Source organism: Telopea speciosissima, chromosome 2 (genome assembly GCF_018873765.1).
Source record: "Telopea speciosissima isolate NSW1024214 ecotype Mountain lineage chromosome 2, Tspe_v1, whole genome shotgun sequence".
NCBI classification, from domain to species: domain Eukaryota; kingdom Viridiplantae; phylum Streptophyta; class Magnoliopsida; order Proteales; family Proteaceae; genus Telopea; species Telopea speciosissima.
The window spans coordinates 12,516,577-12,588,665 of record NC_057917.1 but is presented as its reverse complement, the minus strand read 5'-3'; the positions used below and the strand labels follow the sequence as shown (position 1 = coordinate 12,588,665).

Sequence of the window (72,089 nt, the reverse complement as noted above, 5' to 3'; positions counted from 1 at the left end):
CATTTTATACTCATTCTTCGTTGCATATACACCCACCCATCAACCTTTTTCACTTAATTCCCAACCATTCCTGAAGAAGGTAGGATTCATGGATTCAACATCCGACTTAAAGACCACTAAGCCTAAAATAAAAGAGAGGAATCCAGTCAAAATATAAATGAAACCCACTTTCATCAAGCTCTTCAAACAGGCAATGAACAATCTAGACTCCTATCCATGCATCAAAATCTCAACTCAACAGCTATGTTTTGTTCCCATCGTATACTGGATATAAAAAAATAAAGCAAAGTAAAACATGTACGCAATCTTAATCCAAGCACATTTCAGAGATCAATCCAACCAATAAGTCCATGAAAACCCCCTCTTATCAAGCTCTTCCAAATAGCCATGCTTTACATCATATAAATCACATCCTGCAAACCAACTACCAAAAGATTGTATGCAATATTAATCAAAACTAAGATCGTCCTCCAGTCATAAACTCATAAACAGCTAAGCAAAGGAGACAACATGAAATGACCAAGGGACCACCGAGCTGCTTAACCAAAAACAACAATTCATGACCAAGGGACCACCGAGCCGCTTAACCAAAAACAACAATTCACGACCCCCTCCCCCTATAGTTCTCCCACCTATGTTGTAGCAAAAAAGACCATGGAAAAACTTTAAAAAAGGTGGGGTGGCTATTTATAGAGCAGGAAGAAGTATTCGATGCAATGATCAGATTAAGCAGTGGAATTTATCTAACGCTCAAGAAAGAATTTCAAAAAACTGACGAAGTCAAATCAGATTTAAGTTTGCTGCCCTCTAGAAGATCCTCTATGCCTATCTAATTGAGCATATAATCATGGACCCAATTTTTTTGCATTTTATCTTGTATCAAATATTACAAGAAGGACCTCCAAATGGTCCATCTACGATAGAAACTATTTACTTGCTCAGGAGGCTCATGGCAAGATTTAGAGTTTGCAGGGACCTTCATATGACCTTTATTGACCTAGAAAAGCCTATGACAGATCAGATTTAAGTTCGATACCCTCAAGAAGATTCTCTATGCCAATCTAATTGAGCATATAATCATGGACCCAATTTTTTTGCATTTTATCTTGTCTCAAACATTACGACAAAAGCTATTTACTTACTCAGGAGGCTCATGGAAAGATTTAGAGTTTGCAATAAGGACCTTCATATGGTCTTTATTGACCTAGAAAAAAGCCTACGACAAAGTCCCTAGAGAGTTAATCTGGCATGTTCTGGAGAAGAGAAGGGTGTCGAGCAAGTATGTAGTAGGTCAAGGTAGTGATTTCCCAATTACAATTGGGTTACATTACGGATCAGCTTTAAGCCTTTATTTATTTGCGCTTATCATGGATGATTTAACCAGAGACATTCATAATGAGTTTCCTTGGTGTATGTTTTTTGCTGATGATATTGTTTTGATGGATGAAACTGAAGCATGTATTAATGTCAAGTTGGAGTTATGGAGATCAACCTTGGAATCAAAAGGTTTTAAGATAATTAGAATGAAGATGAAGTATATAGTGTGTAACTTTGGTTATACTAGAACGGATAATGAGGTGCTGATATTAATGAGAGGGAGATTCCGCAAAGTGATTGTTTTAGGTATCTAGGCTCAATCATAAATAAAGAAGGTGATATAGAGGAAGATGTCTCACAAAGAATTAAAATAAGATGGATGAAGTGGAGAGATGCATCCGGAGTGTTGTGTGATTAGCGTATTCCTTTAAAGCTTAAAGGAAAATTCTATAAAACAATCATACGACTGGCTATAATGTATGGGGCGGAATGTTGGACTGTTAAGAAGCATCATATAGATAAACTCTATGTAGCAGAGATGTGGAGTTGAGACTTGAGATGGATGAGTGGCAAAACTAGGAAGGATAAAATGACCCTAGGAGTGGTGAGGAAAGACATGCATAGTTTAGGTCTAGTCTCAAGTATGACATCGAATAGAACCGATTGAACGGAAAGCATCCATGTAGCCGACCCCATTTATGATATTGCGTGGTTGTTGCCGGCATTGTTGTGCCTTTTTCTTTTACTATTATTTTTTTTATCATTTTGTCTTTCAAGGATCCATGTAGCCGACCCAATTGAGTTGGGAACTTGGGATAAGGCTGAGTTGTTGTTGTTGTTGTTGTTGGACACTATAATTACAATCCATGTGCATATTATATACCAGATAATCAAGCCTCTTATCCAAAAAAACCTCAGTAACAAAAACAAAACAAAAAACAATTAGGTTAAGATGATGGCCTGTATGGAAATGTATACTCATACCTTGCAAACTCATATTTCTTGGATTCATCACCATTCCTGGAGAAAAAAACTGAATTAAGTACTGGGAAAAAAATTCTAGAAACTGATATTGAAGATCATCAAATCCGAGATAAATAAATCAAAATATAAAATGAAACCCCCTGGTATGAAGTTCTCCAAACATGCAATCAACGATATACATCATAAACCGAGCAACAAACCTCGACCCAAACAACCTTGTTGTAACCAATCACACCCTGCAAATCAAATTCAAATAAGTAGCCATGTACAATCTTAATCCAAAAATAGATTGACAAACAAGAGATGAATAAAATCAAATATCAATGAAACCCACTTTTATCAAGCTCTTCAAACATGCAATGAATGATCTACTTGACAATTCTAGCAACAAAGTCTCAACCAAATAGCCATGCTTCATATCAATCACATCCTGAGAATTAAATCCCAGAGAAGAAATTCAGATCAACTCATAAACTATGCAATATTAGCGAAGCGAGTGAGAGTCAATTAAACAAAGAACCACAGAGCCGCTCAACAGAAACCACAGTTCTCAAGCCCCGTTTCAACTACTTCGACCACCTCTGCAACATAGAAGAATGTCATAAACCCATAAGGAGAACTATTGAAATTGTGAAGTAATTCATAAAGGTATTAGATGCATGGATCAGAATAAGCGTTGGAATTCATTTGAAGATCAAGGACAAGTTGAATTTTCCCAGATCTGAGATTATTCATCAGTTCATGCGTATAGGTCGCATCCAAGAAGTTTCCTAAATCGAATCAAATCTAAACAAACTTAAAAATTAGGAGATGCTGGAAGAAGAAACATAGACTCAGGACCTGAAATCTAGTAAGATATTCAAAAAAAAACAAAGAAGGGGGAAAAAAGGAGGTGTACAGAGTTCAGATTACAGGCTCAGATGCAATAATGATGAACCAAGAAGTATTGACATCAAGTCCAGTTCAGAATGGCAACATGAGACAAAAAAAATCTCGCATTAATTTTCTCTAAGTTGAAATCCTGACTCTAAAAAACTTAATTTAATACAGAGAGTGACCAAACTAAAATTCAATAATGAAACTGCCCAAGAAACTTCCCTCCGGAGCGAAGCCCATACGCAAGAAAGAAATAGTTATCTTCTTAACCTGAAGTCAACATAAATCACATATCCCATTTTCAAATGACATAGTCCACACTGACATCAACAAACTAGCAATGAATTCATAAATGATTCTTCTCATAACCTCAGAATACAAATATACCATTAAAGATGAGCAAACCAATAACCAAACGGCGCATTAACAAACTAGAGGAAGAAGATTGAAGGAGAAATAAGATGTGGGACACTTGTTCAATGAGCTAGGTATTTATACCACTCATTGCTTTACTAGGGACACCCGACAAACCCTGAAGAATGGGAAAAAAAATTAGAGGTCTGAAAAAATCTAACCCAAACAAAATCTTAGAAAAATCTAAGTTAATCACATTTAAGACACATTCTATCAAAATTTCACAGAAACTCATTCTATGAACAAGCCTTTAATACAACAAAACCTCTGTAAAAAACAAGGAGTCCAGGACATCAATAATAGATTCACATAATCGTTGAAAGGGAAGGTCTTATGAAAATTATTTTACTCATTCTTTGCGTCGCAAATATACCCACCCATTCACCTTTTCGTTCAATTCGCATATACACCGACCCATAAACCTTTTTCGTGCAATTCTCAACTGTTCCTGAAGAAGTTGGAATTCAAGGATTTAAATGTCCGACTTAAAGACCACTAAACCAGGAAATAAAATAAGAGATAATCCAGTCAAAATATAAATGAAACCCCCTTCCATCGAGCTCTTCAAACAGGCAAGAACAATCTAGACTCCAATCCATGCAGCGAAATCTAACCCTAACAGCCATGTTTCGTACCCATCGAATACTGCATATCAAAATAAAATAAAATAAAATAAACAAAACAAAACATGTATGGAATTAGGGCTGCGACAGGATCGGATTGGGCCGGGCCTTTTAAAACCCCAGCCCAACCCTGAATCCCCTTAGCTGGGCCCAGGCCAAAAAAATCCAACCCTAACCCGCCCAACTGGTGTACCACATTGGACCGACCCAAACCCAGTTGAACCGGGTCCAGTTTGAGTGTTTGGATCGAGTAGGATTTTAGGAAGTTTATTTTATTTGGGAAATTATTATGTAATCTTTTATTTTAAAGTTATTAGACATATAAGGAAATTTCCAATTTGAGTTTTATTGGGTTTCTCTTTTACTTAGCCTAGTTTTAGTAAGTAATTAGGAGTCTTTATTTTTGGGTGCCTTTTATTTCTCTTTATATATGATGTAATTTCCCATCATTAAAGATAATGCAAGAATGAATCAAGCAAAGTGAATTTGTGCGTGTGCACACAACACCCCCCTTTCTCGCTTCTTCTTCTTCTCCCCCCCTTTGATTTCTTCTCAGATTCCCCCCCTCCTATTCTGTCCCGCATTACATACTCCTGTCATAAACTCATAACCAAAAATCAACAAAGCAAAGGTGGCAACATGGAATAACCAAGGGACCACAGAGCCGCTCAACCCAAAACAACCATTCTTGTGCCTCCCCTACAGTTCTGCCACTTATGTTGCAACAAAAAAAACCATTAAAAACCTACAAGAGAAAAAAAACAGTGCCATTGTTAGTGCGGATGACTATTTATAGAGCAGGAAAGAGTATTTGATGGACAGATCAGAATAAGCAGTGGAATTGATCTAACGGTCAAGAAAGACTTTCCAAAAACTGATGAAGTCAGGTCAGAAATAAGTCTATTTGTCTTAAGAAGATTCTCTATGCCAATCTAATTGCGCATATAATCATGGACGGGACTTTTATGCATTTTATCACTGTCAGACATTAAAATTACAATACATGTGTATAATATAAACCAGACAACTAGGCCACTTATCCAAAAAAAACTCAATAAAAAAGAAGGATTCACAGATGACAAAACGGATGGTGTTAAGAAAGAATTACTCATGCCTTGCAAACTCATATTGCTTGAATTCGTTAAACATTCCGGGAGAAGAAGAAAAAGTCAAGGACGAACATTGATTTAAATACAATCAATTAAACCTGGGGAAAAATCCAATCTGAAATTGATAATGAAGATCATCAAATCCGAGATAAATAAAGCAAAATATAAATGAAACCCCCCTGGTATGAAGTTCTCCAAACATGCAATCAACAATCTACATCATAAACCGAGCATCAAAAAGTAAACCCAAACAACCATGCTCTAACTAATCACACCCTGCTTTTAATCAAATTTAAATAAGTAACTATGTAAGCAAACTTAATCCAAACATAGATTGTCAAAATAAAGATGAAAAGAATCAAATACCAATGAAACCCCCTTCTATCAAGCTCTTCAAACATGCAATGAATGATCTACTTGACAATTCCAGCAACAAAGTCTCAACCCAAAAAGCTATGCTTCATATCAATCACATCCTTTGAATTAAATACCCAGAGAAGAAATTCAGATCAACTCATAAACAACTATGCACTATCAACGAAGCAAAGGGAGAATCAATAAAACAAAGAACTAAAGAGCTGCTCAACAGAAACCACAGTTCTCAAGCTCCCCTTTCGACTATTCAGAACAACTCTGCAACAGAGAAGAATGTCTTAAACTCTGAAGGAGAACTATTGAAAGTGTGAAGTAATTCATAAAGGTATTAGATGGATGGATCAGATTAAGGGGTGGAACTCATCTGACGATCAAGGAAACCTTGACTTTTCCTAGATCTCAGATTATTTATCAGTTCATGCATATAGGTCGCGTGGAAGAAGTTTTCAAAATCGAATCAAATCTTAACAAAGTTGAAAATTAGGGGAAGTTGGAAGAAGAAACATAGAGTCGGGACCTGAAATCTGATAAGATATTCAAAAAAAAGAAATGAAAGGGAAAAAAAAGAGGTGTTCGGATTTAAGGCTGAAATGGAATTCTGATGAATCAAGTACTGAGATTAAGACCTGTTAAGAATGGCAACATGAAACAAAAAAAAATATCTCACATTAATTATCTCTGCCCTGAAATTCTGGCTCTAAAAGCTTTGCATAGAGAGTGACCAAAATAAAATTCAAAAATGAAATCGCCTGAGGAGCTTTCCTCAGGGGCGAAGCCCATACACAAGCAAGAAATAGTTGTCTTCCTAGCCTGAAGAAGTTAACACAATTCACATATCTCATTTTCAAACAACATACTCCATAATGACATCAACAAACAAGCAATACATGGCAATGAATTCATAAATGATTCTTCTCATAACCTCAGGTATATATACTATTTAAGATAAGCAAACCAATAACCAAACGGTGCATAAACAAATTAGAGGAAGAAGAAAAATAAGATGTGGGACACTTGTTCTTTGAGCTATGAATTTATACCATTCATTGCTTTGGTAGGGACACCCAATAAACCCTGAAGAATGGGAACAGTGAGGGGTTCGAAAAAACCAATCAAAAAAAGGTCCAAAAAAATCTAAGTTGATCACATCCAAGACGAATTCTATCAAAATTTCAGAGAAACCCGTTCTATCAAACTCTTCAAGCAGTATTCTGAATCATAAAATCTTCGCATCACAGAAACATAGTTTGAATATCCAAAAATATCGAGGTTTAGCTCTCTTATCCATGGAAGAGGACGTTCATGAACCAGCAAAATTCAGTCAGGTAAGAGACAAGTAACTCGGGAACACTCCTTTATTGTACCCCAAACCACCAACAACAAATGTTCATGATTCCAAACCAAATCTGGAAAGAGATCACACTGATCAACAAACAATGTGGAAGAAAAAAAAAACATAATCTCAAAATCGATTAATCAGAGGTAGTTCAACATCAACAAGAGGACCTCCTTTATTCATGAACCAAGTTTCATGTGTTCAAATGCTATGCGGCTTATGATGTATCTGTGCATCATAAAAAAAACAATCAAGCCTCTTATACGACAAAGCCTATGTAACAAACAAGGATTCCAGTCCAGGACATCAACAATAGACTCAATAATGGCTGAAAAGGAAGGTCATATGAAAATCAATTTTACTCATTCTTTGCGTCGCATATACACCCACCCATTAACCATTTTCGTTCAATTCCCAAACATTCCTGAAGAAGGTGGAATTCAAGGATTTAACGTCCGACTTAAAGACCAATAAACCAAAATATAAATGAAACCCCCTTTCATCAAGCTCTTCAAATAGGCAATGAACCATCTAGACTCCTATCCATGCATCGTAATCTCAACCCAACAACCATGTTTCGTACCAATCGTATACTGTGTACAAAAATAAAAAAAAATTAAATAAAAAACCATGAACGCAATCTTAATCCAAGTATACATCAGAGATCAATCCAATCAATAAGTCCATGAAACCCCCATCTTATCAAGCTCTTCCAAACAGCCATACTTCACATCCTACAAACTAACTACCAAAAGATCGTATTTGATATTAAACGAAACTAAGATAGTCCTCCTGTCATAAACAACTATGCAAAGGAGACAACATGGAATAACAAAGGGACAACAAAGCCGCTCACAATTCTTGAGCGCCTCCCCCCCCAATAGTTCTCCCACCCATGTTGCAACAAAACAGACCATGAAAAACCTACAAAAAAAAAAGGTGGGGTGTCTTTTTATAGAGCATGAAGAAGTCTTTGATGGACAGATAACATTAAGCGGTCAAATTGATCCAATGGTAAAGAAAGAATTTTCAAAAACTGATGAAGTCAGATCAGAGTTAAGTTTGCTGCCCTCAAGAAGATTCTATGCCAATCTAATTGAAATCGGATTGATGTAGATAAGTAACTTAGAGGGCTTATGTTAGTGGAAATAAAACTTGGGTTGGGTTATATATGTGTTGGGCTTTTGATCCCATGGGTTTACTTTGTAATTAGCCAATTTAACAAGCCTAAAATATGGGTAGAAAGTAGGTAAACGGGATTTACTTCAATAGTTTAGTTATAGTCCTGTTTTGAGTCCGTTTTCTTTATTATTTGACTTTCCTAATCAATTTAGGTTACTTTATTAGTTAAGAATTGGGTTAGGCCTTTCCTTTTGAGTGTCTAAGTCTATTTTTGAGTCTTATATATAAGTTTGTAAGGGAGGCCAGCATTGTCCACGAATTTCATTAATGAAATATTGGCTTGAGCCTTTGTGAAAATCCTGAGATAGGATGGGTGAGATGCCAGGCTGAGATAGCCAACCCCACCCTTCCCCCATCCCCTTCCATCAGTTCTTGATTCCAAACCCTAGTTACAGTCAAATCGAGTTCAAAAGTGCTACAACCTTTTGGGATTATTTTCAACTGATTGTCGTATCAATTTCTTGAAGATTACTACATCAAGATCATTGCTGCCAGGGTACATCTCCATCAACCAAATCAGCAGGAGCAATTCAAACATCAATATAGGAAAATCTAAGGTTTTCTTAAAACCCTAATTGCTGCTCGATCACCGCTATCTATTCTGATCGGCTTCTCTATTCAGGATATTATTATTCTTGATTGCTGCTTCAACAGGTTATTACTCTGTGGGATTATTTCTTTTGGTTATCTTTTGAGATTTCATCATTCTTCTCCAACCAATCTGTTGCAATCCCATTGTTCTCTTGGGAATCCCATTGCTCTCTTTCTTGTTCTTCGAAGATTCTCTATTTGATCCTGCCTGGGATTAGACCTATCTGGTTCTAGTCTTACATTACGGACATTACAATTACAATACAAGTGTGTAATATAACCCATAAAACCTTGCCTCTTATCCAAAAAATCTCAGTAAAAAAGAAAGGATTCACAGGTATTGAAGATCATATTACTCATATTACTTGGATTCGTAACCATTCTGGGAGAAGAAGAAAAATTAAAGGACGAACACTGATTTAAATACCATCAATTAAGCCTGCAAAAAAAAAAACAATCTGGAGACTGATATTGAAGATCATCATATCCGAGACAAAGAAATCAAAATATAAATGAAAACACCCTGGTATGAAGTACTCCAAACATGCAATCAGCGATCTACATCATAAACCAAGCACCATACACTCAACCCAAACAACCATGCTCTAGCCAATCACACCCTTCGAATCAAATTCAAAAGTGATGTACCCAATCTTAATCCAGACAGAGATTATCAAATCAGAGATGAATAAAATCAAATATCAATGATACCCCCTTCTATCAAGCTCTTCAAACATGCTCTAACCAATCACACCCTTCGAATCAAATTCAAATAAGTAACCATGTACTGATGTACCCAAACTTAATCCAAACATAGATTATCAAATCAGAGACTAATAAAATCAAATATTAATAATACCCCCCTTCTATCAAGCTCTTCAAACATCCAATGAATGATCTACTTGACAGTTCCAGCAACAAAGTCTCAACCCAGATAGCCATGCTTCATATCAATCGCATCCTGTGAATTAAATCCAAGAGAAGAAATTCAGATCAACTCATAAACAACTATGCAATATCAATGAAGCAAAGGGAAAGCCAATTAAATAAAGAACCACAGAGCCACTCAACAAAAACCACAGTTCTCAAGCCCCCTTTCGACTAATTCGCTCTACTCTGCAACAGAGAAGAATGTCATAAACCGAGAAGGAGAACTATTGAAATTAATGTCACAAATTCTCCTGTTTGTGCCTCCTAAAAAGAACTAGCAGGTTCGTGTATTGACTTTACCTAGATCTGAAGTTATAAAGGAAGGGGGAAAAAAAAAGGAGGTGTTCGGATTATAGAGTGAAATGCAGTTCTAATGAACCAAGTATTGAGATCAAGTCCTGTGCAGAGTGGCAACATGAGACAAAAAAGTCTTGCATTAATTTTCTCTGCCCTGAAATCCTGACTCTGAAAAACTAAATACAGAGAGTGACCAAAATAAAATTCAATAATGAAACTGCCTAAGAAACTTCCCTCTGGAGCGAAGCAGATACGCTTAAGAAATCATAACCCAAATCACATATCTTATTTTAAAATAACATAGTCCACAATGACATCAACAAATTAGCAATCCATGGCAATGAATTCACAAATGATTCTTCTTATAACCTCAGAATACATACAATTTAAGATAAGCAAACCTATTAATAACCAATTGGTGCATTAACAAACTACATTAAGAAGAAAAGAACAAAGGAGAATAAAATGTGGGAGACGTTCTTTGAGCTACAAACTAAAGGTCGAAAAACAAAGGAGAAATAAGATGTTGGACACTTGTTCTTTGAATTAGGTATTTATACCACTCATTGCTATGCTAGGACACCTGACAAACCCTGAAGAATTGGAAAAACAAATAATTAGAGAGGTCCCAAAAAAAAAACAATCAAAACAAGATCCCAAATCTAATTTGATCACATCCAAGACATATTCTATCAAAATTTCAAAGAAACCCGTTCTACAAACTCTTCACGCCGTATTCTGAATCACAAAATCTTTGCGTCAAAGAAACATAGTTTCAAAATCACAAAATATTAAGGTTTAGCTCTCTTAAGTCTTAACCAAATAAGATGCCATTGTCAAACCAACAAAATTCAGGCAGATAAGAGGCAAGTAACTGAGGAACGCACCTTTATTGTACCAAAAACAACCAATATTCAGGATTCCAAACCAAACCTGAAAAGAAATCCCGTTCAACAAACAATGTGAAGAAAAAAAATATTATCTCAAAATTTATTAAAATAAGTAAACTCGAGGTAGTTTGACATTGACAAGAGGACCCCCTTTATTCATGAACCTAGTTTCATGTGTTTAATCCCTTTACGCGTTATGAAGTATCTGTGCATCATAAACCAAACAGTCAAGCCTCTTATACGACAAAACCTCTGTAACAAACAAGGAGTCCAGGACATCAACAACAGATTCACATAATGGCTAAAAGGAAAGTCATATCAAATAAAATCTTAACAAAATTAAAAATTAGAAGATGCTGGAAGACGAAACATAGACTCGAGAACTGAAATCTGATAAAATATTAAAAAATAAAAAGAAAGGGGAAAAAAAAGGCGGTGTTCGGATTACAGGCTGAAATGCAATTCTGATGAACCAAGTATTGAGATCAAGTCCTGTTCAAAATGGCAACATGAGACGAAAAAATCTCGCATTAATTTTATCTGCCCTGAAATCCTGCCTCCAAAAACTAAATACAAAGAGTGACTAAAAAAATTCAATAATGAAATTGCCCAAGAAACTTCCCTCTAGGGCAAAAGCCCATAAGCAATCAAGAAATGGTTGTCTTCTTAGCCTGAAGAAGTCAAAACACAAATCACATATCTTACTTTCAAATAACATAGTCCACAATGACATTAAAAAAACTACCAATCCATGGCAATTGATTCTTCTCATAACCTCGGAATACATATACTAATTAAGACAAGCAAACCTATTAATTACCAATCAGTGCATTAACAAACTAGAGGAAGAAGAAAAATGGAGAAATAAGATGTAGGAGACTTGTTCTTTTGAGCTACAAACTAGAGGAAGAAGAACAAAGGAGAAAAAAGATGTTGGACACTTGCTCTTTGAGCTAGGTATTTATGCCACTAATTGCTTTGCTAGGGACACCCGACAAAACCTGAAGAATGGGAAAAACAAATAATTAGCGAAGTCTGAAAAAATCCAATCAAAACAAGATCCCAAACAAATCTAACTAAACAAAGTAAATCACGTCCAAGACACATTCTATCCAAATTTCACAGAAACCCGCTCTATCAAACTCTTCAAGCAGCATTATATCAACGTTTAGCTCTCCTATGCAAAGAAGAGGCCTTTGACAAACCAACAATATTCAGGCAGCTAAGAGGTAAGTAACCTAGGATCTCTCCTTTATCGTACCATATACCACCAACAATAAACGTTCAGGAGTCCAAGCCAAACCTGAAAAAAAATCGCACCTTTCAACAAATCAGAGGTAGTTTGACGTCGACAACAATGATTCTAGTTTCATGTGTTTGACCCTATGCATGTTATGATGTATCTATGCATCATAAATACAACAAAACCTCAGTAACAAGCAAGGACTCCAGGACATCAATAATAGATTCACATAATGACTGAAAAGGAAGGTCATATGAACATCATTTCTACTCATTCTTTGAGTCTCATATACACCCCACCCATTAATCTTTTTCGTTCTATTCCCAACCATTCCTGAAGAAGGTGGCATTCAAGGATTTAATGTCTGACTTAAACACCATTAAACCAGGAAATAAAATAAAATAGAGATAAATCCGGTCAAACTATAAATGAAACCCCCCTTTCATCAAGCTCTTCAAACAGGCAATGAACAATCTAGACTCCTATTCATGCATCAAAATTTGAACCCAAGCCATGTTTTGTACCCATCATATACAATAATATCAATCCAAGCATAAATCAGAGATCAATCCAATCAGTAAGTCCATGAAAACCCCCTCCTCTCTTATCAAGCTCTTCCAAATAGCCATACTTCACATCATATGAATCACACCCTGTAAACCAACTACCAAAAGATTGTATTCGATATTAACCAAAACTAAGATCGTCCTCCTGTCATAAACTCATAAACAACTAAGAAAAATACACAAAACAAGAAGACAACATGGAATAACCAAGGGACCACAAAGCCTCTCAAGTCAACCAAAAACAACAATTCTCGAGCCCCCCCCCCCCCCCAACAGTTCTCCCACCTATGTTACAACCAAACCTACAAAAAAAAAGTGGGGGAGCCTATTTATAGAGCAGGAAAGAAGTAATTCATAAAGTAAAGGTATCAGATGGAAGTATAAGATTAAGAGGTGGAATTCATCTGACAATCAATGGCAACTCAACTTCTCCTAGATCTGAGATTATTTATTAGCTCATGCGTATAGGTCGCGTCCAAGAAGTTTCCTAAATCAAATCAAATCTTCACAAAATTGAAAATTAGGAGATGCTGGAAGAAGAAACATAGACTCGGGACCTAAAATCTGATAAGATATTCAAAAAATAAAAAGGGGGAAAAAAGGTAGGGTTTGGATTACAAACTGAAATGCAATTCTGATAAACCAAGTATTGAGATCAAGTCCTGTTCAGAATCGCATCATGAGACAAAAATTTCTCACATTAATTCTCGGCCCTGAAATCCCGACTCAAAAAAACTTAATATAGACAGTGACCATTAAAAAAAATTCAATAACAAAACTACATCAGAGACTTCCCTCCAGGGCAAAGCCCATACGCAAGCAAGAAATAATTTTCGTAGCCTGAAGAAGTCAACACAAATAACATATCTCATTTTCAAATAACATAGTCCACAATGACATCAACAAAGCAGCAATCCATGGCAATGAATTCACAAATGATTCTTCTCATAATCTCAGAATACAAATACCATTAAAGATGAGCAAACGAATAACCAAACGGTGCATTAACAAACTAGAGCAAGAAGATCAAAGGAGAAATACAATGTGGGGCACTTGTTCTATGAGCTAGGTATTTATACCGCTCATTGCTTTGCTAGGGACACCCGACAAACCCTGAAGAATGGGAAAAACAAAAAAATTAGTGAGCTCAGAAAAAATTCAATCAAAACAATATACCAAACAAATCTAAGCTAATCAAGTCCATGAGACATTCTATCAAAATTTACAGAAAACTGCTCTGCAAAACTCTTCAAACAGTATTCCAAATCATAAAATCTGCATGTCCAAGAAACGAAGTTGCAAAATCCAAAAATAGTAAGGTTTAGCTCTCTTACCCAAAGAAGAGGGCGTTGATGAACCAGTAAAATTTATGCAGATGGAGGCTAATAGTACAGAGACACTTTGTACAACAAACCACCAATGTTCCAGATTCCCAACCAAACATGAAGAAAAATTGCACTGTTCAATAACTACCTAGGTGAAAGAAAAAACGTAATCTCAAAATTTATTAGAATGAGTCCAATCAAAGGTAGTTTAATGTCGTCCAAAGGACCCCCAACTAAACATAAAGAAAAATCACACTGGTCAACAACTACCTAGGTGAAACAAAATGTCATCTCAAAAATTATTAGAATGAGTCCAATCAAAGGTAGTTAATGTCGTCCAAAGGACCCTCCCTTTATTCATGAACAGTTTCATGGATTCGATTCCTATGCACGATATGATATATCTGTCGTCAAGAGGACCCCCTTTATTCATGAACCTGGTTTCATGCGTTCAATCCCTATGAACGTTATGATGTATCTATATATACCATAAACCAAACCATCAAGCTTCTTATCCAACAAATCCACTGTGTAACAAAACATTAATCATACAATCACATAATAGTTGAAAAGTAAGGTCCTATTAAAAGTTTTCTCACCCATTCATTGGGTCTCATATACACCAACCCATTAACCTTTTTCATTCAATTCCAACCATTCCTCAAGAAGAATATGGAATTTAAGGATTTATCGTCACCTTAAAGACCATTAAACCAGGAAATAAATTATAAGAGATAAATACAGTCAAATAAAATTAAACCCCCCTTTCATCAAGCTCTTCAAACAGGCAATGAACAATCCAGATTCCTTTCCGAGCAAGGAAATCTCAACCTATGCAGCCATGCTTCATACCCATCGCATACTGCTTATCAAATTCAAAAAAATAAAAATAAAAATACCCATGTATGCAATCTTAATCCAAGCATAGTGCATCAAATCAGAGATCAATCCAATCATTATGTCCATGAAAACCCCCTCTTATTAAGCTCTTCCAAACAGTCATGCTTCAAATCATATGAATCACATCCTGCAAACCAACTTCCAAAAGATTGAATTCGATATTAATCAAAACTAAGATAAGCCTCCTATCATAAACTCATAAACAACTAAGCAAAGGACAGAACATGGAGACCACAGAGCAGTTCAAACCAAACCCACAATTCTTGAGCCTCTCCAATAGTTGTCCCACCTATGCAGCACCAAAAAAGAACAAGAAAAACATACAAAGAAAACCAGTGCAATTGTGAGTTGGGGAGTGGCTATTTATAGAGCAAGAAGTATTCGACGAACAGCTCAGATGAAGCGGTGGAATTGATCTAAAGTTAAGAACTACTTTCGGAAACTTGAAGTCAGATCAGAGATAAGTTTGATGCCCTCAAAAAGATTCCCTATGGCAATCTAATTAAGCAAACAATCAGGAACCCAATTTTTAAGCATTTGATTTCTATGGGACATTACAATCCATGTGTGTATCATAGATCAGACAATTAGGCCTCTAATCCAACAAAACCTCAGTACCAGAAAAAAATTTCACAGATAATGGAAATGTGTACTCATGCATTGGAACTCATATCCACCCATAACCTTTTGTTAGGATTCATAACCATTCCTGGAGAAGACGAAAAATTCAAGGACTTAACAATGATTTAAATAGAATTTATTAAACTGAAAAAAAAAAAAAAAAAAAAAAAAAAAAAAAAAGGGGGCATATTTGGAAACTGAATTTGATTTGCATTGATAAATAAATCAAAAAATAAATGAAACACCCCTGGTATTAGGCTCTTCAAACATGCAATCAAGGATCTATTTCATAAACCGAGCATCAAACACTCGACCCAAACAGCCATGCTTTATAGCCAATCACATCCTGCAAATCAAATTCAAATAAGTAATCATGTACACAATCTTAATCCAAACATAGATTGCCAAACCAGAGATGAATAAAATCAAAATATCAATAAAACCCCCTTCTATCAAGCTCTTCAAACATGCAATGAATGATCTACTTGCAAATTCCAGTAACAAAGTCTTCGACCCATATGGCCATGCCTCTTGTCAATCACATCCTGTCAATTAAATCCCAAAGAAGAAACCATGTATCCAATCTTAATTGGAACCCAGTCCATCTTCGGATCACAAACTCAAACATCTATGAAATATAAATGAAGCAAAGGGAGAGAGTCAATTAAACAATGAACCATAGAAACCAGAGTTCTTAAGGCCCCTTTTGACTTCTCCGACAAACTCTGCAACAGAGAAGAATGTCATAATCCCAGAGAGAACTAGTGAAATTGAGAAGTAATTCATAGAGTGAAAGGTTTTAGATGGATGGATCAGATTAAGTGGTGGAATTCATCTGACAGTCAAGGACACCTTGTTTTTTCTAAATCTGAGATAATTTATGAGTTGATGCCAATGGGTCATGTCCAAGAAGTTCCCTAATTCAAATCAAATTTCAATAAAACTAAAAATTAGAAGGTGCTGGAAGAAGAAACATAGGCTGGGGACTAGAAATCTGAGAAGATATTCAAAAAATAAAAATAAAAAGAAAGGGGAAAAAAGGTGTTCGGATGACAGGGTGAAATGCAATTCTGATGAACCAAGTATTGAGATCAAGTCCTGTTCAGAATGGCAACACACGACAATCGATCTCGCATTAATTTTGTCCCCAAAAATCCTGACTCTAAAAAACATTATACAGAGAGTAACCCAAAAATAAGATGAAACAGTCTAAGAAACTACTTCCCTCCAAGGCGAAGCCCATACTTGAGCAAGAGTTGTCGTCTTGCCCTGAAGAAGTCGACACAAATCATATATCTCATTTTCAAGCATAGAAAACAATGACATTAACAAACTACCAATCCATGGTCATTAATTCACAAATCATTCTTCTCACAACCTCAGAATACATATATTTAAGATGAGCAAACGGTGCATTAACAAACTAGAGGAAGAAGAACAAAAGAGAAATAAGATGTGCGACACTCATTCTTTGTCGTAGGTATTTATACCACTCATTGCTTTGTTAGGGACACTCGAAAAACCTTGAAGAATAGGAAAGCTAAAATTAAGAGAGCTCCAAAAAACCCAATCAAAACAGAATCCCAAACAAATCTAATCAAATCCATGACACATTCTATCAACCTTTTACACAAACCAGCTCTGTCAAACTTTTAAAGCAGCATTCCTAATCATACAATCTGCACATATCCAAGAAGCAAATTTCAAAATCCAAAACAAACAAGGTTTAGCTCTCTTATCCAAAGAAGAGGGTGTTGATGTACCAGCAAAATTTTGCAGATGGATGCTAATATAGTACAGGACCACTCCTTTATTGGACAGGACAACAAACCACCAACAATAGATGTTCAGGATTTTCCTACCAAACCTGAAGAAGAAATTACACTATTCAACAACAACCGATGTGAAGAAAAATAAATAATCTCAAAATTTATTAGAATAAGTCCTATTAGGATTCCCTTATTCATGAACCTAGTTTCATTAGTTTGATACCTATGCACGTTATGAGGTATCTGTTGTCAAAAGGACCACTTTTATTCATGAACCTTGTTTCATGAGTTCGATCTCCACGCACCTTATGATGCATCTGTGTATCATAAACCAAACAATCAAAGCCTCTTATCAAACAAAACCTTTGTAACAAACCAGGATATTAACGATAGATTCACATAAGAGTTGAAAAGGAAGGTACTTCTTTTAGCCATTCTTTTGGTCTCATATACACCCACCCATTAACCTTTTTCATTCAATTCCCAACCGTTCCTGAAGAATGTGGAATTCAGGAATTCAACGTCGACTTAAAGAAAATTAAACCAGGATATAAAACAAAAGAGAGACAGAGTCATTTTTCTATTTTTCTATTTTTTAATTCTTAACTTAGTCTACATGGGATTATTCCCAATACTCCTCATCACGTTTACTCATTCTGATACTATATTAAAGCAAAATCGTCACTAATGGAGCTTCCGGAGAAAGAGCTGAAAGGCAAGTGTGGATTGCTGAAGAAGGTTACCTGTTGTATCATACATTTCTTGCATTCTTTCCCACGCTTCATACCCCGTTTCAAGTAAGGCAAGCGCCCTTAGACGTAAAGTATCGGTATCGATATAAGTATTGGTACCAATATTGAATCAACACGATACGAATATCCACTTTTGGTTAAAAAAACACCATATTTATCTCGTATCATCCTGCTATGGCCTGATACGACTGTTAATATTGGTATCATGGGCGAACCCCCTTTCATCAAGCTCTTCAAACAGGCAACGATCTAGTTTCCTATCCGAGCATTGAAATCTCATCCCAGACATCCATGCTTCATACCCATCGTATACTGCATATCAAATTCAAACAAAAAAAAAAACATGTATACAATCTTAATCCAAGAATAACAAATCAAATCAGAGATAAATCCAATCATTATGTCCAAGAAAACCCCCTCTGATCAAACTCTTCCAAATAGCCATGTTTCACATCACATGAATCACATCTTGCAAAGCAAAAGATTGCATACTTGTATCCATGAAAACCTCCTTTGATCAAACTCCCAAAAGATTGACTACTCAAAACCAAGATCGTCCACCTCATAAATTCATAACCAACTAAGCAAAATCAACAAAGCAAAGGAGAGAACATGGAATAACCAACAACACACCACAGAGCCACTCGAACCAACAAAAAAAAAACAATTCTTGAGCCCCTCCTATAGTTCTTCCACCTATGCTGCACCAAAAAAAAAACATAAAAAACCTACAAAGAAACCCAGTACCATTATGGCTAGTTATAGAGCAAGAATCATTCAATGGACAACTCAGATTAAGTGGTGGAATTGATCTAACGGTCAACAAGCACTTTCCAAAGCTTATGAAGTCAGATCAGAGATAAGTTTGATGCCCTCAAAAAGATTCACTATGGAAATCTAATTGAACACATAATCAGGAACCCAATTTGTATACATTTGATCCCTATGGGACATTACAATCCATGTGTGTATCAAAAACCAGACAATTAGGCCATCCAACAAAACCTCAGTAACAGAAAAAAGAAATCACAAATAGGTGAAGAGGATTTGGAAATGTATACTCATGCCTTGCAACTCATATCTACCCATAAGGACTTTAACCCTGATTTAAATAGCATTATTTAAACTGAAAAAAAGGCCATATGGAAACTGATTTTGAAGATCACCAAATCCGAGATGAATAAAAATATAACTTAACCCCCCCCCCCCCGGGAATGAAGCTCTTCAAACATGCAATCAACAATGTCATGCTTTAACCAATCACACCCTGTGATTCAAATTCAAATACATAACTACACAAGTAACAATGAACGCATAGATTGTAAAACTATAGATGAATAAAATCAAAATATCAATGAAAGCCAAGTTTTTAACATGCAATGAATGATCTACTTGCACAATTCCAGCAACAAAGTCTCAACCCAAAAAGCCAAGCTTCATGTCAATCACATTCTGTGAATTAAATCCCAAGGAAGAAATCATGTATCTAATCTTAATTGAAACCCAGACAATCTTCCGATCAAAACTCATACACAACTAGGCAATATTAACGAAGCAAAGGGAGAGAGTCAATTAAAAGCTGCTCGACAGAAACTACAGTTCTCAAACCCCCTTTCGACTTCTCCAACCAACTCTGCAACAAAGAAGAATGTGAAAGAGACGTAGTGAATTTGTGAAGTAATTCATCGAGTAAAGGTTTTAGATGGATGGATCAGATAAGTGGTGTAATTCATCTGAAGATCAAGGAAAACTTGACTTTTTCTATATCTGAAATTATTATGAGTTCATGTTTATAGGCCGTGTCCAAGAAAAGTTTCCTAAATCGAATGAAATCCCAACGATATTAAAAATTAGAAGCTGCTAGAAAAAGAAACATAGAGGGGACCTGAAATCTGATAAAATATTCAATAAATAAGAACAAAGGGGGGAAAAAAGGAGGTGTTTGGATGACAGGGTGAAAGGCAGTTCTGATGAACTAAGTACTGAGATCAAGTCCTTTTCAGAATGCCAACACGAGACAAATGATCTGGCATTAATTTTCTGTCCCCTGAAATCCTGACTCTAAAAAGTTAATAAAGAGAGTGATCCTAAAGAAAATTCAATAATGAAACTGCCTAAGAAACTACTTCCTTCAGGGGCAAAGCCCAAAATCAAGCAAGAAATAGTTGTGTCCTTAGCCTGAAGAAGTCAACACAAATCACATATCTCATTTCCAAACATAGTAAACAATGACATTAACAAACTAGCAATCCATGGCCATGAATTCATAAATGATTCTTCTCATAACCTCAGAATAGTTTACCTTTTGAGATAAGCAAACCAATAACCACACGGTGCATCAAACTAGAGGAAAAACAAAGGAGAAATAAGAGATGGGACACTCCTTCTTTGTGGTAGGAATTTATACCGCTCATTGATTGGTAGAGACACCCGACAAACCCTGAAGAGCAGGAAAACTAAAAATAAGAGAAGTCCAAAAAAATCCAATCAAAACAATATCCCAAACAAATCTAAGTTAATCAAGTCCATGACACGTTCTTTCAAAATTTTACATAAACCCGTTCGGTCAAACTCTTCAAGAAGTATTCCAAATCATAAAAGCGAAAAAAACAAAATGTATGCAGATGGAGACTAAGACCATTAAACCAGGAAATAAATAAGAGATAAATCCTGAAAGCCTCTTCCATGGAACTCTTCAAACATTCCTATCCGAATCTCAACCCAAACAACCATGCTTCATACCCATCGTTTACTGTGTATTAATCAAATTCAAAAAAAAAAAAAAAAAATCATGAACGCAATCTTAATCCAAACATAGAGCATCAAATCAGAAATCAAACCAACCTTAATATCCATAAAACCTTCTCTTATCAAACTCTTCAAACATCCAATCAACGATCCACTTCCAAATAGCCATGCTTCACATCATATGAATTAAGATCATCTTCCTTTCATAAACTCATAAACAACTAAGTAAAATCAACAAAGCAAAGGAGAGAACAAAAGAATAACCAAAAAACCACAGTGCCGCTCAGACAAAATCCATAATTCTTGAGCATCCTCCCAACAGTTCTGCAACTTATGCTGCACCAAAAAAAAAAAACTTGAAAAAAAAGAGCCGTTGTGAATTACCAATACTCCAAGACAGGTTCCTAAAATAGAGAAAGAGATTTTCGACTTTCCATTTTGCTTAGCTGATGATCCTGAGAATCTTTTGTCGGTTCACGCCTACAGGTCGGTGGTTGTACGAGGTTTCCTTTATTTCGAGCAGATTAAATATTAAAAAAATTTGTTCGAAAGAGAATAAACCTAAATCGGGTGGAAAACGTGCGAAAAAACAAAGGAGAAACCCAAACCAGTTTGTAAACGTGGGGAGAAGAAAACCTAATCTGATCAGATAAGTTAAACAAAATTAAATAAAAAATGGAAAATAATAATGTTTTTGGATTAGTCATTAGAGGGTGAAATCGAATTCTAATCAAGTATTGAGATCAGTGACCTGGTACGGACAAAATATACAATTGTCAAAATATGATATAATCCGATAGAGCTTACCAAAAAAAGGGATATCCGATATTAAGGCAAAAGCCCAGTACAGATTGATACCAACACTGATACACACTGATATCAATATTGATTGTAGTATTGGTCCGATGACTCCGATCTCGGTAATTGAAACTTTGAGTGCCAACAGTTGTGATGGTTCGTGTTGCAGCTGAAATCTGCTTGAGGTGAACTTGTACGTGAAAAGTCAAGAAACGCGACGAAAGAGCTAACCGGAGTGAGTTTCAGGGGACTCTTTGATGCTTAAGTCAGATCTTAAACAAACAGTAGTAGAGCAAGAATAGAAAGAACAATAGGCTTAAAGACATTTTCATTTCACCTATTGACTTCGATCAATGTAGTTCTATTTATAGGACAAGGAAGGTATGTCTTGAATTCATGTAAGCCTCAAGTGCATGTAGTCCTGAGCTCATGCGAAACATGTACTTTAGAGTTTAGGCAGGTAATTTGAGTGGGAACCGTTGAACTGATTTGTAGCGGGTATCGTGGAGAATCCCAAGTTGACTGATCATGTAGAAAATTCTTGTTATATGTTTGGTGTGAGGAATCTTGGTTTTAAGGATTTTCTCGTGGCCTCAAACCGATCATGTGCGAACTTTCTTATGTGGCTTCAGGCCTGAGTCCCTACCATGTGGCGTCCATCTATTGGAGAGCTGATCTTACATGTATCAATTCGAGCACTAGAAGACCTCGTATCCATTTAGTGAATTTTGGAATATACTATATGATCACGGTTCAAAGTTATAAAATACAATAATATTACAAACCTCTAATTTGAATAGGGGGAAGTAAAAAAAAAATGCCAATCAGTCAAGTGGTTAGCATGGCTCTTGCGCCTAGATACCAACCATGGTTTTTATGCATAAAAAGACCGTTCAAACCTCCAGTGAAATTAATTATCGTATCCAAACCAATGCTTCTATGTGCATTTTCATTGGCTACCGCACTGGTGCAAGGGCTACACGACTGGTTAGCGTTTTCTTGCCCAATGAATAATGAAGATTAGTGGCACATTTGTACTTTTTTATAACTTTAACAATACTTTTTTTTTTTTTTGGTAAAACTTTGGCCACATTTTTACCCATATAGCATGCTAATTTTATATTGAAATTTGACAGTAATGTGCCATTATAACACCGTCTCACTCTAATATTGATCAGTTGCTTACCAAATGGCAAATTATTACGTGAAAAGCACACCAACTCTTGACAACGTTATCAACTCCATTATTTTTTGGGGTTCTTGGACTAGGAAACTTAGAAAAAAATGCCTAGTCAATATGCTTATATTTGCCATGTGATAAGGTGGTGATGTTAAAATTTTATGAATAGGCAAACCGCAAAGTTTCCTATTCATATGTTGACTTTCAATCGGTTGGTTGTTGACTTGTTGATTGAAGTACTTGCCCCCCAGGAGGTCATGGGTTTGACTCTCCTAGTCACATTTGTGTCATATTAAGATAGCATTTCTCTTTTTACCAAAAAAAAAAAAAAAAAAAAAGAGGTACCATTTCTCTTACCCCTCTCCTCCTTGATAGTTGTAGATTTGTTGGCTGGTCTCTTAGCTTTCCCTCCCCCTCTTAGGTGTAGTTGGCTTGTTGGCCATGGGCTCTTGATTAGGATAGTCCAAAAAAAACAAAAACAAATAGTAGAATTGGTCAATTCAAATAGGAATTGATTGACCCCAATTTCATTTTGACTGATTCGGACCGAGGCCAATTGCTTTCCCCTTTTCTTTTGGTAGAATCGATTCCCATTGATTCTAATCAAATCCGATTGATTCCAGGATTACTAAAAATAAAATCGAATCAAAATCTTGAAGAGAATCACACACACGGTTCCAAGTTTTAAACCTTATATCAAGCTTAACAAAGGATCAAAAGATTGTCGTGCCTAAAACTAGATCAATTAGATGGATGAAGCTTTCATCTTGAATTGCAATTTATGATTTACAAACTGTCTCAAGGTTTTAATCAAGATATACTTGCTCGGTTCAGTTTTGATGTCAACAGAGATGGATGGATGGTTCAGCTATATCTCTTGAATATGATTTGTTTATTCTTTCATAAACTACATTTTTCGTTGTAAAAGTTTTCATGCAACTGATATTTTATGTGAACTGGTTTTTTTTTCCGTTCAAGATTTTCCTGGAAATACTAGTTTAGCGGAAAAATCTTCATTTTCTACCTTTTTACATAGAAACAAACAGGTTATGAAAAAATATCATCAAAAACAAGTGTGCTATATTTATGATAGGATTTCCCAAATTTACAAAGATATTACCACATGTTACCAGACAAAGAGATTTTCTACTACATGACAGTGTTTGTTGGATCAAACTTAACGCTTAATTGTAAATTGTATTTTAGTGTCCATTTGATTTGGTTGAGGTTTGAGAATGATTTTTTTTCCGTACTTTGGTAATTTGAAAAGAATGTTTTAGTTAACATAAATACTTTGACATATGTTGCATCAAAATTTTTTTTTTTTTTTTGACATATGTAAAAAAATAACTATTTGCTTAAATTAAATAAAATATCATAACATGACTACACAAAGTTTTTGACAAAATATTCTCAAATTAAAGGTTCTCTGCACTATCCACTATTATTATGTCACATGGACAAGTGATGATGTGGCTATCATGGTTTTAGTGCACGGTATCGGTCAACCCAAAAACCGATACGATATTGGATTGGTATCGACATGGATCTACTGAATAAGATAAATTTGCCCCTGATTCTACTTTAAAAATAGGTTTTTGGACCATTTTACCCCTTGTTCGTACCATGTCATCGATACAGTATTAGCACGGTATTGAGATTGATCGCTTGCAAAACCGATATGTATCGCCCGATACAGGCGATACGATACTGATACCTCAAACCATGGTGACTGGTCCAACTGTTAGATAAAGAGCACACGATCTGAATTAGCCACATATTTAATTTCCAAACTTAATTCAATCAATACAAGAACAGCTGCTAGTGTAGGAGTTGAGCTTAGCCCCCAGGAGGTTTCGAGTTCGATAGACCGTTATGGCTTTAAACGGATCAAATTCGGCTCGGATAGTGCAATATTCGCATCCGCATCCGATTAGCTATCGGACGGATTCGGATAGTGCTAAACGGATACGGATATGGATCGGATATTTTATCCGTTTACATGTAAATATAGCTTTTCGGATAGCTATAGCTTATCCGTATCCGCATCCGTTTAGCTTTCGGACGGATTCGGATAGTGCTAAACAGATATGAACATGGATATGAAAACGGATTTCGGCTATTCACTTACACCCCTAGATAGACCTGCTATTCCTCATCTAGTTTAGGATCCCCCCACCCCATCATAAAAAATTAAATAAAAATAATAGTAATAAATCAATACTCTTCCATGTATTGGCATACATCTTCATATATGCACACCTACTAGTATTCCAACCACTACTTTACACCAATATAGCAATCATATTTCAAAGGTCTATTCTTACACTTGACAAACTTCATTTAGGTTGAAATTTAATAAGTGAATAGTAGACCAGGCGGTCTACTTGTCCATAAAAAATTTGGTTTCTAAAGAGCTACCGCATGTTTGATATTTTATAGCGTCTTTACCAAAAAAATATTTCATAGCATGGGGAGCCCTTCCCGGGGCCTGCAAGAAACCCTAGAACTCCAAAGACCAAAATATTTTTGATAAAACAATCCAACTGTAGCAGCAGAATTGGCGGTGGAATCAAGGTTCTTAATCCCGGGATCGGGATCGGATTGGTCTACGCCCAGAAAAAATATTAAAAGATTAACAAGTTATATTAAAATTTTAAAAAAACGGTAATCACAGGGTTTGCGGGATTAACCTTATCCACTACCACCATTATCGCCAACTTATATCCTAATCCCTATTTCTTTGTTTAACTTATCTTTATTTGCTTTCTCAACCTCACCCACTACCACCATTATCGCCGCCTTATCCCTATTTATGGTATGAATTTTTTTCCTCTCAGGTTCCCTGCCCGGTCAGGTTCGTAGGTTCTCTCATAGGGAAGGTGGAAATGACGACCTCACCCCACCCGGGCAATGTGTTCGAACAAGGGTGAGGTCATCATTTCCGGCCCCCTATGAGAGGAACTTACGAACTTGATCGGGCAGGGAACCTGAGAGGAGTTAGATTTATGTTTTTATGGAATTAAATCCTACTTTAACCGATTACCGAATCTAAAAGGATAATATCCCCCTTTTTTCTCCTGGATTTGAGACTCCCAAATCTCCAAATCACAAATCTGAGTTTTAAAACCCTAACCAACCAATGTAATGAAATCTCCAAGGGATGAAATCAATGTTTACTTTGAATAAATTTTTCCTTAATCGATTCCCCAGTAAAAAAACGGTAAGACCCCCATAATTTTCCAAAGATTTGAAGCTCCCAAATCTGGGAGTATTTGCTTCAATGATTCAAGACGAAGAACAAGGAAACATGTTTAACCGTTTTAGTCATCTGTATCGGATTGGATCGGCCGATCCCAACGAGTTACCCGATCCAACCACCGTTCCATGAAACCTGGATAGGATCGGCCATATCTCAGGCTCATTCATGACCAATACCGATCCGATCCGGCCAATATCGACCGAGCTGATTCGAGATTACGAACCATGGGCGGAACCCATGGAAGCTAGGCTCCTCGACTTAGGCAGTTGAAAGCCTTGGTTTCCAAAATTCTCAATCTCTGAATGCCGAACAAACCTTGGTTTCCAAAGTGGAGAGGGAGATTGAAGAAGAGATCGAAAGCGAGGGCGATGGAAGAAGAAATAGAGTATAAGCCGCTGGAGGGCGCTGCCGCCACCGCTGCTACACTGTTGCCTGAGTGATGTTACGTTGCTGAACACAAGGTGTTGCAAGAGAGAGAGAGAGAGAGATTGAAGAAGCAAGAAGAAGAGAGCTAAGCAACAAGGATTTGACTAATCTTACCCAAAATCCTCTCGGGCTTAACAATGGGGTATAGAGCAATAAGCACCATTCTATTGTTCTTAGCCAAGCCCGTGGGACGAGAAGCCAAGAACTGATCAAGAAGTCGTTGAACCGGACTAATCTTACCCAAAATCCTCTCGGGCTTCATGTCCCTGAGTGGAGTAGGTGGCTTCTTTTCCTCCCGTCTCGATTCGTTCACATCACCGTAAGATCTCGACCGATGCATCCCACCACCAACACCTCCACCATAGCTTGGTTCATCTCTGAACTTTCCATAATCATAATTATACCGCGACGGTGGAGACCTAAATCGATCCTCTTGCTGCCCAAATCGATCATCTTCGCCACCGCTTCCTCGCTTTCCAAATCGATCATTTTCGCCACCGCTTCCTCGCTGTTTCCGCTCATACATTATACACTCGAGACGCTGATCGAGATCCTTCCAACGATAATTTAATACATTATACACTCGAGACGCTGATCGAGATCCTTCCAACGATAATTTAATACATTATACACTCGTTAATCTGTCTGTATCCGTTGAATATTATATCGAAGGTCTCTTAAACTAAACTATATTCTACGTAATCTTAAATTTTTAATAAGGAGAAAGAACGCTAACCAGTAGTGCGCCGAATTTGGCGGGAGATGGAGCGTCCAGCCCAGCTAAATGACAGAAAAAATAGGGGTGGGGTGGTCATTTCACAGGTGGGACCCACCTGTGAAATGACCACCCCACCCCCCGTTTTTGGGTGGTTTCCATGGGCTGAACTAGGGCTGCAACAAGGTCGGGTTGGGTTGGGTCGGGCTTTTTAAAACCCTAGCCCAACCCTGAGTCCCCTTACCTGGGCCCAGCCCTGCCCTGACCCTGACTCAGGGCCTAAACACCTTGACCCTAACCCTGACCCTAACGGGCCAAGCCCGCCCTGATTGGCCCTGGCTTGGCCTAATGGCCCTGCAATAATTAAATTAAAATAGTTAGTTTAGAGAAGATGTGAGACTGTGAGAGAGGAGGCTTGAACAAAAGACCTTTTGGTAGCAACTGATTTTTACACAACACAAACTACCAAATGCCCCAAGCCCTTGTTTATATGAATAATAGTTTCTATTCTTTAATACATAAAGAAATTTCTTCAGGGCCAAAACCAGGGTAAAAAATCAGGGTCAAGCTGAGCCCGAGGTCTCAACCCTGACCCGACCCTGACTCAGGGCCAGGAATTTCTGGCCCTAACCCGCCCTTAGGGCCAGAAATCTTAGCCCAGGCCCTGTTCGGGCTCAGGGTGGGTTCGGGCTGACTGGGCCAAACTTGCAGCCCTAGGCTGGACGCTCCAGCACCCGCCACTGCAGGACAGGAGCCAAATCCATAGTGCGCTTAGCGTGGTTTGAAAAAATGACTATCTTACCCCATATAAAGATGGAAATTTCAGGCATTCAAGATGGTTTCTGTGTCTAGGCGTGGGAGCCATGCATTGTGCACGATCGGGTAGCATTTTGTTCCCCTTTTAATAATTAGAAGAGGGCAAACAAGCCAGCGAGATTTCACCATCTCCACTGGTTGAACAGAGAACGGCAAACGGCGGCGAATGGCGAAAGGCGACTGGCGACCAGCGACAAAAGGTAATGTGACTCTCCCCTCTTCTTCTTCTTCTTCTTCTTCTCTCTCTCTCTCTCTCTCTCTCTCTCTCTCTCTCTCTCTCTCTCTCTCGGATTTGGCTCATTTTCGTTCCTGAATAATTACTAAAAATCAAAACTGAAACAAATCGAATAAAATTTTCAAAACCAAGACCAAACAGAATATTTTCTATTCAACTTGGTTTTTAACTGTCAATTTCAATTTCAATTTTGACTTACGACTCTGGTTCTAAATTCTCAACAAAGGAACATAGTTAGTCTCTGTTTGCCATTCCACTTTTCCGATTTCACCAATTCAGTGATTCACAACTACACCAGCAGATTAGGAGGACCCACCCTACCCACTATTATCCCAAGTAGAGGGCAATCGAGGGTGTAGGAGAGTTTCCTGAACCTGCGGATCTCTGTGAACAGAGTGATGGATATGATGCTTGGTTGTTTTCCATCGGTTTAAATCTCTAACTTCAATAAGGGATGTCAAGGAAACATAGAAACACACAGAAACTTCCACCGAAAATGAGCCAAATAGCACCCTCATTAGGGTTTCAGGAACGAACATGAGCCAAATCCGAGAGAGAGAGAAAAGGAGAGAGAAGAAGAGCGGAGAGTCACATAACCTTTCGTCGTCGGTCGCCTTTCGCCATTCGCCGTTCGCCGTTCTCCGTTCAACCAGTGGAGATGGTGAGAGCTCCCTAGGGTTTGTCGTTGCTCAAGCAAAACTAAGAGACGAAATGAGGACCCTCTCCAAATATACCAGGTTGGGTTTAATGGGATCTGGGCGGGTGAGAGAGGTACATGGGAGGGCTCTGGATTAAAATAATGGGCCAAATCTAATAATGCCGTTGGATTAGGACATGGCCACATGGAGCAATCGCAAGGCGGTGTTGGACGCTCTAGCTCCCGCCACTGTAGGACAAGAGCCAAGTTCCCTCAAATTATCCATATGAAAGGGAAAGTAGCAACTAAGAGAGAGAAGACTCAAGTACAAAAATACCCCTAAAGGATAAAAATAAGACAAAAATACCCTCATAACTCAAATTACAACAGTTATATTGTTTTCCTTTTGGAGGTTTTTTGGTAGAAAGAGTAGATTTTCCTTTTGGAGGTTATTCAAACATTATGTTTAGTGTATATGCTACCATGTCTGATTTGCTACTGGGTGGTTGTATCTTACTATATTTCCCCCTTCATTTTATTTTGTGGGGTGTACATATTACATTAGAGAGGAATTGTCAGCGATACAATGAAAATGGCTCTTATTTAAGGATTTCCATTTCCAAACCCACACATTGTTGTACAATGCAAGGACTTGACTTGTTAGGAAGCAGAGCTGGGATTAAAAATTATATTCATGTACAAAGATTGCAATAAAATAAAATGAGAGAAAATCAATGGAGAAAATGAAGTACCGATAAAACTAAAATAGAATAACACAACAGTTTAATCAAGGCATGGCATGGGTGTACCTAGACAACCATGTGGCCCAAAAGTATGGTAACACATGTAACGCCTCAAAACCCCACCTTCGAGACCTTATTTATTTATCTTCAACTTTACAATCCAAATAAATTATAAGGGAAAAAAATCTCTATTTGGTGGTGTTTTCTACGCCTTCTCACAGGGCACCGTGAGATGATGCCTCTGCTCCCTAGGTGGATACTCAGGCATGCTCATCCATTGGCACAGATGCTTGTGCAGCGCACCACACGTACACAGGTAGCGTTCTTTCTCCATTTTTTAATATCTTCCTTCTTCTCCTTCTCCAGGTGAGTAGGGACTGAGGCTATGGTTGTTTTGCACATTAGAAGAAAAAATAGAGATAGAATATAAGACAACAAACCAAAATCCTAGGGTTTTGTTTAGTTGTAAACCAAACTTTTGGTCTATGAATAATATATGGGCCAATAAAAAAATTAAAAAAGTAGACTTGGTGAGTTTAGCATTGACTCGGGCAAAAACTACAATGGAAACTCATACCTAGTCTGGTCATTTCTTAAACCTAGACAGGTCTTCATGACTCCTGGCTAGGTTTCATGTTTCTTTACTCAACTTGAGTGACTCGCTCAAGTCAAAAACTAGTTTTCCAACTATGAATTGAGGTAGTTATAATAATGGCAAGAGATTGTTGTCTGGGCCTCTATGAGGACGCACATAGCACATGGGCAAGAGATGACAATTTTTATTTCTTTTGGGGGGGGGGGGGGAGGGGAGGGGGAGTGCGGTACTTTCGCGCGCTTCTTTGTCTAGGAGTAGGAGCCACACATGTCACATGACCAGGTAGCATACTTTTCCTCTTATGATAATTGGGAAAAAGAATGCTAACTGGTCGCATTCGTGGTTCTTGTGCCTAGACACAGGACCACGTGAAATTACCGCACGCTCAACCTCAATGAACCAAAAAATCTCATTCAATCAGATGTGCTCATGCATGCACTCTTGTTGGCCTCCATGGTGCTGGTGCAGGTGCTATACGACCAGGCAACTATCTCTTGCCCTAAGTTACATGCCAGTTCTACACAGATTAAAAAATCAGATGTGCTCATGCATGCACTCTTGTTGGCTTGTTCATTCATGGGCTGTAGAGTTGTATTTCTTGGGAGGAGGGGAGTGTAGAGAATCTTCACGTACGTGAACAATTCACAGCCGTTCAGATGGAATCCATTTTATAGGAATGTTTCATCTGAACGGCTGTAAATCGTTCACATATGCTCACGTACGTGAACATTCACCCCCCTCGGAGGAGGAGGGGGTATAGCAGACTTGAATGAATGCTGTTGAACTGGATCAATAGTTTACGACAATCAAGGATGAAGTTATGCAGTAGTCATGGTGGAGCAAGATCCATGCATGCATGTCGTTCAAAACGTCAATAAACACTCTGAGAAAACGTAAGTGATCCTCTTTCCCCCCACGAATTATTGAGGTTAGCAAAACCCTAAATTAAATTTTTATTAGCTAAAGCCCAAGCCAATTTCTGAAGTCTTCTTCTTATCAATCAAGAGTTCTTCAATTCGGTCACTATGAGACAAATGCTGTATCGAGTTTTCAATCAAGCATGAAGCTCGTAGTTCACACCAGTCGTCAGAGACATGCATGATCTCATGAGCATCAAACCTCTTCAAATATCTAAGAAAGAATGAAAAATCAAAGATATTTAATCTCAAACGTGCATGAAACAGCTCCATTAAGGGCCACTAAAAGACCATCAGATTTGACATTTAGAGGTAGAAGCTACGTAAATTATGATCAAATGATGTAAAGAAAACTCATGACCCCATGCATTGCCAATAAAAGAGAAAATCTTTCATCTTTGCATATACAAATTAAGGGCTTCATTTAAACGGGTGATGCCTACATGGGTGATGCCGGTAAGGGTGTCAATCGGTCGGTTTGAACTGTCGGTTCGGTTTCACCACTTTCAGTGCAAGTCTAAAACATGATCCAATAAGGGTACACCGGTTTCGAGTCAATTTTGGCCTCTTAATGGTTTCTCTTATCAGTTGCTATTGGTTCCGCTTCGGATTAGGTTTGGTATACCTTGCAAATATATTCATAAGTAAGAAATTTATCCTCTCAAGTGTGGTGCATTGTCCATTGCACCACACTTAAGAATCCAATCGTCCACCCAACACTTGAGAGGATAAAAAGATACCATCGCCCATGTTTTACGGTTGGATTCTTACACTTGAGAGGATGAAAATCTTCAAGTATGGAAAAAATATGTATTTTAATAAATTTTGGCCGGGTATCAGTTTCTTATCGGGTCATATTGGTTAGGGTTCGGTACGGTCCAATTTGGATTTAGTGTCACAAAACCCCAATCCAAAACATGATCCAATAAGCTCATATTGGTTTTGTTTGAACCAATTTCATCGATCCAATTCGATTTCATTGATTCGGGCCAACTTTTGACACCCTTACGTGAAGGCATGAAGCGACCACCTTAACATGACGGAGGAGGCGTTTACGCTATCAAATTTATCATTTTTCTATGATCTTATATTAATAACAAATTAATCAACTTGATTAAGCTAAACACCACCCCCATGCGTTATCAAAGTTGTCCTCCTTTCTTGTTATCTTATATTAATAACATAGGAAGAAGAAGAAGAAAAAGAGCAAGAAATGGATAATCATTCATTCCGAAACCCTTCAATTCAACTAAACGAAGATTATGGATTTCATGATTTCAACAACGAAGGCAATCTTGGGCAGTACATCGATCTCATCAGAGGACAAAATGCAGAGCCCATCACTAATTTCAACCAAACAACTTATGATACAGCAGCAGCAGAGCTCTTGTTCTATGGTGGCTTGGTTGATAATAATAATCAATTTTGTACTAGTACTTCTACTACCACTACTCCACAAGGAACAAACCTGTTTGATTTTAATTCTCTCAATACTTCAGATCCAGAATATATTCTCAATGGATTGCCAATGGTGGGTGAAGACGTTGGATTCGAAATGGAAGACGACGAATACGACGAAGACGATTCGTCGGTGACAACAAACAATGGGCTGCCACAAGGATCAACGAAAGCTGATCGTTCCAAGACCTTAGTTTCAGAGCGAAGGCGAAGGGGTCGAATGAAGGAGAAGCTCTATGCTTTGCGTTCTTTGGTTCCTAATATTACTAAGGTACTATTAAGCTTCCATCTTAAAACTAATTGGTTCAAAGTGGGGTGGCCTCTTGTAACTCTTATACTTGATAGTCTCACAACAGCACCCACAGCGGATGTGGGATTATTACCTCAATAGGTACCAGAACTGTGAAACTGTGAAGTGTGATTCATATGCATGTGAACCTTTTTTTTTTTTTTTTTTTTTTTGTTTTTTTTTTTTTGGCTTTTCGTTTAATTAGGCTGTGAGTGGGTTTTAATTATGGTTGGTGACTGCAGATGGACACAGCTTCCATTGTAGGAGATGCAGTAGAATATGTGAGAGATTTGCAAATGGAAGCTAGGAACTTAAAAGCAGAAATTGCAGGGCTCAGATCATCGCTAAAAGGTGGAGAAGGGAGTCCACAAGATTTGGGTGATAATCTAAAGAAGGCCCAAGCTGGAGAGAAGAATCAACCAAGCTGCAAAAAGATAGTGCAGGTTTGTGCATAATATATATATTCTTCATATTTCATTGATGGATCTCTCCCTGCCAAAAAAAATTTTGATTGATGTAGTACCACAAATATGATGAAGGTTCTAAATCTCGGTTTCAAGGTCAGTTTCGATCATGTCGAATCTTGTTTCGAGGTTTCGACCCTGGGTTAAAAAACCCAGAGTCGAAACCCAGCCTTGAAACCAAGGCATGTTGGATCTCATTTCAAGGTTTCGAAACTTGGGTTTTGAACATGGGTTTCAATCCTAGGTTTCGTTTTTGCCTAAGTTCGAAATCGAGATATGTTGGATCTTGTTTCAAGATTTCAACACTGGGTTTCGACTCTATGCCTCCTTGGATTGAGATCCAATGTCGAAAGTTGGGCTTCGTTTTGGCCAAGCTCAAAATTGAGGCATGTCGGATCTCAATTCTAGATTTTGATCATGGAATTCGTTTCAGCCCGGCTCGAAACTCAGACAACTCAGAAATTTGGATTAGTTTCAACCAAGATTTAGTTCCATGGTTATGATTATAATTATGTGTGGAATACCAACAAATTAACAAGAAGATTAATTGGTATTAATTTGATTTAAATATCATATGAAATATATAGATGGATGTGTTCCAAGAAGAGGAAAGAGGGTATTACGTGAGATTGGCATGCAACAATGGAGAAGGAGTGGTAGTAGCTCTTCACAAAGCACTTGAGTCCCTAACAAGATTCGATGTTCAAAGATCCAACTTCGCTGTCGCTTCTGAGAGATCAGTTATGACATTTAAGGTCAACGTAAGTAAAAGCCTGTTTCTTTGCTCTTCATTAATTGATTATTATCATTGTTATACATGTTGGGATTTGGATCCTCTGCTGCTTGGGGTTGAGCTGCCATTGTGCTGAACTCAACCCCAGGCCACCACATGAAATTAATATCGATTCAATGGTTGATAGATGATGGTTAAGTATTTTTGAATTTTGAACGACAATTTCAAAATTTGAAAGATCGCCATCTACCATCCATTGGATCGATATTAATTCCACATGGGGGCATGTGGGTTGAGCACAGCACGATGGTCGCAGAGAATCCAAATCCTCAATATTGTAGAAGTAGAAACAAATTAACCCTCAGTCGGTGAACTTAACAGGTGAAAGAAGGTGGGGAGGAGATGAACATGTCCACACTGAAGATATGGGTGACGGGGGCTCTTCTCAACCAAGGATTTGAATTCAAAACCCCAGTAGCTTCTTGACTCTCTCTCTCTCTCTCTCTGGATATTGAAATAGAAGAATAGAATTAGGCATTATCCGTATTTTGGATTCTTATTCTTGGAAGGGGACCATTGTTCCTCGCTATTCCTACACTACAAGATTGTAATAGTATTTTGATCCTTTTTTTGGAGTTACTGAATATTATACATAGAACCATTAGGCTCCGTTCGGTTGCAAGGGAAATTAAAGGGAAGGAAAGTGAAAATTTCGTAAATTTAAAAAGGAACCTTTGGTAATCACTATCCAACATGATTGTATAAATTATTTAAATTTCTTGCCATATTTAGATGTAATTTTTATTTTACTTTTTAAAGCTTAGAGATTTAGATACAAATTAAAATGAATTTTTATAACTAAATATGGAATGATTTGGAATTAATGATATAATTATATAATCTAATGATTACAAAAGTTTCTTTTTTAAGTTTGTAAATATCATTTACATTCCATTTAATTTCCTTTGCTACCAAATGGAACCTTTAGGAATTATGCCAATTGCCTAATACAGGCGTGAAAACTCCTCCCTCTCTCAAAAGGTGAAGGTATGGGTTTGTGTACCAATGAAGCAGCTTCTCTTATGGACGAGTCCTTAGAAGTATATGTATCTGCCACGAAGCAAGTCAAATGGACATCAAATTTTGTAGATAGATAGACTCTGAAGTCCCTTGTTTAAATGTAATTTTCAGCCTAGTTGGTGAAGTGGCAAAATAAACCTCCGAAAAGAAAGAAAAAATAAATTTATGTCTAAAAATACAAGGAAAATCTGTCAACACATGAGGCAGTGTATGGTTGTGGCCAATCCAAACAAATATCTAGATATTCAACAATAGAAAATGCCCGATCACCCTTCTATGTGGCACAACTAAGTATATAGTCCAAATATTCTATAATCTATTGTATAATTTAGAAAGAAAAAAAAAATCTGTATATTTGATACATCTTCCTCAACAGGCCACCTAGTTGTGCCTTGAGCATTGATGATGTGGCAACTACTAGACAGACAGGGTATGGTAGGGAATGCGCAATTGTCAAATTTCAGAGACAATGCAAGCATATTAGTTATATTTATTGGCATTTCCCCTTGTATTTTCTTCAATGTTTTGTCTTTTCAACCAATTATTTTTAAAAGTTTGAATTTAATAAAAAATATTATTTATATTTTGCCACATGGCTAATTGTTTTAAGGTTGAAACTTGACATGTGGCAAAGTGAACCCTCCAATCACTCTTCCACGTGGCAAAAATAGAGAACGTGTTGATTTGGAAATAGCACCCATGCAAGCTAAAACCTTTTCCCCAAATAATATAAAACATGCAATAGATTTGCTTAATTTTAGTTAGGAAGAAGTTTTTCTACAAGTCTAGAGAGAACTTCTTTTGTAGGATACCAATAGTGTTGCCGCCGAAAAGTCTCCTGGTGACATGGACGATTTGCAAAAGGAGGAAAGGACATTGAAGAGTCCGAGAGCGGACTTTGAGGGGGGACTCTCTGATGCCTAAGTCAATTTGACACATAGATACTTTATGGTAGAAAGGGTACGGAGAGAGCAATAAGAAAATGAGTTCAAATCCCTGTACCTGGGTCCCTGCTAATATTTATACTTTGGGCAATTATTGAGATGGTTGGGGATCTCCCTAGTCCCTAACCCTTGGCATGTGGCGATGATGGGACGGTTCCTCCCCTAATTAGGTGGAGTGTTCCTTAGTGGGGACCGGAATCTTTTGTAGTGTGATGGTTTTTTCCACCTATCCTTGGGTTGTGTTTAGGGGCGGTTCCTTGGCTGTCAAAGGAATGGTCACCCCCATGTGTCGTTCTTTCCAGCAACTGGGTTGGTCAGTAGGATTCTGCCACATGTCTCTCATCCACTGGTTGGTCATTTTTTGATACATCAAATAGTTATCCGATGTATTGGATAGAGTTGAAATTTTATGGATGGGAAATATCTAATTTCAATCAAAACTGAGTTGACCTAGTGTCAAAACAACTTTGAAAATCCTGGGAAAGAAAAAATAAAGCATTTCTATTCTAACAGAAATAAATTGTTAAAAATACAAAGGAGTATGCCAACACATGGAAGGATGTATGATTGAATTTAAGCCTTATATTTGACATGTTGCCTTTTTTTGTGTCTAAAATTATGCATTAGAGCTAAAAGATGGGCAGAAGACTTTGCAGACCTCAAAACATGCATAAATATAACAGAATTAAAATTAGAGATAAAGCTCCAAATGTCTTGGATGAAAGGTAAAATTTTTCAATTTTTTTTTGATAGCATTTTTTTTTTCCAATTTAAGGGGATTAGAAAGATGACTAGCGCATTTGATTAAATCAGCACAATCTAACCTCATGGTTGTACGTTCAGAAAAGAGGGCAGATCTAGGACTATCTTTAAGAGCAACGCCAATTAAAACATTTCCTAGATATTCATATGATCAAAATTACCACATCACTATATTCCTTTTAGCAAAACCTGATGGCTGCAGACTATGAGATACCTTCTAATCTTGCTAGACAAGAAAAACTTAGGCATGCCTTTTAGTTATTCAATTAATAGTAAAAAGCATGCAAATTTGGCGATCACTAGGAAGGATGGGCAGGTTTAGATGAGTTTAAAATAGGGTTTTAGTAATCGATATCGGTATCGGTATTGATCTTTGCTGATATCGATCCAGATTGACCGTATCGTTATGGATCGGATCCATTTTCATAATAAAAATTTAGGTTTTTTTTTTTCACTTTTACCTTTGGCCGTACTAATCCACTGATACGAGATCTCCACCGATACCGATGCTAATCGGCCAGATCGACCGATATGATACCGATTCCTCAAACCATGGTTTAGATAGATTTTTGAAAGCCTTGTCGGGTCTGGGCTCTATGGCAAAACCCATAAGGCCAAGCCCATATATCAGCCCATTTATTTACCGGAGCTGCAGGTTTAAGTAGGCTAGCTGGACCTAGTGAACATCCCACTAGTGTTATCGCTACCACGATGTTTTCAGATTTCTCAATTAACATTAAGACTTAAGGCTCCATTTGGTTGCAAGAGAAATTCTAATATTTTCTTAAAAATTAATTAAAATATATTATACAGGAATTGATAAGAGGTGTCAAAATTAAACCGGAACCGTTTATCAACATTGAATTGTGCCATTTACACTGGAATTGTGTACTGTTTAATAAATGGTTCGATTTTGATTTTAACCATTTATCCGTTTATACTGACTAAAACCGATTACTTTTTTTATATATTAAAAAAATATCACCCTCCTGAATCTTCGACAACTTCATGTCTTCACCCCATATTTATGAAATTATTTATGCTTTTTTTAAAAGTATACATCCAAAACTATGAAATAAAATAGAGTAAATTTATATTAAGCAATTATTTAAGTCTTTTTATATGAAAGTAGGTTTATATTAAAGGAAAATGTTCTCTATTGGGGTGGGTGGTGGGGAGAGGAGCGCAAGTCACACCCAAACAGAGTGAGGGCAAAACAATTGCCCTGTAACCTATGAAAGGCAAAAAACCTGCCCCATCAGCGGGCTTTCATTGGCTGCCGCGTGCGTGTGACCCTTGTGGTTCCTCATAGAAAGCTGTTCCCCTTATATTAAATAAGGGATGATCTCTACCCGGGAACATATGGGGGTGCAAGTTGCATGCAGACACATGGGGCAAGATGGACGTGTCATTTTGGTCATTTAGGGGACAAGCCAGTTTACCCCACCCCATGTGTCTGGGCGCATCTTGCCCCTTCCCCCAGTACAGAGAACATTTTCCCATTAAATAATTTCTTACAATATGTTTATGAGAGTAGATTTATAAGAATAAATCATTTAATTAAAAGGTCTTAGTTTTAAAATCATAACCGAATCATTTATTAAACGATTTTATAGTTTCGTTTTGATTTTAACATCCTAACCCCAAAGGCCCTCTAGTCATTGGATACTTGCATGTGGTGGAGGGTCAGACACGCTGGAGAGGATTTCTTCCAAAGAAATCTTGTCCAGCACCCTGTCTGGGCTGCATATACAGCACCGAACAAAATGAGGTGGGAAAAGATCCCCTCACCCCTGCTCGGGCAGGAGTGAGGTGGCCGGATTTCTTTCCTTCTACCCTTCGCCAACCTTACCAATATATTATTTCAACACAAAAAGAAGGATTTCTGTAAGTAGGTGCAGTCGTGGATGAAGGTGCTGTTATTGATTAAACATTAATTGTTGATCATCTTGGCTTCTTGTTCATCATTCTCTTTCATACGCTCTTGTATATTATATAACGATACATGGTATGCAGAGAATTAATTGAAAGGTGAGTCCTTATTCTCACTGTGAGTTTATAATATCAGAGCATTAAAACGAAGGAAAGATCAAAATAAAAATAAATTGTCTAACCGACCACAACAAATATAATAACCATCGTTGCATGGTTTATACTAGTAAATATGTACGTGCAAATGCATGTGTAAGCATTTGTTAAGTGACTGAGAACAAATTCTTTTGGTTTTATAAGGTAATGAAATTTTCTCAATGTACAAAATAGTATCAACTATTTGGCTCTTTTCAATAGATATTTATGCATATCATACAGTATTATGGTATAGAAAAATGAGAGACAATATAGTAGAAAAAAATACTAATAAATACACAATGAAGGAGCAATGATAGATAGCTTTGTAGTTTGTAGCAAGTGATTTTGTAGAATTGGGAGACAGAAATGATGATTGAGTTAACACGAGACTAAAGCATTTAAAAGATCATCAAAATTCTGTATCCATTGAAGATTGTATTCTTAAAATGGACAGTGATATTTCAGCCAGGAAGAGAAATTAGCTAAATTAAAATTTAAAAAGAAAAATGGAAACCATGGGTTGGAAGAAGAAGATTTAATATTTTAAGACTTTTATAAACCTTTTGAAATAATGTAAAATCATAACCTTAACCATTTTCTTTTTGAACTATTTATGGATTGGGATATTTATTGTTCTAGTACTACAACTTAATTCTCTAACTCTTTCTAGATATTTTAACCGTTCACAATCTCACAACATTTGAACCAAATAAGGTCCAATAATGTTTGACTCAATTAGGAACTGAGTCTTCTATACTTATAATTGGCATGGTTGGACTCTCATTCGGGATGGGTTAAAAAAAATCTTTATTTATATTTTTCAATTTAAAAGATATTTATTTCATTTTAATTTAGGATGAGCTAAACTAATAAGATAGGCTGAACCAAAAGAGTATGATGTGTGAGAGAGAGAGAGAGAATCAAGCTCTAAGGGTACAACACAGATTAACAATCTATAAAGATCATTAAAAAGAGTTTATGGAGATAACACAACCAGTATATAACAAAGCCATCCTTAAAAAAAAAATATGTAATAAGAACTATAAAATAACAAAGAACCTATTGTCAAAGTTAAATAAGTTAGATAGAAACACAACTTTGTAAACTACGAGGTTCTCTAGATCATAAAATATCAGTTCCCGTGACACTACCATTGAAGTTAAAATGGAAATATAGATAAGGGACTTGGTGGATTCGAACCACCATTCTCTTGAAGTATTGAATCATTTTCCGCACCCCAAGTACTCTACCAATTGAGCTAAAGACCCATAATTAATAGGGTTAAATACACATATCCCCCCCCCCTAAAATGTACCCAATATTCCTCATGCACTCCTAAGGTTCTAACAATTCCACACGGACCCCTTGAAAATTCCACGTACACCCCCTACTTTTCAACCTAAAGCCATTTAAGTCCACGCCGTTAATTTCAAGCGTTAAATACTAACAGATCTGAAATTTAAGAATATAATGTACAATTATACCATTGCTCACAGATTCTAGAAGAGGATGTTTGGATCTCTCAAATGTGAATTCTGAATTTTCTTTTACATAATAAAATCTGAATATTTTTCTGCACAGTGAATAACATCATAAGTTGATCTCTATTCCTCTGTATTTTTTAGCAGAGTAATGGCCAAGGTACTAAAACTCGGGTCTCGGTATAAACTCAGTTCTTGGAAAAATCGAATCGAGTCAAGGTCTTGCCGAATTGGTGCATTTTTCTTTTTCGTTGAGTTAGGTAAATACATAATAGATGGGTCATTTCCATGGATCAATTCGAGATTTGGACCCGAGATCCGAGATCTCGTCGAGATATGTCGAGTTACCTAATAGAATAAGTTTTCCATCTAGTAATGATTAGAGATTTTGAGAGAGAGGGAGAGAGAAGGAATCAAAGGAGGATGCGAGCGAAGAGAGGGGGGGGGGGGAGAGAATGAGGAATCCAATAGATTCTAGTGATGAAAATAATTTTGAGAGGGAGGAGAGGCATGTGAGAATGAGAAGAGGGAGAGACGTGAGAGAAAGAGAGAGAGGGATGGGGGAGGGAAAGAGGGGAAAAGAATGCAACAATAGAGCTTCTCTTCCATATCATGGCCATATCGGCCTCTAATGAGAATCAAAAAACAATGACACCCTTAACTAGCTTAACTATCTCCACCCTGTCCCTCACTATCCTCCTCAACTCTTCCATAGGGACCCACCGAAGGTTCAGCCTTCCAATCAACGCATAGTGGAACTTCTGCACCTACTCTTCATATGCCCCTAGTGGTATATTAATCATCCTTGTTATACTTCCTTCATGAATTGGCTCTGGCAGGAAATCCACATTAGGTGGCACACCTGCACCCACCGCCATGGCAAAAGTCTTCCTTGATACAGTGTGATCTACACCCAGGTCTTAGGAGTTCAAAGGAAAACAGTGGCATCATCTACCAGTGCTTTCAGGTTTTCATTATTGTTTGATGTTATTTGTTCTCTCAACTGATTTTTAAGATTTGCATTACCTAAACTGCCGAATTGGAGGTTGTGAAGCAGATACATAACAATGTATGACGACACGTGCATATTGCTCCACCAAACTTTCATTAACCCGAAAAGCTCCACCAATATATGACACGTGCATATTGCTCACTGTATTTTAGTTGCATTTGTTTAATTAAGTTTCGTCATGAACAAAGAATATATATTATTCCTTTGCAATAGGGTGAAACATTCTAGAAAATGCATCCCAACTTAATTACTTTGTCTAAGGCAACTTCTGATTGAAGAATTCTTATCTGATTTAGACAAATTCTCTATTCTTTCCTAACCAAAATCAGGATTAGGATCTTCTACGGCCTGCTGCCCGTAGCAGCCGTAGCAGCCTCCTAATGAGGCACGGCGCAATGGCCGTCTTACCTATGCTCGGGCAAGGCACTCTGGCAGGGGTAAGGTGGTCATTGCACCTCACCTCATTAGGAGGCTGCTACGGCTGCCACGGGCAGGCAGGCCGTAGAGGATCCAAATTGCTCACGGTGATGGTGAGGGATTTTACTCCTCTCCATTTCCCAATCTATTATTTCTTGTAATTTTCCCCTTGAAAATATGACCAAATCTAACAGTCTGTATTTAAAGTCCAACTTTTAAATCCTAATTAAGCCTGGTTACACCAACCCCTAGACTAACTCAAGTTGGTGTAACCAAACCTACCCCTAAACCATGGTTTAAATCAAATTCAAACCAATTTGGATCCTCTACTGCCGAGCTGCCCGGCAGGACCGTGCTGCCCAGACATGGTGCTATATGATCTATCAAACATTCAGCCATCATTTTTATACGTTTGTTTTGCAATCTATATTTTGCATTCAATTGATATTCTTAACTATATTTTTATTTTTTGGTAATACTTAACCATTTAGATTTTTGATGAAACTGTAATCCCAAAAGGAAAATGTGTTCACAAAAATGCAACTTATGTATAATGAGATTAATGCCATTATTGATATAAATTAATGTTGATAAAAGATAATAACATACCTGTTACAATGTAATTAAAGCACCTTAAAAGAAGGTAAGAAAAAATAAAAACGCACCATTCATACTCATAATATAAATACAAGTACACAGATTTCAAAACAAACACAAATTCATCCGATCCACACAAAAATAAAAAGTGCCGAAGCGAGTAAGAGAAAGAGAGAGAGAGAGAGAGAGAGAGACAATGGCTTCCAATGGGACATGGATGAAGATGGCAGTTCTAATGGTTTTAACACTCTTACTAGTTACCCATCTAGAGAAAGCTGAGGGATTTAATTGGTTTGATTGGGATAAATGGATTAGGGTTATCAAAACTTAATCAGGCAACTAGCACCACCGGCATGGTGAACACTGGAATTGATAATATCATTTGATTGACATTAATGGCAATAACACATTTTTGCACACATGGAAACACCATTTTATGTTGCAGAAAAATAATGTATAGTTAAGTGTCACACATTCCCTCACACTCCCTTGGCCCCTTTTGAGATTAAAGGTGGAAAAAAGAGGAAACAAGGTCAATAACAACAACTGTGGTTCCTCTCGTTTTAATTCTCTATGATAATATCAATCTGTTATGAATAAAATTATGATATCAAAAGCAAGTTTGCTTCCTCTTTCATTTTTTTTTTACGTTAATTGATTTTTTCTATTTTAATTTCTAACTAATCTTTCACTTCCTAATTTCATTTGTAATGGCTCCATTCTAAAACAATACCCTATTTTTAAAGTAAATAGATCTATACACACAGATCACACAAACCCTAGAAGCAACAGACTCAAAATTGCAGTGTTTTCTTCTTATCTCAGAAAAGCAAAAAACCCCTTAACGAATTACACATTGTTCCGTTTGTCCTTTAAAAACCCCAATAAAATGAAACCCTACTAATTTTCAGTGAAAATGTTACACCCGCACCCCAAATATACCCAAATACTCCGGGGCAGTCTAGACCTTTACCAAGGGCAATGCCTAAGTGGCACTGGCCAATACTTGTAACCCCAGACCTAAAATATTATATAAGAATCCCTTCAAAGTCCTGATAGTGTGGGCCAAAGCCCCGCAACTTTCCTTGGAGTTTGAGCCTTGACAGTAGCACCGGAGTCACGGGTTTCCGGGGGAAAACTTTTTGGGAAGAGAAAATCTGGGTTTTACAGAATTTTGTTTTTTTTTTTTTTCAGGTTTTTATTTTTTTAAATAAATGATGGAGATATTTTGGTAGTTCTCTGATAAGGATTTCTTTCAAATTAAGAATTAATTTAAAGACACTTTAATTAGCATAAACACTGAACAGAAAGAATTAATAGAACAATTGAACGGCAATTGCATGGTATTGCATTCCAATTTGCTTTCTAACCCATGATTTTGGATATTAATAAATTGATTTCCCCCACAAAATAGGACGGGTTAATATATACTGAGCTAGAATTACCAAACATTGGTAAGTGAACCCTGAAGTTAGAATTCTGTGATAGGCTTACTGCTCAATCCTTTCAACTAGTGATGAATGATTTATATTAAGTTAGAATTACTGATGCATTTTGCACTGAGATTCTTATAAATTCACTGTAATAGGCCTGATTTTAGGGCTTTTCATGTTGCAAATGTAAGGATTTTACCTCAAAAGTCCAGCTTAGTGCAAGGGGATTACTAGTGATTGCAAACAAGAAGGTAATCTCTCATTCTTTCTATCTCTCTCTCGCTATCTCTCTGTCTCTCTAAAAACTGGTACTCCTGTTGGTTGGGTCCCCCTCCATTTGTCATATTGTTTGCTGGAATCCGTATTGCAGTCTCTCCGTGGTCATATCCCCCCGTTCATCATCACCCTTCTTGTCTCTCTTTTCTCTTATGTAGGACCACATCCCCACAAGCCAGGGAAGCCAACCCCAGTACCCCCCACACACAAACCAACAAACAGACAGAGAAAGAGAAAGAGAAAGAGAAAGAGAGTCTTGTTATGCATTTATGCACCTCCATTGGGGTTCCTAACTGAGTTCTGTCTTAGCCTTTAATTGCCTTTCAGACCCAGAAATTTTCTTTCTCTTTCTCTGTAGAGAGAGAGAGAGAGAGATTGGTCAAAACCTGCAGCAAGCCATATCTAATAATGCAAGTGTCAACGTTCGACTTGAAGGCACTTTGTGATACATCTCTTGGGAATTGTGGTTGATTCTCCACTCATGTTCATGTTCATGTTCAGTTACATCTTCCTTCACTCGAGCTTTTAATTTTTTAAATTTTGTTTCTATTAATCACTTGGGAGTTTGAAGTTTAATTTTAGTACTTTAAAATCTTAAATTATTAAGTGGAAATAAGGTGGAGGTAACCTTACTATCGATCACTTCAAGTCTTTGCTGCTGTTTTAATTACATATCGCATTCTCTGAATCAATTTCCTTATTTGATTGTGTATTATTACTCATGATATGATAGCTATGCCTTCCTAAGTAATTAAAAGTGAAAGAAAAAAAATGGTTGTGTTCCTCATGATATGATGCCTATGCCTGCCCCAGCAAGCAAAAGTGTAATGGCACCCAAAAAAAAAGTTCTTGGTGTTTATATTGGGGGGTTTTGGTTAGGTGAAGGTTTGGACATGTTTAGGTATTTATCATTCATCCAACATGTAACAATCTACATGTCAAGTCAATGCAAAAAAATTATGCTTGAAGTGAATGAATGAATTAATGATGATAAATTATGGAGAGAGAGAGAGAGTCTACATATAGTTTTCTTTAACCTTTTTATTAATCTTCTTTGTTGGTGTATGTGTTGTATACTTGTAGTTAATCAAAGTATGACTTACAACTTTATAAGAGACCCGTTTTCCTAAGTTAGAAGAGAGAGTGTCTGTAGTGAGACGATATAAATAGTTTTCTTTCTGTTGCATGCAATTGATTCTACTGCTGTGAAGCTTCTCTTTGGATGCCTATGACTATGAAGAATCAAGGGGAAATCTCCTACCAGGTCTTGGATGAACTGGTGCTAGAGTGTCAGAGGCATCATGCTACTCTATCTTCATCCAGGTTTCCCCAGTTACTATTGTCATGTTCCAAACAACCAGATCACTCATACATTTCTTTAAATTAATTACTTTGAAGGGATCTTTGGTACTTCTTTGTTTTTTTGACCCTGAGACATGCTTATAGCACATGTTGCATGTAGAATTTTTTATTGATAAGTAGCATATGACCTTTATTAATTCAGCTAGATAAACTTTGGATTTACTAATATATGCAACAAATTATGTCGACATCCTGTCCTTGGAATCGTGAGGGGTGACTAATTCTTGTCCACATACTTGCTCATCAACAACCTTTACGTGGTTGATCTTTTTGAATCTTTTTCTAAAATTCAATTTACTAATTACATAATTGAAGTGTTTACTAGAGGTAGTTGAGCTTTGATTTCATCCCCTCTAGATTGGTTTATTTGTTATTAAAACTTGATTCTACATCAGCTAGCATTTAGAGTTGGTATAGGAGATGATTTTCTTGATGTTTCCAGGTCTGAATGGTGAGGCTTGGGATGAGATGAAAACGCAGTATTTGTGCATGGTCTCCATTCGGGGATATGATGTTAATTATTGTTTCAATAATTACGGCACGTTTGGGACTTCTAGGCTTGCTTTTCCAAAGATTCTATCATGTTACTCACCTGATAAACTTGGGAGTTGAAGCACAGCTAATTAATTTGGATAAGTGTTGACGAAATTCTGTTGCTTCCATTGGATTACCACTTGTGATCTATTAATGTTTGCTTTGTGATATTTTTTTCTTTTCTTTTCTTTTATTTGTTTATTCTAACTTTGTTTGACACGTAGAATGAAATAGCTGATTGTGTTTAGTATTATCATTGAAGCATGGTTTCTGGCATGGTCTCATGGTAAATTTCAAATTTTACTTGTTGAGTCTTTAGCTCAAATTGGTAGAGCACTTGGAACATGAGGATGTCTCAAGCAAGTTCTAAGGGGATGGTGGTTCGAATACACCAAGACCCATTTTTTCATATTTTTTTATTAAAAATAATTTTTAATGTCCAACCATCCATGGTTTTATATGTATTTTAGTAAAAATGGTAATTTTGTACTTTATATTAATCAATACAAAACTGTTACAGAATCAGGTTTTATCAAACACCTTTCAGTATTAATAGTGTTCTGGATACGTTTCTGGAACAGGTTTATCAAACATCTTTCAGGAAGCCAGTAAGGTTATTTTGGTAATAGTAACACCAAAATACGTTTTTACTCAGAAACAGCACAGAAACACTAGTAACGTTGTCAAACGGTGCCTTAATGTTCTTTGTGATCAACAGAAAAGTTAACAGGTTCTCCAACATGAAAATTTTCAGTCTGGGTTTTTTTTACTTTTTCTGGGAAGGGCTATATACGGATCTTTTTTAAAAAAACTCTGATTGAATTGAACCAACAGATATATTATCCTCTCATGAAGAGGACACAAAACTGTAAGTGATCCAATCGTAATGACTGGTTTGCAAGTAACGACTCTGTTACATGTTAATAAGAACTAGGCCTCTTAAGTTGTTTGCATTCAGTGCACCCATATTCTCCAAAATAATAATAATTAAAAGAAAATATACTGGAGCATGAGAGACTTTCCTGCCTGCAGAGTGCAGACATTATATCTTTCCAACACAAATTTTGAGGAACCTTCGATACAGTATCCTATTGAAGGATACAGAAATAATTCAAAGAATGGCTTAGGTTTCCCAGCTTCAGATGACTAATCTTCTTCGGATCAGCGTGGTAATGTTACTGGTCAATTATTTATCCAAGACAGGTTCCTCTCTCTCTCTCTCTCTCTCTCTCTCTCTCATCTCTTCTTCCACATTTTTTTCCCAGCTACTGTCAATTTTCTTTAAAATAAAAGGTTCTTCTGCTATTTCTGTTTAGGTTCCTTCAACAAGAGAATATACCTGCTTTCTCTGCCCACTTAGGTTTGGCTGCATTAGGAGATATTGGATCTTGGCAAACAGAAAACAAGGTGAGTTTGGTAATCTCTTCCAGGAAGTACTGTTCATTTTCCTCCATTTTTCGAATTTTTGGAATCATTTATATTGGGGGGTTGGTTTTGTACCTTAGGGGATTAGTGTTTCTTTATATTGTAATGTTGTAAAACCGCTATATATAAGTAGGCTTTTGTAATTTCTTCATCAGCTCCTTTTTTCAGTTTTGTTATTTGTGAGCTTTAATGGACATTCTAACAGTCCTAGAGATTGCACCGAAGAAACTAAATATCGAAAAGTATTTTAACATTGTGGACATGTAATGCAGGATTCAAATTAAATCCGGGTAATCTTACATATGAACTTTAAATTGCCAGCATCTTGAAAATTTCCTTACAGAGGCTTGGTAGATCTGATTGTTAGAGGATCCAATCATCTAATTCTCAATTTCTCATGTCTTTTTATTTTCATATTATCTTGTGGGTTTTCTAGGTCAATTCTTGGTTGAGAGTTATCTTTCTTAATTATATTGTTTGTCTAACCTCCTCAACCATCCATATTCTGATTTGATCATTTCCTTCACAAACTAGCCCAAAAGTGATTAATGCTTTTTAGATCTAATTGTTAGAGGATCCAATGAAATCAGAATATGCTGTCCCTCAAAACCCTAAAGCCAACGCAAAATAGAAAAACCCTAAAAAAAAATTATCCACAAATCGTAAAAGATAACAAGAAAATAATTATAAAAAATAAGGGTACGAAATTACCGAAAACTGCTAAGAAAATATTATAAAAGATAACAAGACATGACATTTAAATAAGAAATAAATGGTAAAATAATCAAATGAAAAAGTAGCCGCGAAGCATGAGTTCATGCACTTATATAATAGTATGATATATATTTTCCCCCACTATGCTCCATCATCCTCATCTCCATCTAAAGTGAATAAATGGGTAAATAATCAAACCATATCTACCGCCGCCTTTCATTGCTTTATTGTAGAAGGTGGTGTCATCTCTTATGATTTGCCACGTACGTGTACCATAGCATGTACACTTGTCACCAAAAAATTCACTCATTTACACCAATTATAAGGATTTTGTTATATTTTATTTATAAAAAAATAAAAAAGGAATAGAATTTAAAAAATAAAAACAAAAACTAAAGTTTTTTAAGGGGGCACATTTAGGCTACGTTTGTTTGACAAGGAGAATGGAATAAGAATTTTGTGGGACCAGGTTCCATAATGTAGTGGGTTGGAAAACAAGGGTGAAATTTTTAGTTTTCCGATTAATAGTAATCAAAGTCATTTATTTTTTTAAGAGTTTTGATAATATAGAGGTAGAATTTTCAAGTGTCACGTCAACAGACAAAGCATTTAATGTTGTTTTCTGAGTTTTTGTAAATTCATTACCCCATGTTGAACAAATAAGATTAGAGAGCGATTTTTTAAGTGCCACATCAATACTTTCCCACCTCAATTCTCCCATACCACCTAAGTCCCTGTCATACAAATGGGACTTTAAAGTTTAGACTCTAAATTAGAAATTTATCCCCATATTTTACAGTAAAAACATTGTTAATCATATGGTAATGTCTAACTATATGAATAGCATTAAGGTCTTTCATGGATTAACTATATGTCAAATTATATTTAAAAATTCAATCATATGCCCAACTTATATTCATTTAAGCTTGTGTATTTTGGATGGTGTTGATGATAATTTTGGTCACACACGTGGTTGAGTGCAAGGTACGTGTGCCAGAGCCAGTGAAAGCTCGAAGGATGTGATTATAAAACCACCGATCTTACAGCTATCAGGAGAATGCAGATTACTCTCTTGCCTTGATTGCTCCAAGGACATTCAATAAACACAAATGTAATGCTAGGAATGCTTGAAAGGAAGAAGTACATGAAGAGAAGAAATTGAAATTGGAATAATCTAAAATTAAGTACTTGAACAAATAAGAACATACTAGTGATCACTGATGAGCATTGTTACACTGTGACCTTAAGGGTCAACTAAATTCTATTTCTATAGATATGGTAGAGGGGTCCATCCAATTCTCGTTTGTCCCTTCCTACCTAGTTCTTCTCTTTAGCGCAGGGTAGATCAACTTGGTTGCTCACAAGGCTCATAACCTTGAGGTTACGAGTTCAAATCCCGTCTCCACAAGTTTTTTTTTTTTGAAAAACCAAATGGAGGTCTGACTGTTAACTAGTTATTAATGAATTTTTTTTCTCTTGGCATGCCGACGAAGATCAAATGCCAAGGATTGATACCCTGTACACCCCTTTAGAATCACAGCCCAAACTCAGGCTCGAGAGACCTCTGATTGAGATACGAAGAGCAGCCGACTTGGCAGCCACCCTTTGCTCTTTCTTTGAACTCTCACTAGCTCACGGGTTCTTATTGGGGGATCAACTAGACTGAGAGACCTGAGTGAGTTTGTTGAATACCCGTCCACTGGTAGGCCCCTCGCCAAATGGAAAGAACACGAGCAATGGCGATGGCTCCATGATAGCACATTCCCATCTATACTGATTGACTGCCTCCATTATGTTGTTGCTAGCAAATACCACTCTTTTCGATTTTGGGCCTTCCAAATAATTCCCACAGGAGACCCGGGTCGATTTTTTTTCTAATCCTTCGATAAAAAGATATGAGGATGTAAACCAGTAAATCTGGTGCGATTTTTGGCAAAGGTCCATTCTTCTTTGTCAAGTTTTCTATACATACTCGTCTCTCTTGACATCCAACTTCTAGCAGTTTGAAAATTGTTTCACTCTCCAAGCTTTCCCTATAGAAGTTATAACCGCTTGAGTGACCGATTGCAACCGCTAACGCTAGAACGTGACAGACCGATTGTAACCGCTTTAGACCGGTTCATTTATGGTCCAGGTGCCTCTTGGGCCTAGAATTTACTGGCCTGGATCATTGACCAAAAATTGGGAGGTATAAACAGATTGCTATTTTTTTTTTCTTATTTATAGAATTTTAATTGAGATCAAATTTATGGATAGTTAGGAAATGATGGACTCAAATTACGAGCCATATTTTATGACTATGTGATAGATATTAAATTTGATAATTAATATGTCCTTACTGCTACCATCAACCCATATTTTACAAGCAAAGATAATAAATTTGAAATCAACTACTCCCAAATTTGTTCATTGGGAAATTTTGGCCTCCATGATGATTACCTTGGAGATGTCGGATATGGAAAACATAGTGAGAGGCCAGGAGGGGATGGAATTAGGAGAAAATGGGATGAGATAGTAGAAGGGGTGAAAGGGTGTGGGAGGATTAGATTTACGCCTGTAGATCCTTTATTTCCTTAACCAGTGTTATCAGTTATTACCAAAAAAATAAAAATAAAAACAGCTTTATCATTTTGAGCATTGCTTGTATAGGACTGCAAAAAGGGATGCAAGAGAAGATATGAGAACGGTTAACAACAAAAGATTTGGGAGAAAGTTTTCTTTTACCCATAGAGGATAGCTCATCCATTATCTTAGGGTTCACAAACCCCTATAGGGTTTTAGTTTATTCCCAAAATACCCACTCAATGCCCTCTCCCGCCTTCTCCCATCTTGATACAAAAAATTTTCTCCTCTTTTTTAAAAAGTTTTAATTTAAAAAAAAAAAAAAATTAAAACAGAAAAATAGATAATAGAAGATTTGAAGTTCTCCCCATAGCACACATAGCCTCTGTTGTGCCACAGGATGTGCACCGCACACCTTGCAATATAGCACAGGATTTTTTAGCAAGGCAGTTCTATGCAACGTTCAAAATATTGGTATCAGGTACCATATTGAAATGATGGTTATAAAAATGTATCGTATCAGAGAGATGCAATATACGCTAAAGATATGTATGAAAATAGTCAATAAATGTATGGAAATTTTTAAGATATGTACAAAATATAGTTTTGAAACCTAAAATAATATAAATAAATAGTATACAAAATATATTATGTATAAAAAGAAGAAGAAAATATGAAGAGACAAGTGCATTCAACAAATTACATATAAAAATACGATACGTATTGAGTAATATCGGTATCTACCTATGACTAGACACAGAAGCATGCTAAAAAACTGTGTTGTTCCCATGGAAAAAATAGAAATCTCACCTAGGACGATGCTTGCGCACACAATCCCATTGATCAGTGCGCATATGCAAGCTCTAGAGGCCCGGACAGTGATCTTTTTCCCTATAATGATATAACTAACTGAAAATTCTTAACAAATATATTAAAATGAAAAGAAAGCAGCTCACTTGATGAAGATACTTTCACCTCTTATTGTGGTAATCAAACTTTTCAAGTAATGTATATTTCTCTATTCAAAATTAAAGAAGTAATTACCTCAATAGAACAAGCATTTTGCCACCCTCTTATCCTGTGATGGCAAAAGTATTATAGGACGCTTCTATAAGATGGGGCAACACCTGTATATATAGTTTAACCACATGGAAGGCTACTGTGGCTACCGAGGTCTGCAGTCAAAGAAAAGGAATAATTCGTTTCTCCTTTGGTTCATAAATACCCTATTAGATTCTTGTATTTTCCAAAATATCCTTGTAGATTCTGTTTCTTAATTTGGCTGTCAATCAGGTAATATGAACATTCTTACAATCCGGATAGCAGCAAAACTTCATTTAGTTATATGAGCCATTGTTTTATAGATCACCCTCTTAATTAACGAACTGTCAAATTTCATCGTCTAGAATGGGAGAAGGAACTGTGAAGTGAAAAAGGAAAGGAGGGAGGTGGAAAGGATTTTGATCCTCTACGGCCGGGCAGCCAGGATGTGGCCTCACACAGGCAGAGGCAAAATGAACGCCCCACCCACTGCCCAAACACCCTGCCCAGGTGAGGCCCATGCCCTGCCTATGTGAAGCGGCATGCCAGCTGCTCGGCTGCCCGGCCGTAGAAGATCCCGGTTGAGGTAGAAGACTCTGGCTTCTCACTCCTTTCTCTCACCGTCGTCACCGAAGTTCACTTTTTAACTTTCTATTTTTGCACATGACTCACCGACAGACCAACTTTCAGAATCCCATGTAAACGGGTGGTCACAAGTTTTATGGTAGCCTAGCTAAAAGGGGAGGGTGGGCGAAGAAAAAGTTTACAAATTTCACATGCCTATGATCCTATGGACCTCTTCCAATCGCCCCATCCAATTTCTGTCCAAAGTAAATCTATTTTACGATTAGAATTGTTAAAACAGTATGTATATTCCACTGCAAGAGTCCGGATCCTCTCCAGCGTGCCAATAAGTACAGTGCACATCGGACGGCTGGAGCTGTCCAGCACATGTTCCTAGGACAGTTTCAATCGTCCAATACACGTTGGAGATGATTTTTTTACCACCACAATGAGTGTAAATATATAAAAAAGAGATCGATCATCTATACATGGAATATCCAAACAAAGATAAAAAATAAATTAAGAGAGAGAAAGAGAGCACAGAGATCCCAGATATCATTTCCACTTTAGAGTGAGGGAGACTAATTTTTGTGTAGATTTTTTGGTTAGCTTTATGAAGTCTCCTCAAGAGATTCACTTTTGTATAGAAAATTTGCCCTCCTGGCTTTTGGATCTAATGCAGCTGGATGCATTGGTTCATTATTACTATAGACTGTAATTTTATTCTTTTAATTTAATCCTTTCTTTTTTCTAAAAAAAAAAAGAAAAAAAATGAATAACAATTAATAAGCTAAATTTCTTAATAAAAAATACATGTTTGGCAACGCAGAATTCTATTTCCGGTCTAAAAAGAAATAGAAACATATTAGTTATGCATAGTAATTTCTATTTATGAAAATTATATAAAATTTTAAAAATGTCATCAAATACCTAAAAATTTGGTGGGGGTGGTGATGGCAGTGGTGAAGAAAGTATTGATGATGGCAGTGGTAGTGGTGGCGATGGAGATGGTGGTGGTAGAAGAGGTGCTGTCACTACTGGTGGCGTTGGTAGCGGTGGTGATGCTAGAATTGGAGGTGGTGTTTATTTGTAAAATTATTAATTTTCCGATTTGCCCACCTAATTAACCATGTACTCCTTAAAAACAACTCCTTCTCCCCCCACCCCCTCCCTGGCAAGTTGCAATGGTCCATGACCATGAGCTGTTTTGACTCTTTTCTTTTTTTACTCGTAGGCCTTGCTTGGTCTTTTGTCCATGATTCTCACATGCCTTCACTTATTCCATTGCCCCATGTGGGTGGCTATGGGGTGTGTCATAACATGAAATCTGGAGTTTGCTCCGTCTGGCTGGGCCACGAATTTTGTTCGTTCCAGAAAAGGCCAAAAAAGTAACCACTCCATTCACTCCACACTATGGAGCATGGACAGATATGTACTACTGGAAAGTTTCCCTTTTGCGTCGGGCCCACCATCTCATTGATCTCCTCCCATCACCACCATTTGGCTATTTCCCGTCCCGTCACCGTCATTCTCACCGTCAGGTCCGAACCCCAAATATTTGACAAATCCATCCTCTCCTCCCTTCCCTCTCCAATAATTACTTACCTTTGTCGAGTGAATCTGGAAAAGAAAATCCTGACACAGAACCACCTTCCCCTTCTCAGTCCTTCACCTCCCACTCCCAGTGCATGATAGCATGACACCAGTTGGTTGAGTTTGTTCACTACAGAGTATAGAGAGTCCAGATTCCTTCCACAATATACAATGAGAACAATCCCCTCACATTACCATTTTTACCCTTGAACCCGTGATCCTCTTTATTAAAAAAATCTAAACTCATGTGGTGCTCCACAACCTCCAACTGTACAACCGCTCCGGATTTATACATTTTATATTTTATTTGCCAATCCCGATAGCGATCGCGTTATTTTACCTACAATCGTGTAAATGAGAGAGAGAGAGCAAGCACTGTAGTGACGTGGAATTAAACAAACCAAAATAAAACACGAAATTGAAATCACAATCCTGATGGCTGAACCCGAAATACATGCACATGATGATGATGATGATGATGCCATACCCCCATCCACTCATCCAGGAATAGCAGATGGTGATGGTTTGCTGGACAATACATGATCAACGGTCAAGATTAACGAAACCCCCATCCACTCATCCAGGAATAGCAGATGGTGATGGTTTGCTGGACAATACATGATCAACGGTCAAGATTAACGAAACCCCTCCTCCACACAAAATACAAGAAAGAAAAGAAATATCATCCATTCCTTTCTGGTTTAGTACTCTGTACTGGGCAACTGCTCGTGAGAGTGGCTGATGAAGAAAAACTCGTACACAAGCCCAGCAAGGCCTCCTCCGATCAGTGGACCAGCCCAGTACACCCAATGGTTTGTCCATGTCCAGCTCACCAACGCCGGTCCGAAAGAGACAGCCGGGTTCATCGACGCCCCATCGAAAGCTCCACCGGCCAAAATGTTGGCTCCCACAATGAAACCAATCGCTAAGGGTGCTATGGTCCCTAAGCTTCCCTTCTTTGGGTCCACCGCCGTCGCATACACTGTGTACACCAGCCCAAAGGTCATCACTATCTCGAACACGAACGCGTTCCACACCCCAACCCCTGACGACAATGAAAACGCCGATGTCGTCTGCAGTCATAAACACAAACACAAAATCTCCTCTTTATCTTCCGTTTTCAAAGCTAGAATGTTTTAAGTTTAAAAAAAACAGTGGAAATCGAAAACTAACCATGCCGCCGGTGGCGAACTTGAGAAGCAAGCAGGCGACGGTGGAGCCTAGAAGCTGAGCGATCCAGTAGAGAATACCACGGAGGAGAGTGATGTTACCACCGACGAAAGCTCCAAATGTGACAGCAGGGTTAACGTGGCCACCAGAGATGTTAGCTCCGACGGAGACAGCAACGAAAAGACCGAAAGCATGAGCCAAAGCAGCGGCCACGAGACCGGCAGGGGTGGATGAACCATCGTCAGTGAGCTTGTTGAAGGCCATGCCAGAACCCTCGCCTGCGAATACGAAAATGAGTGTGCATATGAACTCGGCCAACGCGGCCTTCAAAGCGTCCGGGTGAGTCGCTTCCTCGGGTCTACCCACTGAGATCCGAGAGATCGGCATCTTCAATCACTGGTCAGACGATCAAACGGCACTGCTAGCTGCACACTGGGACTGAAGAAACGGAGAGTCTATTGATCTCAAAACTCGCTCTTTCGTTGCAAGCAGGATCTGATCTCCACATCTCTTCCTCGTTAGCCTACTTATATTGGGTGACCAAGCCTACTCTTCACTGGCTATAGCCGGTTTTCCGGTCAAACCGATCGACACCAAAAAGCAAATGGAGAAGGTGCAGCACTGCACTTCTGCACCGCACTGGAAAATAATGATTTTTCCTTCTGTGATATATTTTCTTTTTTTGTCTTTCTAATTTCCTTCTCTGCACAGCCCGAGGGAACCCCAGCAACCATTCGTCCGAACAAATACAGCTACGCAACTTTCACCTCCAAAGCATTCTCGAAGCGCCACGTGTATATTGTACATAAGATACAGGTAATGTGGGACTCTCTTGCGATGTGACAGCCCGGGTTGGCTCTTTCTGTCCAGTCTGAATTGAATTGCCTATAGTGTCTAGAAGGCTCTAATGAGAAGAAATTAAGATGGATTAGTATTAATTAAAAAAAAGAAAACCCTTTATTATGTAACTAATCACTAATGTCCTTTTTTATTTATATTCTTTAAAATAAAATTTTAAAATGGCATCTATTGCCGTTGTCCGATCCGTCCACGGATGAGTCCACAAAAAATCGAGTTAGAACAAAGAGAGCCGGTGTGGCTTTAACCAAGGACTCTTCGATGCCTAAGTCAGGTTTCTAGTATGACAGTAGTTCAATGTAGTAAAACAATTAGATGGCATCTAAGCCTCATACCTGGGTATTTATAGAGTGACTTTAGACGATTATGGGAAGAGTCCTTGTATGGCAAGAGTCCTTTTTAAGTAGGAGTCTTTTTTACGGAACTATATTAGGAGAGTTACTCTAAGTTTGGTAAGAATCCTTATTTGAGTGTGATACGCTCACGGATAACTGTTCGATCCAACTGAGTCAACAAATCCCAAGGATATTGGGATGCACTGACATGGTTCCACGATTTAGGCAGGACACGGTTATAGACTTATTGTCTTGGGTTTATGGCTCGGTGGAACCGACCCTCAAGCTTTGGGGAGAATATCCGACCCCTAGCTCTAGGATGTTCCGAGCGTGTTGAGCTCGGCAAGAAGCTCGAGCACAAGCGACTCAATCAGGTCTTGGAGCGAAGAAGGCTTGGCCTGGTGTCCGGTTGTGAAGGACTCGCCCTGCTTGCAGACCCTGGCGGACTCGGCACGTCTGCCAACCGTGGAGGGCTCGGCTTAGCTGTTGGCTGTGGAAGGGACAGCCTGCCTATCAGGCGCGTAGGGCTCGGTTTCGGATGCTCTTTAGTGGATCCTCCGGTCCCTCTTGGGTCGGCATTTGGTTCTCCCACAGACCGGGTTCTTCCCCCCTTGTTTTTAGACCAGCCATGTGTCGCTCGTTGGCTGGTAGTTGCTTTTATGGCTCATCAGCATCTATGGGAATATACGTATCTATGGGTCTTGAAACTTTGTTAGGATTCCAATCCGATGGCTTTCAGCTCGATAGTACTGTGGAAATAAAACTCCTCTTTCTCTCAGAAAACAATTCTTATTGTGGGATGTTTTGTTCATGTCTGCTCCATAAGGGAATCTTTGGTTAGAAAAATAAGAATGGAGAAAACAAAAAGGAGTTTGGATAAGATAAGAAGGACAAAATACTGAAATTTTATTTTGGTTCATTGATTCTAAATCAAAAGAAAAGGTTTCCATCTTTAACCATCTTTTATTTACCAGAGTTTTCTACACTTTTCTAATTTAACTACGTTTCCACATTTTAATTTCTTTCTCTACCTTTTCTGTTTTTTATTTTATAATTTCTTTTTGACTTTTGAACCTCGTCACTTCACATTAATAGCCACAGTTGGGTAGCGTTTCCTGAATTGGTGTTTTACATCTTTACCCCCTTGGATTTGATATCTGTAAACAACCAAAAACTATAAAAATCCATCAACCAATATATCCGTTTCAACTATTAAACCTTTGATTAAGCTTCGCAAAATTTAATTCTCCAAGAGTCTTTCCTTACATTTTTGTCTCCATTATGACAAATTTTTTTTTGGGTAAAGCTCCATTATGCTATTGATCTTCTATATAATTTCTTACCTGAAAAAAAAAATCTTACATATTTCGAAAGATAGAGATATCAAAAAGGCAGTTTGGTCGTTTGGAATTCAAGATTAGAAATAGCAAAAAAAAAACAATCAATTTGAATCTTCTTTCTTCCTTTTCAGGCTTGCAAGGAACATCCAAATTCAAAGGTTAAGTGGCTTGTTGGAATTTTAAATGATTTTAAAATATAAATCAAAATATTCATTTTTATAAATGAATTGTTAGATGATTTTATTGTTTTCTAATAGAAACCTAAATGACCAATGAGTGTGTCTATTGGAAGACTTGTTTGAATGATTAATAAATCAGTCTTGTGGGAAAATACATGAATTATGAATATATCATTTGGACACACCCCTTAGTCGTGTCTCTTCCTCCGTAGTCTGTAAATGTCAATGAGTTAGTGAGTATAGCCTTATGGACTCTCTACGTAATCACATGTGGAACTTCAACCTATGTGATTTGAAAGTTGTTTTATCTTGGAGGTATAAATGCATGGTCAATTTAGATTACAGAATTGAGTCATCTAAAAACCTTAAGGAGAGTATCATTTGATGTGACTCAATGCTACCTTTACTGTTCGGGTATCACAAGAGGACGTGTAATGGTGCACCTCTTTCTACAAGGATATTTATGTCATACTAATTAAATAAGTCTCATTCTTATTGCTCATTATATTATGTTTCTAATCTTATACTTTCTGTCCATTTTTTATATTCCAACATCAACAAATATTTAGGCGTCATTTGGTTAGAAATGTAAAAAAGCGAAAATCTAAAACAACGCAGAAAATGAATGGAAAATCACAAACAACAATCACATAGTTGCATCAAAAATTTTATGTGATTTGAAAAAATTGTCTACGTCCATAGTTAGATGAGATCTACTTCACTAACAATAGAGAAAATAGGTTTTGCTATACATTTGTAGCAAAACCTTTTTTTATCTATAAGCAATCTTAATGGCCCTTTGGAATTAGCCCCACTTATACAAACAATGGAATACAAGAAATCGTACCCCGAACAAGAAGTAAATTGAAATTAAATTTTAACTTGTAGAGTGGAATGTATGAAAATGGAAAATTCTTTTTTACTTTTCTAAGTAGAACAAAAAGGAGAAAAAAAATAATTGGTAAAATAGAATGGATGAAAAAGAAAAAAAATCCTTTTTTATTTTCAAGAAGAAAAAAGAAAATCACCTTAACCTTCAAAGTTTGATAACAAAAGATTTTTCTGGTCTTGACCGTATTTGTATTTGTAGTTTGCAAATCATTTTTTTTAATATAACTTAGACTTATGTATTAGAGTGTGTCCAACGCAAGGAATTTGAGTTACAAAGATTAAAGGAGTGGAAACTGGCCAATTTGTCTACACACTACAGACAAGGTCTTCCTTGCCAAGTAGTCAGCCACGTTGTTAGTCTCCCTGAAAATGTGACAGAATGTACATTCACGAAAATGAGGAACAAGGAACTAGATATCATGAAGAATATTAACATCTCTAAGGGGGGGGGGAGTATTGGTTGATAAAAGATATGCTAGCTCCTTGCAGTTGGTTTCCACCTGAATGCTATAGTTCGCAAATCTACTTGTATCACATGGAAGGGTGATGGCACATCTATCTGTTGTATATATATATAAGGGAAAGTGTTCTCTGTGCCTCCTTGTAGTTGGTTTCCACCTGAATGCTATAGTTCGCAAATCTACTTGTATCACATGGAAGGGTGATGTCACATCTATTTGTTGTATATATATATAAGGGAAAGTGTTCTCTGTGCTGGGGGTGCAAGCTGCCCCCAGACACATGGGGGTGGGCGCAATGACCACCCTGCCCCCCTGAGTGGCAAGCCCATGTGTTTGGACGTTAGGAATATGCAGTATATCAAATTTCAAAACCCTTCCATGTATTGACATCTTTGTTTGTATTTTCTTAGCAATCTTTGTACTGAAGCCTTTGATTTTTGGAAAGCTCTATTGCTTTGGGCGAATTTCATTTCAATGCAAACTTGACATATAGGCTGAGGTTCTTGAGGTCTCCATATGACAATAATTTGTGGTCTCCAGCTTGCCCAGGCCATAGGACTATTCCCCAAGTTCATTTTATAAAGTTTATTTTACTTTACATTCAGTGTTTTGTAGTTCTTGAAAATTTTCCTTCACAGAACATTCGCTTTATCAATGAAGTGACAATGTGATTGGACTCTTAGATCATCATCACACTTTCATCCTCTGTTTGACGAGATTGAATTTACCCTCCCCTATACCTGTCCAATGCTACGAATGCCATGGTGAAGGAAAACGGCTGACAATATGACCAAGTAATTACAATTCCTTCTTAAACCATTTCTGAGGGGATCTGGCTCCTCCTGAAGGAGCTCAGCGCCCGGGGGCATCCAAGGATTGAGCTGTGCCGCACACATCTCGTCGCATACTAAGAGGTGTGTAGCATAATATTCCAACAGTTGGATGCTCCCTGGGCGTGCCGGGGGTTTGTCTAATTGTAAATAAGGTTGATTATAAAGGATGTGTTTAGTGGTAGCCAAGGTATGAACAAGTTAATACAAATTCAACATTGGAGTATTGGACAGGTAGACTCAAATCCTCTGCTCAGTTATATATGGGGCTGATAATTAGTATTTATTTAATTGGAGGGTGTGGGTAATGATTCTTGTATTCCCTAGTTTAGCCTATTAGCGAATGAGTAGAGCAAGGATAGAGAGAGATCACATTGAGGGTTGACGTCTTGTATTCCCTAGTTTAGGTTGTGAATTAGAAAAATTCTAGGGTTTATATTGAGGAGTTCTAGAAATTTTATCCCTTTGTTTTCCCTATAAATCGGTAACAATGGAAGTTATTAGGAAAAAAACTTGTATATCTTTATCATTATTAGTGAAACTGTTCGTAAATATGTGATTTTGTGTGTATACAATATATACATACGTAGACATGGAATGGCGGCTATACACAACACACATCACACGCACACACCCAATGTGGGACTAAACCTATGCACCCAGTGCACACAGCGCAACTTTTTTTGATGAAAGTGTAATCACACAAACCACACACCAATCCCAAAAGATTAACCGACCTATAGGACCGTGGAATGGCGGATATACACTACACACCCGATCTGGGACTAAACCCATGCACTTTTTCTTGATGAAAGTGTAATCACACAAACCACACTCCAATCCCAAAATGTTAATTGACTTTTAGTAGATAAACACGTATTAAGGGCCTACCCATACATTAATCCACCTTGACCCATAGAGCATACCAATGAACGACTGAGATCAAGGCTTTCGCATATCTTACAAGGATTTATGGGAGAGTGGTCTCTGAGCTGGAAGGCCAAGGAACCAGCCAATGGTGAGGGTGGGGGATACTTTGTCAATAGGGATCTAAGCATGGTTTGAGGAATCAGTATCAGATCGGCCTTGATATCAGTAAAGGCTGATATTGATTTGGTGGATTGGTACAACTTATGAGTAAAAATGTAAAAAAAAAAAATTTGATTTTTTAAAGAAAACACGGGTAAATCTTTTTTATCCAGACTAATACGAACAAATCTGGATTGATATCGAATCTATATCGTCCGAGACTGATACCAATTGCTAAATGCCTGGGTCTAAGAGAAGAAAGAATGTATCAGTCATTGTTTTAAGTATTAATATCAGTCACAACCAATATCGATTCTGCTATAATACAAATCAGGTCATATTGAGCATAAATTCCAAAACAAACTATTTTTTTTTATCGATACTTTCAACCAATATCCATATTATATCTGTTAGCGATGAGCATTTTATTAATCACAGAGGTTTAAGGATTACTTGAATCGAATGGAATCACAGCAGAAGGGACGATCGAAGGCGACTTGTAGTTACGAGCACAATGCGATCTCTACAGACTTCTTTACAGAGAACTCCACACCACAAAACCCTAGGAAAACACAAAACTTAAAAGAAAGAGAGATCTAATTAATTAATAGACACTAGGGTTTATGCCTTATATTTATATATAGGTTAAACCTTGGGATAAGCCAATCAGAGGGGGGATCGATCACTTAAGTGACCGCCCCCTCTTTCTCTCTCTCGTTTTCAGCTCAACCGGCCTACCCCATGTGGGCGGACCAACAGGGCCTCAGGCCCGGCCGTCACCGATTTACAATATCAATATGCTAGTGATATCAAAGGGATTATTCTTGAGGAAATTAGCTACAACAAATGTGCTTTGCTTTTAACTTTGTCACGTGTCGGCCATTTATAGACTTAGATTATTCTTGGTATATTAGTTCCTAAAGATATTTCCCTTTTGAAGGAGGTATGATTATTTCAATAGAGTTAAAATATGGGTAAAAAGCTTGGTCCAAAAACTCAAACGAGAGAATTATTAGAGAAAATTGGAGGGAAATGATTGTGAGAGAGAGAAGGTTTGTTTTCACTTCTTATAGTACTTCCTGAATACGTACGATTGATAGTAATTAAAGATAGGAAACGAAAATAATGGAGATGAGAACAAATTTAATATAGCACTTCAATCACTCTCACTTGAATCCTCCAGAGCTATATCACTTCAATCACGCTCACTTGAATCCTCCAGAGTACCTGCTCTGCGTTTCTCAAATTATGTGGTCCAAAGTTTTTCGGGCTCGGAGTTTGGACTCACCATAGATGTTTCCTTTTCGGTTTTCCTTGATTCCTTTTCTATGAATCTGATTGGGACCACTTTGCACTAAAATAGGTAGGGCTTTCAACAGCTGGCCGGCCCAAACCGGTAGACCTGAACGAACCTCCGGTTAAAGCCTGAAACCACATTGACCAGTTAGTGAATGGCCCAGTGTTGGATGAATAATTATCACCTCCAATTCTTCTAATAGGGGGAGTGGACCCCACCTTGGGCAGTGTTTTCAGGCAGAGGGTAGGATGGTCATTTCCCCTCACAAGTGAGGAATTGGAGGAATTGGAGTGGGCAGCAAATTGGAGGGAATAACAATTTGTGTTAGATTTAGATTGATTATTTTTTCATGATTCTTGATTGTAACGCAATGGGCGCCTCGACGGAATCAATTGACACGAGTAACCATTTGGGATCAACTGTTTATAGCCCAATTAGCCTGTTTATAGGTGGATCAAATTTGTTTGACTTATTGAAAATTCATTTATAGTCCAAGTAGTCTAATAACTAATTACCGCAATTAACTTGACCCTCCCAATCGCGGACCATTAACTGACCAAACGAATATAAACATGTTCATGCGAAACTTATGAGGCCCGATTAACTAAATGGTGCGGCAAAGGTTCAAGGTCTTAAATTGATATGAAGCAATTAGGCCAGACTAAAATCCAACGGTTGACACCCCTAAAATTAGGAAGGGTCGGATTGAAAACCAGGCACTAAAACTACTTAGGCAGTCCAATGTGGGATGTAAACGGATTGAATTCGGATTGGATAGTGTCATATTCGCATTTGCATTCAATTAGCTTTCGGACGGATTCGGATAGTGCTAAACGGATACGAACACGGATATATATCGAATATTTTATTCGTTTACATGTAAATATAGCTTTTTGGATAGCTATAGCCTATCCGTATCTACATCTGTTTAGCTTTTGGAAGGATACGGATACGAAAATGAATTTCAGCTATTCATTTATACCCCTAGTCCAATGCACCCGAATTTTTCAGGATTTGGAAAGCAAAAAAAGAAAAAAGAATAGAATAGAATACACAGGAGACGATTTTCCTTCAGCCATGGTCAATGGAGAATTCCATTGTTTGGATGGTGTTGAGAGGGTATTTGTAACAATAGAAAGGATACATTCAACCCCCTCCCCCCTCCCCACCCAAAAAAAAAAAAGAGGGTATTATTGACTTTCTATCATAGGGGAGACATTAATGACGGAAAATTATTACCTCTAGTTCCTGCCCGGGCCAGTCCCTAGTACCTGTAATAAAGGGGTGGATCCCACCCAAACAGGGGTAGGATAGTCATTGTACCCCCTTATTAGAGGCACCTGGGGAAATGGGCCGGGTAGGGATCTGGAGGGGACAAAGACCCCTAGATGGGTATAGATTTTTTTTTTTTTTTTTCGTGGCACTTTGAGCACCCGATACTTTCGTTAAAAATATAAAAATTCATTAATACTTTCATCTAATTTTTGTCCTATTATATTTTTTGGACAAGAGATCACTACTACCTGATCGTATACCCTCTTCACCAGCATGGGGCTAATGAGAGCCTACCTACAGTATATACATGGATGAGATTTTTGATATTACGATAAGCAAAGTGATAATTTCATGCACTCATGTGTCGATGCGCGCAAGGCTACCTGACAAGGCAATCTCTGTTTCTTTTTTTAGGGGGGGGGGGGGTTGGTTCACAGCCAAGGATGTGGAACCTCAACTAAGAACCGTAATGGGAATTAATAGTTAATACACGCTTAGGTTGATTTTTCAATTCAGTAGCACACGTGGTATTCAATGGCAGTAAAATATAGTTTAATCTGACAGTAGTTTAGTTTTTTTTTTTTTTTTTTTTTTTTTTTTTTTTTTTTTTGAGCAAGAAATATCTAGTTTTTGGCCAATTAATCCGCCAGGGCTCATATGACCCCGTAATACATACAAATCGGGAGATACTGGGGCCCATATTTATAATAGAATTTCTTCTCAGACAGACAGGTGACCTCAAGGGGGGAGGAGAAGTCGAACTCAAGATCTTCAGTATCCTTATGCACAGTAAATATTTATGGATGAGGATGACTGCCCATTTTTTGCGTCATTGATTGTTCCAGTAGCGTATGGGACAGTGACAGGTGTATTAATAATGCAGGCAACGAGATGCTTATGCTTATCCGTTTATTCGGAAATATTTAAAAAAAAGAAAGAAAGAAAGAAATGATATGGTTTTATGTATCCACATAGATGAATGGCCCCATGCATTATAAAAAGCACGTGAATTCTGTCATTGGAGGAATGGGCCTTGGGCCCACAGCGCGGCCCAATAGCTTGCCTTTAACCAATCATGAAAGGGAAGCAGCATATGCAGATCCGATCTTTCCAGGTTGTCAATCCGATTGGTCTTTGTTTAGCTTTTCAGCTTTGGCAGCCCTTTTGTTTTTATTTCTTTTTCTCAACAAAATTACGAAAATAGACCTCCACCACCACTTACCTACACGTAAAACAAACAGACTAGGGATTGAGATATCGGTGTCGGTCTCTACGATACCAATTCAGGACAATTTTTACTTTTACTTTTCATTAAAAATTGGGTTTTATATTTTTACGTTTTTACCCTTGATCTGATGCCGATACTCGATCCAAGATGGCCAAGTATTGATATCGGCCTTGACCTATACCAATAAGATCCAACATATCCAATACTGATACCTCTTTTCATGGGCTACACACGCCTTACACTGAGAACAGAGATTTAGGAGTCAATATCTGATATGGTATTGGTCTCGATTGATACTGATTTGATATTAATTTGGATCAACTAATATCTGTTCAAACGAATCTACCCTTGTTTTTCTTCAAAATTTGGATTTCTTTATTTTTCTTAACCGTTGTTCCATACCAATTTATCGTTATGGAATTAGTCAGGAATCGATATCGGTCTCTATGACATCAAATACAAATCGACGAATCCGACCTATCGGAATTTGATTTCTCAAACCATGATTGATTGAGTGAGGAGGATATATATCCCTCCTTGTGGTCCTTCTTGATTGTGGGACCATCATGTGAGTGGTGGGGACTCTTATGTCTTATCACTCATGTCTTGCTCTAATTTTTCGGTAACCTCTTTGTCCTTATTACATTTGTTCTTCAACTCCATCATAGCTTGTCTACTTGGATTTATACTTATAGGAATTGTCTAAATGACTTCTATAGGTGTATTTAACTTATTAAAAAAAAAAGTACGATTATATAAATTATTTAAAATTTTGAGGGATACCAAAAAAATCCCATATTTATATAAGTTAAATGGAGGAAGTTCTCTGCGCGGGGGGGGGGGGCACAGGGGTCACGCCCAGAAATAGTGGGAGGGGGGGGTCAGGGAGACTGCCCCACCCCATGAAAGGCGGAAATCCCACCCATTGAGTTGCCAGTTCACGCTCTTACTGGCTGTCACACACGCATGATCCTTGTGCTCTCCCATGTTAAATTTTAAAAAGTATGATGTCATTATTGTAATTTTGTTCTTTTGGGGGGGGGGGTGTTTTGTTTAGTGTAATCATGTTTGAATATATTGTGTATCATCACGTAAAATAAGTAAGGATATCAAAAGTAAACCGAAATAAAAAAAATTTTTAAAAAAACATTAGAAGTGAAATCGAAACCAATCGTTTAAATAAAAAGAAGGTTATTTGTTTTAAATACACATCAAATTTAGACATTCCCTTGCATAAATGTCGTTTAGGCATGTGAAAAACAGATCGGATTCGGCTCGCATACGGATTGGATGTGATCAGATCTGGATATTCGTTGTTCGAATACAAATACCTCTAAACAGGTGCGGATCGAATTCGGATTTTCGGCCATCTGTATTGTGTAAACCTGACCTTCCTCCCCCTAGCAGATACAATTCACTTTCAATCCATATCTCTTATATCATGATTCTCTTTCCTCATATTTTAGAACCTATTCTCTCTTCAAATATCTTCAAAATTATTATTTATTTAATTTGATCAGATATCTCTAAACAAATACAGATGTCGCTAAACGGATCTGGATGCAAATCAAATTTGAGTTTTCGATTATCCATTTACATCCCTAAATTGTCATTGATTTCATTACAATAAGATGACATTCTTACACTTTTGTGAAACTTTGAATTCAGTTGTAAGTACATGGACCCACCCATGCATTAGTGGGCAAAAGGTTGTGAAAAGTGAAGTTATTTTAAACATTTTCCAGTCTGCACACCAAGTCGTCTAATTGATATTTTAGAAATGATCTCAAGTGGGGTTACACGTAAATTTTCAACTTCAAATTCAATCATTTATCCTTATATCCCCTGTGGGTCACTTAGGTTTTCTTAATACAATATTTTGCCATGTTGTCAGTTTTTTTGGTTCGAGATCAGTATGGATCGGTTTATGATGGGGAGCACTCGATAAGCACAGATGGCTGCATTGATGTGGGAAGATCAGATAGTAGCTCTTCCTTCGGAGTTCATTCCCTATAGAGTCCCTACGACGACAGAGGCTATGAAAGAAGCTGTCTTCCAATAACTCATTGGTTTGGTGCCATTTTATTTCCCATTGTGTATGGGATCAACTCATAATGAACCATGCCCCTATCTTTGCTACGGGTGCTCCCGTGCCACGAGGCATGACCATGGAAGTAATGAAAAAGAAGAAGCTCTATTGTTGGACCATCTAGTCTATCCGTTCGATTTTTGCTTCTCTAGAGAAGATGAAACGCTAAAAATGAAAGTGTTTGCAACGCATACCGAAAGGGTACCAATTAAGCCGGCCATTAATGACTAGTTTGAACACCAAGAGCGGTCTAATTCCTTATTTGATAAGACCACTCTTAGAAACATGAAACAAAACCAAACCAAAATAGTTCGGAGCCCAAGGCACTTAGTAGTAGTAGTAAGATAGCCATGGTTCAAAGAAAGGCTTGGATCTAAGGTAGTGGTAGCCTTAGTCTCGGAGCAAAAAGTGGAGTGTTGGTCAGAGCAAGCCGCCCTATTCTATTACCAGACATAATTGGGAGAAGCTCATCCGAAACTAGAGCTAGAAACGCCTCATTTCATTTCGCACCCGTTCTGCATTTCCTTCTTCTCGAATCCAAGGGAGACTTGTAATATTTAGAATCTTTCTGCGTTAAGTGAACTTGACATGTAAACAAGAGACCTTGAGGTTTACCATTCCACCAATTTTTCAGAATCATTTGACCTGCCACCTGATAGTAAATGGGTACAGCAGGTCGAGAAGGAAGATTATATGGTCTGCTCAGACTAGAAAACTCTCACCCATGTTTAAATCTTTTTCTTTTCTTCTTGATTATAATGGTAAATGGAACAGGGGCCACAAGACAGTTGGCTTTGGTTTGCATAAGTAGCCTGAGAGTAGCCCTCAATTGATTCTTTAGTTTTTGTTTCTTGGCGCCTAAGCTTCCAAAATCTGCTACCAATTCCAGCCCAAAAATTAAAATCAGGAGTTACAGCCCAATGTGCCCAAAATGATTGTAGATTATTGATATTCCAAAGAAGAGAGAGATACCTTGTAGGTTGACCACTACTTTACAAGAATAGGTCCGGTGTGCAAAAGGTACCGAAAAAAAGGCCCAAACCATTTTGTAGAGCACTCAAGATGTTTAAACCACGTCGTTAGCAAATGAAAAACAAATTCTTATAAGGGAATTGAAAATGTCATGTGTGAAAAAAAATGGGGCAATGATCAAAAGTAAAAGAAGAAAACGACACAACATAGAGGCATTTTGTCCATTGAGTGTATCATTCACCAACTATCGGAAAAATATCTCCTACGATTCCTTACGTGGTACAGTTTCCTAGTGCCCCCAATAAGATGTGGACCCACCCAACTAGTATGTTCGGGCAAGAGGTAGGATGGCCATTTCCACCCTCTATGAGAGAAATTGCAGGAACTGTATCAGACAAAGAAATCACAGGGGATAATGATTTCTACCGGGCGAGGAATCGCAAGAGATATTTTTCCAACCCCTCCAAGAGCTTCAGAAACATTTCCAGAGTTGCATATCCTTGTTAGGTCAGCGCACACACTCCTTCGCCAGCAACTTTTTTCTGTCAATGCAAAAGACATGATTGGGGCGCTCAAATACCACCCTGGTAACTGCATTTGCAGTTCAAATATGATACATAGACCATCTTTTGAGTTCTTGCTAAGTTAACTTACAAGTTGTAACCTGTAGGTGATCTAAGAAGTCGTAACTGTAAATGAATTAAGAAGTTGTAACCTTAATTTTTTGTCACTTGTCTTATTCTAAAAAATTATTTAATGCAAGGGTAACCATGCCATTTCAATGTAAACTACATTAAATGCTACTTTAAATGACTTTTAAATTTTTGAATTTTTTTTCCATGCATTAAATAACTTTTGAGAATTTCTATAAATAAAAAATAAAAAACCCCTTTTGGGAATAAGATAAGCAGCCACAAAAAAGGGTTAAATTCTTATTGTAACCAACCTAGGTTAAAATTGGTTAAAACAAGATTTTCCCTATAGAAAGGGTAAGAGTTTTCTATGAGTTAGTGCACAAGTAGGGACCAATGGCAGAGTGCAAGGCAGAATCAATAGGGTAGATATTACAGCCTTTCATGGGGGTGGGGCAGTCATTTCCCACCCACCCACCCAATGTGTTTGGGCACAGGGGTACACTCCCCCACAGATAACTCTCCAGTGGTGTAGCCTCTGCCAGCATCCCCTCTCTCTTTCTCTCTTTCTCTCTTCTCCCCCATGAAATGACCTCTCTACCCTATCAATTGAACCAATAAGGGAGCAATCATTGGGTGTTTCCTGCCCGTGTAACCTCCACTGCCGGATAGGAAACACCGTCCCTAAAAAATAACAGTATTTATTTAGGAAAAAGTAATAAATCCAAGCGTACAATCATACAAGGCTCAACGTAACTGTCTCCTCAACCACAGTTATATGTCACATGACTCAACCGCAAGGGCTTCACTTGCCTGACTCCTTCAGCCTTGGGTCGGGCATGGCAACATTTATCTACCATATGAAAGCAGATTTTAGAATGTGCTGAAGGTGTCTGTTTCGTCGGTAAAGTTAGCAGCCTGTTAGCTCAAAGCCTTGAACCTTCAGATGGAAAGTCACACCAGTTTGTAACTTTACTATCTTTTGTCCAGCGAACCATTCTTCTATGAAAGAAAAAAAAAAAAAAAACCAATCTAGCAGCAGTGAAACTAGTTGAAAAAGGAGCAAGAGAAAACTGAAAATTTCAGTCTCTTACAATTACAACATATTAGTAATATAGCTGTGAAATTCACAACTTGAGCATGAAAATAGTTTCTTCTATCAGAAAGCTACCAACAAGTCAGATAAAGTATTACATTAAACGATGTAACTACCAGTTCGCATGGGCCAGGATTTGGATGACTTAGATAAGCCCAGGCCTAACCCACAAAGACATAGTTTGGGCTCAGGCCAGGTCCAAGAATAGCCCATGACAGTGCACCAAAACCCAAGCCTAGCCCACTAAAAATGCATTGTTCATGGGCAGGATTAGGAAGCAGCCCATGGCCTGAAAAATGCAACGTACTATAGAACTAAAAATCATACGTTTATTTGAAATTAATTCAATTACCTACTCTTACAATAGCTAACAACAGGATTAAAATAATAATAGGGAAAAAGATCTCTGTCAAGAGTGTGGCCTACTCCAGCACTCCCATGAGTCTATATCTCTCCTCCCCCATGTGAACAGACATCACTATCCCCTTGTTTTAAGGAGAAAAGAGATAGACACATGGGAGTGCCGGCGTAGGCCACACTCCCCGACAGAAAACTGCTTCCCATAAAAATAAAATGAAATTTCAGAATTAACCCCAATAATTAAATACAGCCCCAACTACTCCTATTGCAACAAAACCCAGGTTTGAACTAGGTTCTTCTCAGCCTGGGTTTTGGGAATCTATGGCTTATATCTCATTTGGATTGGCTACCAATTGAGAGAGATATCTCACCTGAAACTAGTTCAGTTTTACCACTGGTTCTGGGTATTGTGGAGAAGAAATTCTTCTTCTTTTTTTTAATAAGTGAAGAAATTCTTCTTTACTTGCACCTGAGGACAGATTCTGTTGAAATTGCACAAAGGCCTTTATTTTCCAAGTCTAATTCTGTTTATCCCTATTCGGATATTAAATTTCATAGAAAAGCGTTGAATACTTCTGTCTGTTTTACCTTTATCTATTTTGAAATTCCAGATTCATCCTTTTCTTCAAATTTTAATTATTTTTTGCATCCCTGGTCTTATTTCTTGCTCAAAAGAGGTCCTAGACTGTTCCGAAAAAGTATGAAACTGCCATTCATCTGTCTATTTGAGATTTTCATCATTTTAGTGGGCAAAAAGCGACCTATATCAGGGAACTGAAACCCTTGGGTTGCATTATTTATGCCAACTGAAAACCGAAGATGGTTAGCTCATGTCTATTAACTAAAATTTTAGGCAAATTTTTTTCTACATCAGCAAGTCTAAAGGGTCTCTCAACCTACACCAAGTTTTGCCACATGAAAGGGAGAGGTGGCAATTTCAATTATATAAATATCTAAGAAAAATAATAGAATTGGCCACATGTCAAATTGCAGAATCATGTTCAATCATATACCACATGTCGCACATTCTTGTATCTTCAGTCATCCATTTCTTTACTGGATTTAAATTTTTATTTCACCACTTGGCCAAATCACATTACTTGTATGCAATGTGGCAGATATTTATTCTGATCTAGAAATACCCTCTAGATCTGGTAGACTACAAGAACCTTTCCCAAGTTTTTATTCATAAAAAACTTATCCAATAATCTTTGAAAATTAAAATATTTTATCCAAAGTTCTATATAAATCAAGGGTAAAGGCTGGGCACGCCAGCGCTGTACCCAGCCTGAGTTTCTGTCTCACTCTCTATAGAAATGACCCCCTGCCCCCCCCCCCCCAAATCCTATCCTCTCCATTGGGCACAGCCGCTAGCTCCAGGAAGCCAGCGGCGTACCCAGACCCCTTCCCATAAATCAATCATAGAAATGAAACCCTTTAACTGTTTCTAAAACCAAATTAAACTGTAGGACGAACTAAAACTAAGACCCATATGCTATATATATGATGTTCTCTGTGCCACAATGCAGCCTGCGCCCAGACACATGGGCCTGCCATTCAAGGGGGCAGAGTGGTCATTTCACCCACCCCCATGTGTCTGGGTGCAGCCTGCGCCCCGGCACAGAAAACATTGGCCATATATATATATGCTAAATGAGTGCATGAAATAATTGATAATTTTGCATTATTGATATAGAAACACCTATTTGTCGGATGGGGCTGGGCCAAATTAAGCTCAAGACCAGCCCGCAATTAAGCATAGGCCAACCCATAGGGCCATGTTTTTTCAGGACAAATGTTAAATCCATCCTGCCCAACCCTAAATATTACTCTTTTTATTCCTCAAAGTATTTTGGATTAAAACACCCCATATCCCCCAATAAAAAACTTCCGACCCAACCCAGTTTGTCCCTTGCTTCATCCTTTTCATGCGTCACGTGAGGACTGATGCTAGTGGAAGGGGGCAGGTGGATTAAAAAAGAACGTCCTAGTGCACGAGGCTCCCGCTACTGCAGAGTCTGGGAGGGGCAAATGTACGCAGTCTTACCCCTGCTTCATGGAGAG

The 72,089-nt window shown here is 37.6% G+C and overlaps 2 protein-coding genes and 1 long non-coding RNA gene across 3 annotated transcripts; 2 read left to right on the top strand and 1 right to left on the bottom strand.

Annotated features, from left to right (window-relative positions):
* The first annotated feature begins 32,385 nt into the window (after positions 1–32,385).
* On the top strand, positions 32,386–34,602 carry LOC122650460 (transcription factor FER-LIKE IRON DEFICIENCY-INDUCED TRANSCRIPTION FACTOR-like). Its single transcript, XM_043843875.1, has 4 exons — positions 32,386–32,901; positions 33,162–33,362; positions 33,971–34,144; positions 34,498–34,602. The coding sequence occupies exons 1-4, from the start codon at positions 32,386–32,388 to the stop codon at positions 34,600–34,602; spliced, it is 996 nt and encodes a 331-aa protein (XP_043699810.1).
* A 6,723-nt stretch (positions 34,603–41,325) lies between these two features.
* Positions 41,326–54,549, top strand: LOC122652337. Its single transcript, XR_006331585.1, has 3 exons — positions 41,326–41,338; positions 49,604–49,610; positions 54,347–54,549. It is a non-coding gene; the product is annotated as an uncharacterized LOC122652337 (long non-coding RNA).
* A 45-nt stretch (positions 54,550–54,594) lies between these two features.
* LOC122652335 (aquaporin TIP1-1) lies at positions 54,595–55,640 on the bottom strand. The gene is made up of 3 exons (XM_043846046.1): positions 55,157–55,640; positions 54,668–55,056; positions 54,595–54,635 (listed from the first exon to the last, which is right to left on the bottom strand). Exons 1-2 carry the CDS (start codon positions 55,538–55,540, stop codon positions 54,685–54,687), a joined length of 756 nt encoding a protein of 251 aa, XP_043701981.1. The 5' UTR covers positions 55,541–55,640; the 3' UTR covers positions 54,595–54,635; positions 54,668–54,684.
* Positions 55,641–72,089: the final 16,449 nt, after the last annotated feature.

What these genes read in the sequence shown, in the direction of transcription:
- LOC122652335 (XM_043846046.1), bottom strand. Translation starts at nt 55,540, where the DNA reads ATGCCGATCTCTCGGATCTCAGTGGGTAGACCCGAGGAAGCGACTCAC. An exon ending in AGTTCGCCACCGGCGGCATG is followed by an intron (nt 55,057 to 55,156) that starts GTTAGTTTTCGA and finishes TTATGACTGCAG; the next exon opens with ACGACATCGGCGTTTTCATT.
- LOC122650460 (XM_043843875.1), top strand. Translation starts at nt 32,386, where the DNA reads ATGGATAATCATTCATTCCGAAACCCTTCAATTCAACTAAACGAAGAT. An exon ending in GCTGCAAAAAGATAGTGCAG is followed by an intron (nt 33,363 to 33,970) that starts GTTTGTGCATAA and finishes TGAAATATATAG; the next exon opens with ATGGATGTGTTCCAAGAAGA. An exon ending in TTATGACATTTAAGGTCAAC is followed by an intron (nt 34,145 to 34,497) that starts GTAAGTAAAAGC and finishes TGAACTTAACAG; the next exon opens with GTGAAAGAAGGTGGGGAGGA.